A 72,089-nucleotide genomic window follows, 5' to 3' on the forward strand; every position below is an offset into this window, starting at 1 on the left:
ATTATGCAATGAAGTTCTAGAACCCTAGAATAGAAGGGCTATATCCTGAAAATGAAAAAGGCTTAATGGTGACTTCGAGACCGTTTTATTGCCAGGCACAGCAAAGACCACATCAACTTCAATTGTTCTTATTTGATTCTCAAATATTATTTCAATATTTTTTTTCTTATACACAGCATTGTATGTTGCAGCCTGTTGATGGTTAATTTTTTTTTTCCCGTACTAGCCTTGTTACCATATTAAATTTGTCATTATTTTCAATGTTTTGTTTATAAAATCTTTATTAGTCAGGAAGAATGATGTTGAATGAAACAACAGTACAAACTCCATGTTTCGACTTTTTCTTTTTACGTTATCCCTTAGGCTTTTGTTTTTGCCAGATTTTATTATTATTGATATACCTCTTCTCTCTCTATTTATTACAACAAGAATGAAGAATCTATTTTCTCAAAAAAAAAAAAAAAAAAAAAAAAGAATAATGAAGAATTTATAATTTATAATTTATAATTTTTCTCCCTCTCTCTCTCTATGAATTGGGAGTTTTGTGGCCTAATTTTGCTTGATGACTTCCTTTTTCAGCTGAACTAGTATGCAAGACAAAAATGTGTGGTGTAGGGTTAAGGGCCCAGAATCATGTATTGAGCTTTGGGTTTTGTCCGAAAACATTAGATGGTCCAAGAAGAAACAAATAGTTATTAGAAGTTCCAATTTAAAGTCTCATGAGTAAGGAACGATTAAGGGGTGGTTCAAGGAGGAACTCCTCCTCGGATATGATGAATGCAGCTCAAAGACGAATGCAGCTCAAGGACGTACTCCAGCAATTAGAGTGACCTTTCAAGAAACTCCAATGATAGGGACATACCTCATGAACATACGAAAAGGAAGGAAACCCAAAAATATCTAAGGAAAAGTTGTCACGACCGTATTAAATGTATTGCAACTACTTTTCTAGTCACATTTATGTGGAGAAGACCTCTGAACAGTGCTGCCTTGACTACTACAACTCACAAATAACCAAAGAGGATATCTAATGGGACAGGTACTTAAGTAAGGGTTCAAATAATCAACAAATGTAGGATGAAGATGGTCCAAAAGGAGATATATAATGTGAAAGACCCTCCATAAGAAGAGGATCGGAAAAAATAGAGAGAGAACATTGTAGCAATCTAAATTGTTCTTGTATTCAATTGTAACTAATAAGTTGGACCTCCTCGGACGGTGAAGTCGTTTAGTTTTACCTACTTTGTTCTTACTTGATCATCTTCCAAACCCATATTAGCCGTTGTCAAATTCATTAGGGCCTAGTTCTTCGATCTACTCTTTATAAATTTATTATATTGGGCCAAAATCCCACACATTTTGAGCATGGGTTGTAATCCATGTCCCTATATGTTGTTTTTTTCCTTCTTAGAAATTTGAGAGAAAGAATAAAAATAAATGAAAATAAAACATTTGAGCTATATGCTAAATTAAGCTTCTTCTTTTTCTTCTTCTTCTTTTTTATTTTTTATTTTTATTTTTATTTTTTTTATGCTGCTAAATTAAGCTCAATACTATTAAGCTTGTTTTTTTCCTCTATAGAATCTTTAGAATTCATTATTAGTTAGTGAGGATGACGTTGAATCAAACAGCTGGTTGTGATTTTTTAATGGAATTAATATTAATGAAATTAAAAGTTTGAGATAAAGGTGACTTGAATGCCCATCTCCATCCCACTTTATGGTAAAGTGGTTTTTAGGGCACGTTTGGTACACTGTAATAATTATTACATGGGAATAGGAATAAGTATTATAAGGAATACACTAAGTTAGAATGTAATAAGTATTATTATTCATTAGTTTGATGACCATTTAGAAATAGAATCCTGAATATGCATCCACAATTTAATAGAGTATAAAAAGAATGTGTAATTAAATTATTTTTAAGTCAAATTTCCTAAAATACACTTATTTTAAGGTATTCAAAATAGAACTAATAATTAACAACAAGAAAATTTTATTTTCTTTCCTTTTGAAGATGTGGCAACTAATTGCTTTTTAGGAAATTTTTTAAAAAAGTTATTACATAAGGTGAAGGAATAGATATTCAATACTTTTGATAAGGAATAGTTATTCCTCATTTTGAAGAATAGCTATTCATAAGAAATAATTATTCATTATAATAAAAACATAACCAAACAACCGAATAATTATACCATAGGAATATCTATTATATTACAGTGTCTATTACAGTCTATCAAACGTGTCCTTAGTTTTTCTCACCATGAAAAGCGTGGAGTTATAACAGTGCCCCCGGCACCCCCCTCCCCCAAAATCATTAAATAGAAATTCACGTATGTTTACATCATGAGTACTGAATTGGTGTCCATTTCAGTTTGATTATTAAAAATAAATATTCTAGTGGCAGCTTCATTTGGCATATAATTTTGGGATTACTGTTATATATATATGGATATTATTAATATGTGCCCTAAGAGCACATAATAATAAACCAATTTTGGAAAAGTTTAATTGGAAATCGAAAAAGTTTTGACAACTTTTTTCAATTCTCAATAAAATTTTTTCAAAAATGAATTTGTTAAGGTATGTCCTAAGGGCACATATTAGTCGGATCCTATATATATGTGTGTATATGTATATATGTATATATATATATATATATATAACTTATGGCTATTAAGCCATATGATATAAATTGTTGAATTTAAGATAGTGTTTTACAAAATAAAATGATAATAGAGTGATTAGATTGGTTAATTAGAAAAAAGATATTCAAATTTAGGGGTTTTTTTAACAAATAAACAAATATGTTGGCAATTTATAAATAAAAGGAAGCTTCAGGAAGCTCCATTCTCAAGTCCCACCACTTACCCACATCCACGTGTTGGCATTGCCTTTTCTAATATCACATTCCAATGCAGTGCTTTTTTTTTTTTTTAAATAATTTCCAAGTCTCAGTCATCGAACTTTAGCTGTTTGAAAGTTCCAGAAGTTTGAAGAACCAAGATAATAGTTCCAGATGGCAGCACCTGAGCTTCGTCCACTACCACTCCACTTCTCCTTCTTCTTCAGAAATTTTTTTTTATGGTAATGTGTTCACACTTTATCTCAAATAGGAGATTTCCTTTATTTTTCACGCTACAACAAATTCTTTTGTACAGTATGACATCGCCACTCCAACTTTTCCCTCCCATCACACTGCAGCACTAAGCTATAATTTTACTAATAACAATCAAATTGAATAACTCCACAATGAAACCTCACTGTCAGTTTCCATGTCATCTCCACCATACCAATGAGGCGGTGGAGGCAACAACATCCCCACTGCCATATTTCTCAACAACCCGGGCATGTCGAAAACCGCCTCCTCATCCATAAAAAACACACTTTCCGGCTCTATCTCTGCCTCTGCCTCCGCAGCCACTGTCACTGCTGTTTCTGTTTCTGCCACTGTCACTGCTGCAGCTGCATTTTCTAACCTCTGCGTCAAGTCATCCCCAGAAACATCGTCCAACTCTGCTGGCCGAAATGCCTCAGCCGCCTCCAATGCTGCACGCTGAATATCCTTTGCTGTTGCCGACGCCGGAACCGGAAGCCTCCATACCGAGTCGGCAAAATTGAGACACGCGTTACGGCCACGGAGCGCAATTGCCGCCACATCATGTGCACGCGCCGCCATTTCTACGGTGGGAAAAGTCCCAAGCCAAATCCTCGACTTCTTATTTGGCTCGCGCACTTCACATACCCATTTTCTTGAGTTCTTCCTCCTTACTCCACGGTATACGGGGTGTCTTGTTTCCTTGAACTTCTTTCTCCCATCTCGTTTCTTAGGATTCTTTGAAGCCAACATCACCTCCTCATATGACAAGTTCACCATGCAAGCATCGCCCATATATGTCTTAAAACTCTTTGTTTCTCAGTACTTTGAGTGTAATTAGCTTGTATATTGAAGTAGTAGCAGTAGATATAAGTAAGCAACGGATTTTGTTTGTGGTTGTGTTTGTGTTTGTTGAAGGGAGTGAGAACAATAAAGAGGAGAGTTGGACATATATATAGTATAGACGTTGGGACTTACCCACAACGCTAAGGAAAGAACTAGGAGTGTGATAAGTAGACGCGCTGATAGTGATAAGTAGACGCGCTGATAGTGATAAGTAGACGCGCTGATTCGGATAAGTAGCCACGCTGTGAAGTGTTGTTCACCACTGTTACAAGTTACGAATAATAGTGACAAAAGTAATGACTAATGAGCATACGTGGCTTCACATTACTTCTACTACTCATTACTTGACATGTGTGATGAATTGTAGCAACTGTCAAGCTGTGTAAATTTATGTGATATTATCATTTCTTTTTAATAAGATATTTGTAACAGTTGATTTTCATTTTTTGAGCCAAGTGAATTGGGGGTATTGTATGGTGACACGTGGAGAATTTGTCTTGTTCAGGATTTTGAGCGGAAGTGATTAGGCATAGTTTTGCCGTGGCAAAAACGTAGTATGTGTGAAAGTGTGTTTCTACTCTCTCTAGTGAATGAATATTCGGTTGTATATAGGTATCAAATTCAGCCTGACATAGTCAAGAGTCATTGTCGCAACTTTTTGTACCAATACCTGCCTGTTTTACTTTATCATGCAACCTACTATTATTTTTTAAGGGTTTGTAACTCATGTATATGTATAAATACACTTAAAAATATATAATAAGATGTATAATATAATTTAAATACAATTGATAGTTATTTTTATATTTTGTTAACTCTTAAAAAAAATTAAGGATATTATTAAGTATAAAATGTATATTGTCTATGTTTTTTTTTTTTTAAATTATAGTGAAACACTTTTTTTTTTTTTTTACGATTCATTTATTCTAGATTGTTTGGTTTTTGTATTTAATAACTCATTTGGATGAATATTTATGATGTGGTCTCACATTTGATTCTAAAATTAAGAAATAAAACTTAAGAATAAATAATTTAGGACACATGTCGCAAAATTGAAACTCTAATTTGGAATTTTAATTTGAGTTTATCTCAGCTTCTCCTATTATTATTATTATTATTATTATTATTATTATAGATGTCTAATCTACAACATTATTTGATTCCATATTTCTTTTCTCTTCTTTCTTTGGATTAGGTTGTAATTTGTACTTATGTGCGGAAACATTTAATAATAACAAATTGTCATCTCATTTTTCACATTGAGTATAATAAATGGGTCATTTGACAAAAAATTTAAGAAAATTAAAATGGACTCTTGGAGCAAATAAGACTGCAATTAGAAGCTAATTTGAATTTTGATTGTGTTTTGACTTTAATATATTATTGATTTAGACAAAGTTTAGCTACAAACATTGTTGTAGCATTACAACTCTCACTAAACAAATTATCATGGTTACATGATTTGAAAATTTAACTGTTGAATTGCATGTTCTTTATGTTTTTAAAATACATGTCAAATTTCATGCCAGTCAGATCTTATTTACTATTCGATTCATAGCTTATTTTTTATGTATAATTTTAGACTACAAAAACTCAAAATTGAAATTAACATTTGATTGATAATGTTGTTTAATTTTATTGAAATTTTGCAAGTATGTAGGATATAATAAGAAAATGTAATCCAATGATGGATTTGTCAAAATTCACATCTAATAAAAATATATTAAGTAGAGTTGTAACCTTAGTCTACAACCAAGTTTGTTGCCAAACTTTGTTCTATCGCTTTTATCATATAGTGTGCTTTGTTCTCAATTTTCTAGGGATTATCACAAACTTGAGTGATGCACAGGAAACTTTGTATAATAATATAATACATCATCACACACATAAAAATGATCACCACTCAAAAAAATTTAAACCTTGAAAACTCACTCAACCACTAAGTTCCCGTAGAATAGAAGACTATAAGAGCATTCCCATCAAGAATTCTAAAAAATTTAGCATTTAATACCCATTTGGTACATCCACTTAAATACATGTTTTCAGTTTTTAAATAATATTGCACGTATTTACATACACTTTTTTACTTACACATATTTCCACATATGTTTTCAAACACATGTTTTCAGTTTTTAAGTGCATGTACCAAACACTCCTAACATTTTAAAAACCTACTTTATCTATTATACCACCACACTTTAAGATACATCAAACATCAAAACTTCTATATTTTTTACCATTTCATTTAAATAATATAAACTATGCATTAAAATAATAATAAAACAACTACACAAAAAAAACTATAGCAACCACCTCCTCCACCACCCTACCACCGCTCCACTTGCCATAACCACCATTGTAGCAACCACAACCCACCACAGCCACCACCACCACAAGTCACAGCACCACTGTGGCAACCACACCCCCCCTGCAGGAAGAAAAGAACTAGCCACTGCAAAAACACCCAACCACCACAAAAACAAAATCTTAGCCAAGCACTCACCGGTGGCCGATCTAAACCATTGCAAGAAGAAGAAAAAAAATAACAAAACAAGACCAAAACCGTCTATCAAAAACAACCAGCCATCAAAACAAAATTGTAACCCAAAAATCCAACCCACGCAATCACCGATCTCACCACCGTGCCTCCAAATCAAACCCACAAATCATTGCCATCGTGACCCACCATCGAAACACATTGAAAAAAATTGGAAGCCACAAGGAAATCGATTTCAGAGAGTAAGAGAAGAAAGAAGAAGAAAAAAAAAAAAAAAAAAAAAGAAGGAATGGTAGGTCTGAATAGAGATGAAGAGAGAGAAAGCTTTAAAATATATATATATATATATTTTTAATAAGATATAGTTATAGTAAGCTGTCAAAGATAACAACTTACTGTAGCTAAGGTGTTATTTCATTTAGCTATAGCACCTTAATAAGATATAGCTACAATAAGATATAGGCCTTAGAGCATTCTTAGCAAGGATGTCAAATGCTAAAATGCTATAATTTATACTATATTTTAGTGTTTTAGCATTTAAATTCTAGCATTTTAGCATTTGACATCTTTGCTAAGAATGCTCTAAGGCCTATATCCTGAAAATGAAAAGGCTTAATGTTGACTTTGAGACTGTTTTATTGTCAGGCACAACAAGATCATATCAGCTACAATTGTTCTTATTCAATTCTCAAATATTATTTCAATAAATTTTTTTTTTTTGGTAGAAAGGGAAATATATTAAACACTAAACAGCAAATAAAGGTTCAGGACAGAGCCTGTTAACATACAAACCATTGGCATCAACCTCCAAAATACTAGATAAGTCCACAGGCAAACTGGAAAAAACAATAAAATCACTCTCAATCAAAGTGCCTAGTTTAGCCAAGAAGTCTGCGCACTTGTTCGCCTCCTTGTAGATATGTCTTGAACTCGTCTAGGGAATCCGGGTATCCATGTGCCTACTATCATCCATAATAGAAGATACAATAGTATTAGACTAAGTTTGTGAGTTAAAGGCATCCTCAATGGCTTTAGCGTCCAATTCAATAATAACAAATTGAGCATGAATTTGTAAGCACAGTTGCAGTCCATCTTGGAGAGCGCATAATTCCGCCATGAAACTAGTCGTATTCCCAATCCTCCTTGCAAAACCTGTCACCACCTAATCACCCTTTTCATCTCTAATTAGTCCACCTCCACCCACTAATCCGTAACTGCTTGCTGTCGAGCCATCAATATTCAACGTAAGTCAGCCAATCCTCAGTTTCTCCCATCTAATGCTCTTTAAAATCATCCTTTTGGTGGCCAGAGAGTTGTTCGCACAGAAAAAAAATACTCCGAGGCACGTTCAACAATTTCTTTGGCCAAGTTAGGATTTGGATTTTTATTTTTGAAAATGCATAAGTTCCTATCTTTCCAAAGCAACCAAATACCAAATAGAAAAACATGATTCCAAGGCAAAGGACCTGATCTATGGTGGATATTAGATGTGGCATTGGTATTTAACCATTCCTGAAGACTCAAGGTGAAAAAATTAGAGTTGTCTGCCTGCCGTCCTAGTTGGTGCCACACATCTTTACTCGAGGGACAATCACGCAGCATGTGCAGGATGGATTCTATTTCAAGATGGCATCGAGGGTAGCAGACCTCAACTTGCAGTCCTCTAACTAATAAGCACTGGTTGAGGTTTGCATTCCTTGAATTTAGCCTCTGAGGGTTACAATACTTCATTCTAAGAACCTTAGCCCATGGGGGCTTATCCTCAGTATGGAATCTCCAATTTAGCTTTGCTAGAAGTGCTGTATTTCTTCCTTTTGCTATTTGAAGCCCCAATCCCCCTTCATCTTTAGGTCTTGTTACCTTTTTCCAACCCACCCAGTGCATTTTTCCCTTATTTTTAGTTGATCCCGACAAGAAATTCCTGTTGACCCTATCAATCCCTTCCAACACCTTACCAAGCAGCAAGTTGTTTTGCATAATATATGCAGGTATTTTTGAAGATGAAGCTTGAATTAGTACTGCTCTCCCAGCCATGGATAGAAGGTTGGCCTTCCAACCCACAAGCTTACTTTTCTTTTTTTTCTTTTTTTCTTTCTTTTTTTGGGGTTCGAGCAACATGATACTTGATAGGTTCCTGAACACATCCAGTAGGAGAATGTTGCGAAGCTAGCTAGCCTCCCTCATGCTGGAGATTCTCTTAAAGAAGCTAGCTAGCCAGCATATTGAAGCTCAAGCCAACAAACACAATTAACTGGTATCATTTTTTTGGTATTCTTGAATTTTTTATGCTAGCCTTGTTACCATATTAAATGTGTCATTATTTTTAATGTTTTGTTTATAAAATCTTTATTAGTCAGGAAGAATGATGTTGAATGAAACAACAGTACAAACTCCATGCTTCGACTTTTCTTTTTACTTTATCCTTTAGGCTTTTCTTTTGCCAGATTTCTGACACACCTCTTCTCTCTCTATTTATTACAATAGAATCTATAATTTTTCTCCCTCTCTCTCTATGAATTGGGAGCTTTCTGGCCTAATTTTGTTTGATGACTCTTCCCTTTTCAGCTGAACTAGTATGCAAGACAAAAATGTATGGTTTTTTTTTTTTTTTTTTTTTTTTCTTTCTTAGAAATTTGAAAGAAAGAATAAAAAAAATTGAAAATAAAACATTTGAGTAACTTTCTTTCTTAGATTTATGTAAATGCCCCAAAAGGGTAGACTAAATATTAAAGTACAAACTTATTTTGCAAATATATCCAGAATTTGGACAATATGGAAAACATAATATAATTCTTTTGTACAATATGGCTTTTGCCATATCCATACACTAAAACTACAGCATTTTTCTTGGGCTCCTTCAATTCAACACTAGTCATACTTGCTCATGCCTTCATGACATTAGCTCCAAAATATGATTTTCCCTAGCAGTACCTCCCCCCCCCCCCTCTTTAAACATTTTCCCTATAACACCACACTTAATCAAAAACAATAAGCATGGAAAATAAAAACTTGTTTCTTTAAATAAGCAACTATTCTCTATGCTAAATTAAGCTGTTTTTTTTTTTTTTTTTTTTTTTTTTTTGGGGAGAAGTTGCTAAATTAAAATCAATACTACTAAGCTTGGTTTTACTCTAAAGATTCTTTAGAATTTATTATTAGTTAGAAAGGATGATGTTGAATCAAACAGCTGGTTATGATTGTTTAATGGAATTAATATTATAATGAAATTAAAAGTTTGAGATGAAGGTGACTAATAATGGCATTCTGTGGTTCTACCCCCCTCACTAAATAAAGAAATCCGCGTATGTTTAATTGATGTTATGAACACTGGTTTGGTGTTCATTTCAGTTATTCTATTAAAATAAAATATTTTGGTATTGGCTTATTTTGTTATATAGTTTTGTGATTTATCCTTTTATATATATATATATGAGATTAAATTCCATAAGAATGTAGTATAAAACTCATGTTTTACCTCTCAAATCCTAACATGCCACATCATCTTATCACATATTTAAGATTAAGCAAAATCACACCCAATCAATTCTAATATCCATATATAAATCCAACCAAATTGGGAGTTTATTGAGATATTATTAGGTGTGGAATGATGTATTGAATTTTAAGTAAAATATTGATGTGGCAATCACTTATTGGATATTGTACAATATGGGTTTTACACTCAATCCTTACCAAATTCGGACTCTCTCTCTCTCTCTATATATATAATAATAATAATAATAATAATAATAAGGGATATTTTGACCATAGAAATTTTTTAACTCTTTTAACCGTTAGGCCCAATAAGATCTGTTGGGCTTGAGCCTTCCATCAATGTAGAGATGTATGTCAGGCTTGAAGCCCATTTTGACATAAGGACCACAAGGACACCTTCCATACCATCACTCCTATAGCTTGTCGGGCCTAAAAATAAATTGGAAAGATGATGAACATATTGATGGATTGGCAAGGACACCGACAGGGTGACAAGCATATCGATGGGTAAGAATACTTGCCCCCCGTGCTATTAGCATGTTCCTCACTCATGCATCCCTATATGGAAATAACTTGCACACCACGTCCAAAGGCCCTACTAAACATTCATATCTTCCCAATATGGGAAGTAAAAACTCTAAGATCTTGGGGCCTTAACTCCATATCTTCTCTACAAGGAAAGAGCTTGCATTGAAGGGATCTTGGTTAGCTTTACACCACTATTTAATCACCAAGTATCCATTTCTTCAAGGTACGTGAAATTTCTTAACTCTCACACTTTTGAGTTTTTGGAAATTCTTCCATTACTGACTTAACATTTGGAGGGTTTTTGGCTGGCACTACGTAGGTGCTCTCTATAAGTTCTTTGTTCTATTCTTCTTCAGATATCCTAATTGGTGCACGTGTGGACAATCAACTTACTGACGATTTTGTGTATCATCCAATATATATATATATATAGATTACTTGTGGGATTCTCAAAAAAAAAAAAAAAAAATGGCTATATATTAAGCCAAATGATATAAATTGTTGATTATTTTAGATACTATAAATTGTTGAATTTAATAGTGTTTTACAAAATAAAATCATAATAAAGTGATTATATCAGTTACTTAGAAAAAAAAAATTCCAATTTGAGGATTTTATTATAAATTAGGAAATATGTTGGCTCTTTATAAGTAAGCCTCCAAGAAGCTCCATTCCCAAGTCCCACCACTTATCCACATGCTGACATTGCTTTTTCCACTATCACATTCTAATCCAATTAATGCTTTTTTATTTCCAGAGCACTCCAGTCATCAAACTTTAGCTGTATGAAAGTTCCAGAGCAGAGACGCTTGATTTGAAGAACCAAGATGAGAGTTTCAGTCTTACGGATGGCAGCACTTGAGCTTCGTCCACTACCTCTCCACTTCTTCTTCTTCTTCAGAACATTTTATTTTATGGTAATGTGTTCACACTTCATCTCAAATAGGAGTTCTCCTTTAATTTTTTTATAATCACCTCCTTATTTTCACTCATCAAACACAAAATCTAATTACTTTATTAGAGTATTAGCAATGGACTAGTCACCCAGTTCAACTAAAGTTTGATATAGCTAAAACCCAAAACGGATTATTATTTCTGTTGGTGTAAACAAATGCTACAAAAAATTCTTTTGTACAGTATGACATCGCCATCTCCAACTTTTCCCTCACATCACACTGCAGCATTAAGCTATAATATTACTAATAACAATCAAATTGAATAACTCCACAATGAAACCTCACTATCAGTTTCCATGTTATTTCCACCGTACCAATGAGGTGGTGGAGGCAACAACATCCCCACTGCCATATTTCTCAACAACCAGGGCATGTCGAAAACCGCCTCCTCATCCATAAAAAACACACTTTCCGGCTCTATCTCTGCCTCTGCCTCCGCAGCCACTGTCACTGCTGCAGCTGCATTTTCTAACCTCTGCGTCAAGTCATCCCCAGAAACATCGTCCAACTCTGCTGGACGAAATGCCTCAGCCGCCTCCAATGCTGCACGCTGAATGTCCTTTGCTGCTGCCGACGCCGGAACCGGAAGCTTCCATACCGAGTCGGCAAAATTGAGACACGCGTTACGGCCGCGGAGCGCAATTGCCGCCACATCCTGTGCACGCGCCGCCATTTCTGCGGTGGGAAAAGTCCCAAGCCAAATCCTCGACTTCTTATTTGGCTCGCGCACTTCACACACCCATTTTCTTGAGTTCTTCCTCCTCACTCCACGGTACACTGGGTGTCTTGTTTCCTTAAACTTCTTTCTCCCATCTCGTTTCTTAGGATTCTTCGAAGCTAGCTTGACCTCCCCGTATGACAAGTTCACCATCTGAGCATCGTCCATATATGTCTTAAAACTCTTTGTTTCTCAGTACTTTGAGTGTAATTAGCTTGTATATTGAAGTAGTAGCAGTAGATATAAGTAAGCAACGGGTTTTGTTTGTGGTTGTGTTTGTGTTTGTTGAAGGGAGTGAGAACAAAAAAGAGGAGAGTTGGACATATATATAGTATAGACGTTGGGACTTACCCACAACGCTAAGGAAAGAACTGGGAGTGTGAGAAGTAGACGCGCTGATTGTGATAAGTAGACACGCTGACGCTGTGAAGTGTTGTTCACCACTGTTACAAGTTACGAATTATAGTGAAAAAAGTAATGAGCATACGTGGCTTCACATTACTTCTACTACTCATTATTAGTTATTACTTGAAGTGTGATGCATTGTAGCAATGTCAAGCAGTGTAAATTTATGTGATATTATCACTTCTTTTTTTAGTAAGATATTTGTAACAGTTGATTTTCATTTTGAGCCAAGTGAATTGGGGGTATTATATGGTGACACATGGAGAATTTGTCTTGTTCAGGATTTTGAGCGAAAGTGATTAGGCATAGTTTTGCCGTGGGAAAAACGTAGTATGTGTCATGTGTCATGTGTGTGAGAGTGTGTTTCTACTCTCTAGTGAATGAATATTCGGTTGTATATGGATATCAAATTCAGCCTGACATAGTCAAGAGTCATTGTCGCAACTTTTTGTACCAATACTTGCCTGTTTTACTTTATTGTGCAACCTATTATTATTTTTAAGTAGTTTGTATATATATAGATATATATATATATATAGATATACTTAAGATATATAATAAGATGTATAATATAATTTATATATATAATTTAAATACTATTGATAGTCATTTTTATATTTTGTTAACTCTTAAAAAAAATTTGTAATGATATTATTAAGTATAAAATGTAAATTGTTTATGTTTATGTTTTTTTTTTAAAAAAAAATTATAGTGAAACACTTTTTTTTTTTTTTTTCGATTCATTTATTCTAAACAATTTATTCAGGCAAATCAGAAAGATAAACAGATGCTACGTTTGGAGGAACATCCTCCATCCAAACTTGAAAATGAGAAAAATTACAAGCCATTCTAGCCAATCTATGAGCTACTCTATTCCCTTGCCTACGAGTGTGGCTATAGGACACTTTGTGAAAGGCCGAAGATAGGAGTTTAATGTCCCTGATGATGTGTACAAAGCTTGAAGACGAAAAACTGCCACTGTTAATGGCTTTGATAATTACATCTGCGTCACCTTCGATGATCACCTGGTCAAAATTCAACTCCTTTGCCAAACTAACTGCACTACGCGCTGCCAACACTTCCATCATCTCTACTGAGGTAGACAGTGGAATAGATTGTGAATAGTTAGCCATAACAAGACCCTTGTCGTTGCGAACAATAGCTCCCAAACCTACCAAGTTTTTGGAAGAGAAGATTGCGCCATCAAAATTGACCTTAAGCCAACCCAGAGGGGGAGGAGACCATTTTGGATGGGCTGACTGTGGGCGATACTCGCTGGGGAGGAGACGAAGCTTACTGAAATTCCTGTAGATTTTCTACTGCCATTGGGCTGATTCTTCCCACTGGAACTGTTGCTTCTCCTACTCTGATCTGATTCCGAAGAGACCAAATCATTGATGTTGTCATAGCAAACAGATACGAGTAGTTACTCTTTTCCTGGCAGAGTTGGATGATATCCAGCAAGGATGTGCAATTCATAGCTTCCTTAAATAAACCACCCAAAATGAACCTTCCAAATTGGATTCAAACTTGGACAAGACCATAGTGCATGGAGGGAGGTTTCTTTGTCAAGGTTGTAGTGATGGCAGGAGTCATCAATCAATAGTCTTCTCTTCCTTAGGTTCGCTCTAGTGGGCAGGGTATTTGATCCAGCTCTCCATATTAGAGTTTTCACTCTATTTGGAATCCGTAGACTCCAAATACCCTTCCACACTTTTTTGGTCGAGGACAAATCAGAGGTAGTTGGATTGTCCTTCATCTCACTCTCTATGATAAACTTGTAGCCCGATTTGACAGAATAAACCCCATTTGAGCTCCTGGACCAAAATAGCTTATCCTCACAATCTTCCAGCTAAGTGGTATAACTTTGATTGGAGCAGCTTCATGAGGCAAGAAGGTATTGTCTACCACTTCTTCAATCCAGCATCTCTTATTATGATCAATCAGAATTGAGACTTGAGCATCATTACCAAAAAAGTCCGGAGGAGATATTACCTTTCGCGAGTGGGGATTTAGGAGCCAGTCATCATGGTAAATTTGGATTGATGCACCATTGCCCACTCTCCACTGCATTCCTTTCTCTATCACAGTCCTTCCTTTCAAGATACTTTTCCATGCAAATGACCCGTTCCCTTCCTTAGCATCAAGAATGGACCCATTTGGGAAGAACTTTGATTTGAAGAACCTGTGGAACAGCGTGTCCTTGTTTTCCATCAGCCACCACACTTGTTTTGCAAGCATGACATCATTAAATTTTTGAAGTTCTTTTGAAACCCATACCTCCCATGTCTTTTGGTTAACAAAGCGAGCTCCATTTAGTCCAGTGGATTTTCCTTTGGTTCCCCCTCTACCCCCACCAAAATTTCCTGATCAAAGACTCAATTTCTTCACATAGAGTGACTGGTATTTTGAAGCAACTCATTTTAGTTTTTCTCACCCCGAAAGTGTGGAGTTATAATAGTGGCATTCCCCCCCCCCCCCTCTAAATAAAGAAATTCACGTATGTTTACATCATGAGTGCTGAATAGGTGGCTGTTTCAGTTTGATTATTAAAAATAAATATTTTGGTAATAGCTTATTTTAGCATATAGTTTTGGGACTACTGTTTTATATATATATATATATACACATATATGTGTGTGTGTATATATATAACTTATGGCTATTAAGCCGTATGATATAAATTGCTATAAATTGTTGAATTTAAGATAGTGTTTTACAAAATAAAATGATAATAAAGTGATTAGATTGGTTAATTAGAAAAAAGATATTCAAATTTAGAGGTTTTTTTTTAATAAATAAACAAATATGTTAGCTATTTATAAATAAAAGGAAGCTTCATTCTCAAGTCCCACCACTTACCCACATCCACATGTTGGCATTGCCTTTTCTAATATCACATTCCAATGCAGTGCTTTTTTTTTCTTTTTTCTTTTTTCTTTTTATTTATTTATTTCCAAGTCTCAGTCATCAAACTTTAGCTGTTTGAAAGTTCCAGAGGTTTGAAGAACCAAGATGAGAGTTCCAGATGGCAGCACCTGAGCTTCGTCCACTACCACTCCACTTCTTCTTCTTCTTCAGAAAATTTGTTTTATGGTAATGTGTTCACACTTTATCTCAAATAGGAGATTTCCTTTATTTTTCACGCTACAACAAATTCTTTTGTACAGTATGACATCGCCACTCCAACTTTTCCCTCCCATCACACTGCAGCACTAAGCTATAATTTTACTAATAACAATCAAATTGAATAACTCCACAATGAAACCTCACTGTCAGTTTCCATGTCATCTCCACCATACCAATGAGGCGGTGGAGACAACAACATCCCCTCTGCCATATCTCTCAACAATCCTGGCATGTCGAAAACCGCCTCCTCATACATAAAAACTACACTTTCCGGCTCTATCTCTGCCTCCGCAGCCACTGTCACTGCTGTTTCTGTTTCTGTTTCTGCCACTGTCACTGCTGCAGCTGTATTTTCTAACCTCTGCGTCAAGTCATCCCCAGAAACATCGTCCAACTCTGCTGGCCGAAATGCCTCAGCCGCCTCCAATGCTGCACGCTGAATATCCTTTGCTGCTGCCGACGCCGGAACTGGAAGCCTCCATACCGAGTCGGCAAAATTGAGACACGCGTTACGGCCGCGGAGCGCAATTGCCGCCACATCATGTGCACGCGCCGCCATTTCTACGGTAGGAAAAGTCCCAAGCCAAATCCTCGACTTCTTATTTGGTTCGCGCACTTCACATACCCATTTTCTTGAGTTCTTCCTCCTCACTCCACGGTACACTGGGTGTCTTGTTTCCTTGAACTTCTTTCTCCCATCTCGTTTCTTAGGATTCTTCGAAGCCAACATCACCTCCTCATATGACAAGTTCACCATGCAAGCATCGCCCATATATGTCTTAAAACTCTTTGTTTCTCAGTACTTTGAGTGTAATTAGCTTGTATATTGAAGTAGTAGCAGTAGATATAAGTAAGCAACGGGTTTTGTTTGTAGTTGTGTTTGTGTTTGTTGAAGGGAGTGAGAACAAAAAAGAGGAGAGTTGGACATATATATAGTATAGACGTTGGGACTTACCGACAACGCTAAGGAAAGAACTAGGAGTGTGATAAGTAGACGCGCTGATTGTGATAAGTAGACACGCTGTGAAGTGTTGTTCACCACTGCTACAAGTTACGAATGACAGTGAAAAAAGTGATGACTAATGAGCATACGTGGCTTCACATTACTTCTACTACTCATTACTTGACGTGTGATGAATGGTAGCAACTGTCAAGCTGTGTAAATTTATGTGATATTGTGCCCGTTTGGATAGCACGTCTCACTGCGTTTGCGTTTTCCCTTTTTTTTTTTTTTTTTTTTTTTTTTCTCCAGCCGCATATTGTTGACTTTTCAGCCATGAACAGTGACTTATATACTGTTCATGGGTCCCACAAACTCCACTTTTTATCAACTTTTTCATTAAAAATGGGTCCCACGGTACTATTCACACATTTAAAAATTATTTTGCTACAGTGTTTTCAGTTTCAGTTTTCAGTTTCAGCAAAAATAAGCTCAATCCAAACGGACCAATTATCACTTCTTTTTAATAAGATATTTGTAACAGTTGATTTTCATTTTTTGAGCCAAGTGAATTGGGGGTATTGTATGGTGACACGTGGAGAATTTGTCTTGTTCAGAATTTTGAGCTAAAGTGATTAGGCATAGTTTTGCCGTGGCAAAAACGTAGTATGTGTGATGTGTCATGTGTGTGAGAGTGTGTTTCTACTCTCTCTCTAGTGAATGAATATTCGGTTGTATATGGGTATCAAATTCAGCCTGACATAGTCAAGAGTCAATGTCGCAACTTTTTGTACCAATACTTGCCTGTTTTACTTTATCGTGCAACCTACTATTATTTTAAGTAGTTTGTAACTCATGTATATGGATAGATACACATAAGATATACAATAAGATGTATAATATAATTTATATATATATAATTTAAATATTATTGATAGTCATTTTTATATTTTGTTAACTCTTAAAAAAATTTTGTAAGGATATTATTAAGTATAAAATGTAAATTGTTTATGTTTTTTTTCTTTTAAATTATAGTGAAACACTTTTTTTTTTTTTCGATTCATTTATTCTAAATTTTTTGGTTTTTGTATTTAATAACTTACTTGGATGAATATTTATGATGTGGTTTCACATTTTATTCTAAAATTAAGAAAGAAAACTCTTTAAGAATAAATAATTTAGGACACATTACACAAATTGAAACTCTAATTTGAAATTTTAATTTAAGTTTCTCTTAACTTCTCCTATTATTATATATATAGATGTCTAATCTACAACATTATTTGATTCTATATTTCTTTTCTCTTCTTTCTTTCGATTAGGTTGTAATTTGTACTTACGTGCGGAAACATTTAATAATAATAAAAAATTGTCATCTCATTTTTCACATTGAGTATAATAAATGGGTCATTTGACAAAAAATTTAAGAAAATTAAAATGGACTCTTGGAGCAAATAAGACTGCAATTAGAAGCTAATTTGAATTTTGATTGTGTTTTGACTTTAATATATTATTGATTTGGACAAAGTTTAGCTACAAACATTGTTGTAACATTACAACTCTCACTAAACAAATTAACATAGTTATATATTTTGAAAATTTAACTGTTGAATTGCATGTTCTTTATGTTTTTAAAATACATGTCAAATTTCATGTCAGTCAAATCTTATTTAATTCGATTCATAGCTTATTTTTTATGTATAATTTTAGATTACAAAAACTCAAAATTGAAACATTTGATTGATAATGTTGTTTAATTTTATTGAAATTTTGCAAGTATGTAGGATATAATAAGAAAACGTAATCTAATGATGGATTTGTCAAAATTCACATCTAATAAAAATATATTAAGTAGAGTTGTAACCTTAGTCTACAACCAAGTTTGTTGTCAAACTTTGTTCTATCGCTTTTATCATATAGTGTGCTTTGTTCTCAATTTTCTAGGGATTGTCACAAACTTGAGTGATGCACAGGAAACTTTGTATAATAATATAATACATCATCACACACATAAAAATGATCACCACTCAAAAAAATTTAAACCTTGAAAACTCACTCAACCACTAAGTTCTTGTAGAATATAAGACTATAAGAGCATACCCATCAAGGATTCTAAAAATTTTAGTATTTAAGACCCGTTTGGTACACCCACTCAAATACATGTTTTCAATTTTTAAACAATATTGCACGTATTTATATACACTTTTTTACTCACACATATTTCCATACATGTTTTCAGTTTTTAAGTGCATGTACCAAACACCCCCTAACACTTTAAAAACTTACTTTATCTATTATACCACCCCACTTTAAGATACATCAAACATCAAAACTTTTATATTTTTTACAATTTTATTTAAATAATATAAACTACGCATTAAAATAATAATAAAACAACTACACAAAAAACTATGGCAACCACCTCCTCCACCACCCCTACTTGCCATAACCACCATTGTTGCAACCACAACCCACCACAGCCACCACCACCATAAGTCACAGCACCACTGTGGCAACCACACCCCCCTGCAGGAAGAAAAGAACTAGCCACTGCATAAACACCCAACCACCACAAAAACAAAATCTCAGCCAAGCACTCACTAGTGGCTGATCTAAACCATTGCAAGAAGAAGAAGAAAAAATAACAAAGCAAAACCACAACCATCTATCAAAAACAACCAGCCATCAAAACAAAATTGTAACCCAAAAATCCAACCCACGCAATCACCGATCTCACCACCATGCCTCCAAATCAAACCCACAAATCATTGCCACCGTGACCCACCATCGAAACACATTGAAAAAAATTGGAAGCCACAGGGAGATCGATTTCAAAGAGCGAGAAAAAAAAAAGAAAAAAAAAAAAGAGGAATGGTAGGTCTGAACAGAGAAGAAGAGAGAGAAAGCTTTAAAATAATTTTTTTTTTTTTTTAAAATAAGATATAGCTATAGTAAGCTGTCAAAGATAACAGCTTACTGTAGCTAAGGTGTTATTTCATTTAGCTATAGCACCTTAATAAGATATAGGCCTTAGAGCATTCTTAACAAGGATGTCAAATGCTAAAATGCTATAATTTATACTATATTTTAGTGTTTTAGCATTTAAATTATAGCATTTTAGCATTTGACATCCTTGCTAAGAATGCTCTAAGGCCTATATCCTGAAAATAAAAAGGCTTAATGTTGACTTTGAGACTGTTTTATTGCTAGGCACAACAAGATCATATCAGTTTCAATTGTTCTTATTCGATTCTCAAATATTATTTCAATAATTTTTTTTTTTTGGTAGAAAGGGAAATATATTAAACACTAAACAGCAAATAAAGGTTCTGGACAGAGCCTGTTAACATACAAACCATTGGCATCAGCCTCCAAAATACTAGATAAGTCCACAGGCAGACTGGAAAAAACAATAAAATCACTCTCAATCAAAGTGCCTAGTTTAGCCAAGAAGTCTGCACACTTGTTCGCCTCCTTGTAGATATGTCTAAAACTCGTCTGGGGAATCCAGGTATCCATGTGCCTACAATCATCCATAATAGAAGATACAATAGTATTAGACTAAGTTTATGAGTTAAAGGCATCCACAATGGCTTTAGCATCCAATTCAGTAATAAAAAATTGAGCATGTATTTGTAAGCACAGTTGCAGTCCATCTTGGAGAGCCCATAATTCCGCCATGAAACTAGTCATATTGCCAATCCTCCTTGCAAAACCTATCACCCAATCACCCTTTTCATCTTTGATTAGTCCACCTCCACCCACTAATCTGGAGCTGCTTGCTGCCGAGCCATCAGTATTCAACGTAAGTCAGCCAATCCTTAGTTTCTCCCATCTAATGCTCTTTAAAATCATCCTTTTGGTGGCCAGAGAGTTGTTCGCACAGGAAAAATACTTCGAGGCATGTTCAACAATTTCTTTGGCCAAGTTAGGATTTGGATTTTTATTTTTGAAAATGCATAAGTTCCTATCTTTCCAAAGCAACCAAATACCAAATAGAAAAACATGATTCCAAGGAAAAGGACCTGATCTATGGTGGATATTAGATGTGGCATTGGTATTTAACCATTCTTGAAGACTCAAGGTGAAAAAATTAGAGTTGTCTGCCCACCTTCCTAGTTGGTGCCACACAACTTTACTCAAGGGACAATCACACAGCATGTGCAAGATGGATTCTATTTCACGATGGCATCAAGGGTAGCAGACCTCGACTTGCAGCCCTCTAGCTAATAAGCACTGGTTGAGGTCTGCATTCCTTGAATTCAGCCTCTGAGGGTTACAATACTTCATTTTAAGAACCTTAGCCCATGGGGCCTTATCCTCAGTATGGAATCTCCAATTCAGTTTTGCTAGAAGTGCTGTATTTCTTCTTTTTGCTATTTGAATCCCCAATCCCCCTTCATCTTTAGGTCTTGTTACCTTTTTCCAACCCACCCAGTGCATTTTCCCCTTATTTTCAGTTGATCCCCACAAGAAATTCTTGTTGACCCTATCAATCCCTTCCAACACCTTACCAAGCAGCAAGTTGCTTTGCATAATATATGCTGGTATTGCTGAAGATGAAGCTTGAATCAATACTGCTCTCCCAACCATGGATAGAAGGTTGGCCTTCCAACCCACAAGCTTACTTTTTTTTCTTTTCTTTTTTTCGGTTCGGGCAACATGATACTTGATAGGTTCTTGAACACATCTAGTAGGAGAATATTGCGAAGCTAGCTAGCCTCCCTCATGCTAGAGATTCTCTTAAAGAAGCTAGCTAGCCAGCATATTGAAGCTCAAGCCAACAAACACAATTAACCGGTATCATTTTTTTGGTATTCTTGAATTTTTTATACTAGACTTGTTACCATATTAAATGTGTCATTATTTTTAATGTTTTGTTTATAAAATCTTTATTAGTAAGGAAGAATGATGTTGAATGAAACAACAGTACAGACTCCATGCTTCGACTTTTCTTTTTACTTTATCCTTTAGGCTTTTCTTTTGCCAGATTTCTGACACACCTCTTCTCTCTCTATTTATTACAACAAGAATCTATAATTTTTCTCCCTCTCCCTCTAAGAATTGGGAGCTTTGTGGCCTAATTTTGTTTGATGACTCTTCCCTTTTCAGCTGAACTAGTATGCAAGACAAAAATGTATGGTTTTTTTTTTTTTTTTCTTAGAAATTTGAAAGAAAGAATAAAAAAAAATTAAAAAAAAAAACATTTGAGTAACTTTCTTTCTTAGATTTATGTAAATGCCCCAAAAGGGTAGACTAAATATTAAAGTACAAACTTATTTTGCAAATATATCCAGAATTTGGACAATATGGAAAACAGAATATAATTCTTTTGTACAATATGGCTTTTGCCATATCCAAACACTAAAACTACAGCATTTTTCTTGGGCTCCTTCAATTCAACACTAGTCATACTTGCTCGCCTTCATGGCATTAGCTCCAAAATATGATTTTCCCTAGCAGTACTCCTCCTCCCCCCCCCCCCCCCCCCCCTTTTAACATTTTCCCTATAACACCACACTTAATCAAAAACAATAAGCATGGAAAATAAAAACTCGTTTCCTAATAAGCAACTATTCTATATGCTAAATTAAGCTGCTTTTTTTTTTTTTTTTGGGAGAAGTTACTAAATTAAAATCAATACTACTAAGCTTGTTTTTACTCTAAAGATTCTTTAGAATTTATTATTAGTTAGAAAGGATGATGTTGAATCAAACAGCTGGTTATGATTGTTTAATGGAATTAATATTAATGAAATTAAAAGTTTGAGATGAAGGTGACTAATAATGGCATTCTGTGGTTTTGCCCCCCCTCACTAAATAAAGAAATCCGCGTATGTTTAGTTGATGTTATGAACACTGGTTTGGTGTTCATTTCAGTTATTCTATTAAAATAAAATATTTTAGTACTGGCTTATTTTGTTATATAGTTTTGTGATTTACCCTTTTATATATATATATATATATGAGATTAAATTTCATAAGGATGTAGGGTAAAACTCATGTTTTACCTCTCAAATCTTAACATGCCACATCATCTTATTACATATTTAAGAATAAGCAAAATCACACCCAATCAATTCTAATATCCATATATAAATCCAACCAAATTGGGAGTTTATTGAGATATTATTAGGTGTGGTAGGATGTATTGAATTTTAAGTAAAATGTTGATGTGGCAATCACTTATTGGATATTGTACAATATGGGTTTTACACCCAATCCTTACCAAATTCGGACTCTCTCTCTCTCTCTCTCTCTCTCTCTCTCTCTCTCTCTCTCTCTCTCTCTCTCTCTCTCTCTCTCTCTCTCTCTAATAATAATAATAAGGGATATTTTGACCATAGAAATTTTTTTAACTCTTTTAACCGTTAGGCCCAATAAGATTTGTTGGGCTTGAGCCCTCCATCGATGTAGAGATGTTTGTCGGGCCTGAAGCCCATTTTGACCTAAGGACCACAAGGACACCTTTCATACCATCACTCCTATAGCTTGTCGGGCCTAAAAATAAATTGGAAAGATGATGAACATATTGACGGATTGGCAAGGACACCGACAGGGTGACAAGCATATCGATGGGTAAGAATACTTGCCCCCCACGCTATTAGCATGTTCCCCACTCATGCATCCCTATATGGAAAGAACCTGCACACCACGTCTAAAAACCCTACTAAACATTCATATCTTCCCAGTATGGGAAGTAAAAACCCTAAGATCTTGGGGCCTTAACTCCATATCTTCTCTACAAGGAAAGAGCTTGCATTCAAGGGATTTTGGTTAGCTCTACACCACTATTTAATCTCCAAGTATCCATCTCTTCAAGGTACATGAAATTTCTTAACTTTCACACTTTTGAGTTTTTGGAGATTCTTCTATTGCTAACTTAACATTTGGAGGGTTTTTGGTCGGCACCACATAGGTGCTCTCCGTAGGTTCTTTGTTCTATTTTTCTTTAGGTATCCTAATTGGTGCACGTGTGAACAATCAACTTACTAATGATTTTGTGTATCATCCAAAATATATATATATATATATATATATATATATATATAGATTACATGTGGGATTCTCAACCAAAAAAAAAAAAAAAAATATGGCTATATATTAAGCCAAATGATATAAATTGTTGATTATTTTAGATACTATAAATTGTTGAATTTAATAGTGTTTTAGAAAATAAAATCATAATAGAGTGATTATATCAGTTACTTAGAAAAAAAAAATTCCAATTTGAGGATTTTATTATAAATTAGGAAATATGTTGGCTCTTTATAAGGAAGCCTCCAAGAAGCTCCATTCCCAAGTCCCACCACTTATCCACATGCTGACATTGCTTTTTCCACTATCACATTCTAATCCAATTAATGCTTTTTTATTTCCAGAGCACTCCAGTCATCAAACTTTAGCTGTATGAAAGTTCCAGAGCAGAGACGCTTGATTTGAAGAACCAAGATGAGAGTTTCAGTCTTACAGATGGCAGCACTTGAGCTTCGTCCACTGCCTCTCCACTTCTTCTTCTTCTTCTTCTTCAGAACATTTTATTTTATGGTAATGTGTTCACACTTCATCTCAAATAGGAGTTCTCCTTTAATTTTTTTATAATCACCTCCTTATTTTCACTCATCAAACACAAAATCTAATTACTTTATTAGAGTATTAGCAATGGACTAGTCACCCAGTTCAACTAAAGTTTGATATAGCTAAAACCCAAAACGGATTATTATTTCTGTTGGTGTAAACAAATGCTACAAAAAATTCTTTTGTACAGTATGACATCGCCATCTCCAACTTTTCCCTCACATCACACTGCAGCATTAAGCTATAATATTACTAATAACAATCAAATTGAATAACTCCACAATGAAACCTCACTATCAGTTTCCATGTTATTTCCACCGTACCAATGAGGTGGTGGAGGCAACAACATCCCCACTGCCATATTTCTCAACAACCCGGGCATGTCGAAAACCGCCTCCTCATCCATAAAAAACACACTTTCCGGCTCTATCTCTGCCTCTGCCTCCGCAGCCACTGTCACTGCTGCAGCTGCATTTTCTAACCTCTGCGTCAAGTCATCCCCAGAAACATCGTCCAACTCTGCTGGCCGAAATGCCTCAGCCGCCTCCAATGCTGCACGCTGAATGTCCTTTGCTGCTGCCGACGCCGGAACCGGAAGCTTCCATACCGAGTCGGCAAAATTGAGACACGCGTTACGGCCGCGGAGTGCAATTGCCGCCACATCATGTGCACGCGCCGCCATTTCTGCGGTGGGAAAAGTCCCAAGCCAAATCCTCGACTTCTTATTTGGCTCGCGCACTTCACACACCCATTTTCTTGAGTTCTTCCTCCTCACTCCACGGTACACTGGGTGTCTTGTTTCCTTAAACTTCTTTCTCCCATCTCGTTTCTTAGGATTCTTCGAAGCTAGCTTGACCTCCCCGTATGACAAGTTCACCATCTGAGAATTGTCACTCTCTGACCCTGAGGACGAAATATCAGACCCCGTTAGGTACTGTGGGTCTGAGAAATGTCTCAAAGCATCCATGTATGTCTTAAAACTTTTTGTTTCTCAGTACTTTGAATTTAGTTAACTTGTATTGAAGTAGTAGCAGTAGATATAAGTAGGCAAAGGGTGGTGTTTGTGTTTGTGTTTGTTGAAGGAGTAAGAACTAAGAAGAGTGAGAGTTGCACATATATATATATACGTTTGGACTTATCCAAAGCCCTAAGGAAAGAAGTAGGAGTGTGATAAGTAGACACGCTAAGTGTGATACGTAGACACGCTCAGTGAGATAAGTAGACACGCTAAGTGTGATACGTATACACGCTCAGTGAGATAAGTAGACACGCTCAGTGACGTGATGTTCTCCACTGTTTCAAGAATTTGAAATGGAAGATATTTGTAAAGCAATGCTTGCTGGAATACAAAATTTTAGTAGCTTTTGTGGTATTGTATGGTGACACGTGGAAAATTTTGTCCTGTTCAGGATTTTGAGTTAAAGTGATTGGGCATAGTTTTGCCGTGGCAAAAACGTAGTAACTGTGGTGTGAGTGACAGGTGTGTTTCTTTTTTTCTTTTTTGTGGGAAAGTGTGTTTCTTTTTCAACATAACATATGATCAACACTTGCCTGTTTTACTTTATTTTGCAACCTAGTATTATTTAATTTATTTTTAATGTCTAATTTGCAGCTTTATTCGATTTTATATTTCTTGTCCCTTCTTTCTCTCAGTTATGCTGTAACTTGTGTTTACGAGCAGAAACATTTAATAATAGTAATTGTGAATTGTCATCTCGTACTGAGTATTATAAATGGATTATATAACATTAAAATTAAGAAAATTAAAATAGACTCTTGGAGCAAATAAGATTACGATTAGAAGTTAATTTGAATTTGATTGTGTTTTGACTTTAATATATTATTGATTTGGACAAAGTTTTTGCTACAAATTTAGTTGTAACTTAAGGTTCTCTCATTAAACAAATTAAACAAATTAACATGATTACATATTTTGGCATTTTAATCGTTAAATTGCATGTTCTTTATATTTTTAAAACAAATGTCAAAATTCATGTCAATCAGATACTATTTATTATTCGATCCATAAACTTATTTTTTATATATAATTTTAGACTACAAAACTCAAAATTGAAACATTTGATTGATGGTGTAGCTATTAATATCTTGGATTTTATTGAAATTTTACAAGTATGAAGAATATAATAAGAAAATGTAATTTAATGATGGATTAGTCAAAATTCACATATAATAAAATAAATATTAAATAGAGTTGTAACCTTAGTTTACAAAAAAAAAAAAAAAAAAAAAAATTGTCACTTTGTTGCCATTATTCTATTGATTTTATTATATAATGTGCTTTGTTTTCAATTTTCTAGGGATTGTTGCAAACATGAGTGATGCACATGAAATTTTGTATAGTGGTATAATACATCATCAAACACATAAAAATGATCACCACTCAAAAATATTTAAACCTTGAAAACTCAATCAACAACTAAGTTCCCGTAGAAATTTTGGGGGTCATATTAAGAATCAGAAAAACTCACCCCATTTCATGCAGTATGGTAGTCAACCGCACTACTATTACAATAAGTTCTAATAATATTTGGCACTCTTTTTGTTTTGTTGGGAATGAATTACCTTACAGAATCAGCTTATTGTGACATTATATGTTACAAGACTCAGCTTTGTGCATTGAAAGACAATGGTACAGTTGAAGTATGGGACTTTGACTTGCCTACTCTTTTTACCACAAAGATCATGAGCTTTAGACTAGTTATTATAGATTTAGATGGCAAAGAATTCCCAAGAGACAAATTTTCAACTCAATGTTACTTGGTGGAATCAATGGGAGATCTTTTGCTTGTCAATTGGTTTATTGGGAACTTTGTTAATTCAAAGGGGTAGCAGTTGATAAGAGTGACCTTGATACGTACCGAAGATACACAACCTTTGATTTGTCCTTTCAGAAACAAAGGGATTTCATGTTTTTTTTTTGGTAAATAAAAAATGGGGGATTTATGGTTATATTACACCCCCGGACAGGGCGCCAGGCGAATCGAATTTATGGTTATTGCCTGTGCGGGATTTTAACCCCACTAAGGATGCCCACCAACGGACTCCTGTGGGTAGCGGGACTCGAACCGAGGTGTGTTGCATGAAGCGCCCGAGCCTTACCCACTCAGCCAAGCCCCCGTTGGCAAGGGATTTCATGTTTATAAGCTAGGTTCTTCGGAACACATGGGAGAAGGTGGAAAGTTTAGGTGGTAGGGTCATATTTTTGGGTGGAAATCACTCTGTCATTGTCCATTAAGGATCTTCAAGGGTGTGAATCCAATACTGTTTACTACACTGATGATAATTGGGACCAGATGAATGAAGATCACTTGTATGGCGATCATGATTGCGGCATGTTCAACTTGACAGATGGAAGTTCGAAGACATAATATCAATGTGATTTTGGGAGGATAGATCCACACCCTTTTGGTTAATTGCTACTAGGTGCTGAGATGTGATTCATATGAAATCTTTGGTGCATGCTTAGTATAGTTTTTTCCTACTATGTTCTAGAGTTAGAAAACTTATTTTTATTTTCTATGATTACTTGTCTATTTGATTGAATTTTGTGGTTTATGAAATTTTTTGTTGTTGATAATTGTGGTTTATGAAAAGCTATATTCACGTGGTTTACTACATTTGATTCTGTTTTTTTTTCTAAAATAAGGAAAATCCATGCAATGAATGAAGAAAGTATAAAGAAAGGAAAAATGTTAAGACCACATAAAATTCCACAATTTTTGCTACAACTCGCCACTTAGTGAGTTGTGAGTGATAGAGGTGTAAAGGTGACAGCTTGTCACATGGCAAATTGTGACAAAAGTTGTGGAACTTTATGTGATCCTAGCATTACTCATAAAGAAAGTATTTTCAGCATTGAATTTTATTTTTTTATTTAATAATAGGGATAGGAGACTGGTGAGATTTGTATCCCATTGTCCAAGCACTAGGTATCTCTTAAACCTCAATAGAAATCCAAGAATCTAGAGAATGGGGGAACCATATTAGTCTCCCTATTTATGCCTATTTATGTGAGAAACATTCCAAAAGAACAAAGCAAACTCCCATTGTATTGACCCCTGACCCAATTTGGAACATTGAAATTGGCCATGGAAAATTTATCCATCCTATTTCTGCAAAAAGACATAAGAAATACTCCATGTTTGAAGAATTGCAGAAAGGGAAGGTTACATTTTCAAGATAAAATCAAGTGTCAAGTATCATTTTCAAGAAGCTAACCTCTACAGGAACCTTTTTTTAAACCTCCCACCTATTGTTTTTCAAAAGGATTTCCTACTTCGCACTAGACAAAGCACCATTACCCTGCCTACAATATCAATATGTACATATAAGAGGCACATTCTCAAGTTTGGTTTAACAATGAGACATTAAAACCTGAGCACAGAATTTTGGGCTATTCTTTGGATTCAATCAACAACTTTATGAGTCCTTTGTTCAAACTGCCAATCATATCGTAAGAGCGACAATTGTCTGCAACTGCTAAAATATAATGCAATGCACTGAAGTTAAATCTTAACAACTGTACTTTTATCGTGAATTCTTGCTCCTAAGTCCCAAAATAGGAGATGTATAAAACTAAAAGCCCTACTAGAAATGAAGACAAGATTGTAGAATAATCCTTGTTACTTGAAAGGAGAAGTGGTATAATTATAAAAGTTATTGAATCAAACTTAGGCTTCATTTACATTACCATACTACAAGAAGACTGGCAGACCATGCAAAAATTTATTTTGACCTGCATAAATTAACATGGATTCCACAGAAAAATATAGAGTGATCAAGACCAAGGGAAAAGAAGCCAGTACGAGAAAACAGACATTGAAAGATAAAAACTAAAAAATCAAATATAACTAAGGAAGACAATGAGGATCAAAAGTTCAATGATCTAATGTCTAAATATAATTACAAGATTAACTAAACCAGAAACAAACAAATTGACTAGCTAGTTTTCAGAAGGGGATCAAAAATAGATGAAACAAAAGCTTTTTTTTCTTTTTCTTTTTTACATTTATTTCATTTTAGAGAATGAAATTCAATCTCCCTATCCACCATTTTCATGGTTTTCTCCTCCATTCACAACTGGTTCTGTTGATGGTGGTGGTGCTTTGGAATTATTGTGGGGTTCTGATGCATTAGTATCGCAGGGCTTTGACTTTAGTTTGCCAGCAAACCTTTTTAAGACTGTGTTCCAACTCCCCTTTGTATTCGCCAGCCTGTCAATCTCCTGTTTCATGCTAAAGCATTCTTTCTCAAGCTCGGACACCCGGTCCCTCATGTCATCAACTGTCACAAGGTGGTTCAATGAGTTGCCTGCTTGTATAGGGGCATCACTTCTAGCCAGAGCAAGATTCCCACTGTGATTTTGTGAGTTCTCAAGGTTGTCAGAGACAAAGAACCAACCAGCAACAGAGGTGCGGAGCCGAAGTTGTTCAAAAAATAAAACTTGGACAATGACACGAAGAGGCAACCTCTCGTTCTGGGCTGCATGGGTGCTGGCTTCCAAGGAGAGCTTCTGGCAATTCATGAGCCTACAGATTTGTTCCTTTTCAGAGTCTGTTAGCCAGGGATGAGCCTGAAGTTGAGATACACATCAGTTTTCTTAGGCAAAGCAGGAAGAAATCTAGTGTGCATTGGGAAGTAACTTCGAAGAAAAAGAAACCAGCTCTTCTAGTATATTATAATGTAACTGACTCCAATGAACTTGACAATGAAATGAGTTCTCAACACAATTCATAGTGATATTGTAATTCCACCATGAAAGCATCATGTCCAGTGTAAATAAATAAAATTTCTTGCTAAAGAAAGAACAATATGCCCAAGCACCATATCTGCAATGCTACTTATCCAAAACATGAACTAAATAATATATAGACATGGTAAGACTAAAGCAGCCATTTTTATGGCGATTAAAAAGTTGGCTCTCCTTTTGAACTATTTCCAAAAATATACCAAAATTGAGTATAGTGGTGTGAGTGAACGTGAAGACAAGCATTCCAAAATGAGTAATTTTCAAACTTGCAAGCAGATCTAAGGAGAGATAAGTGACAGTAAAATCATTCCAACACAAGAAAGGCATAAATGCTCCATTATAAACTAAGTTATCAGAAAACGTTGAAACTATTTCGGAAACTTCTAGCCTTTAACCAAGATGACCAGAACCAAAAAAGTTTTTGCAAGGAAAATCATCAATGAGATGAAGCGAATGTGAACATTCATTTACCTTGAGGAATATATCAATTGCACGGTAGATTCCATCATCTATAGGCCTGGCATAATCAGGGATAGCAGCAGCAAGTGACTGAAATTTCAGTACCTTCAAGTTAACATCAGGTGCCACCTCAGCTAGATAACCATCCACGAGATTAGCCACCATTGTCATTGGGGTCAGTGAATGGGAACCTCCCATTAACTGCCCCTCATCTACAATAGAATTAGAATTAGGATCAACAGGCTCATGATCCGCCAGCATGAAGTGATCAAGAATTCGCTGAACACAGTCAATATCATAAAGGGTCTCCACTGAGTACCCCATATTTGGTATAAGAAGATCTTCAAGAGCTGCTTGATCCAACTGAGCACCAACCCTTTTCTCTAAATTCTCACGACATGATGGGCTAGCATGTAATATCATTGACGTTCGCAAAAGCCTAAGGAGGAAGTTGGTTGGTATGATACCTTTTTCATTAGGTAGTATCTCCACAATATCTTCAAAGATTTTTCTTTGATTTACATCATATGGGGCAGATATGGTTGATCCTGCACGGTTCCCATTTTGGAAGCTTGATTGTCTACCCAACAAGGGAAGATGCCTCTTTGCATAGTAGACAAGGGACCCAGAAATTCTCTCCGGCTTCATGCCTCTCGATCCAACAGCAAGAATCAATCTTTTATAAAGAGGTAGTCTAAGAAAGGACACATCCTCATACCACCAATCTTCACTCACAGGATGAGGCTTAGTTGCTGTGCGTATTCCATTCCAAAATACAGTCTCATCTGGGCTTTGCACAGCACTCCGTCCTGACATTGGCCAACTAAACAAACTTGGATCTGCACAAGCTTTTATTGCCAAGGAATTAATGCATCTTGTAACAATATGAAGCTCTTCTGCAAGTGGTAGAACCTCTTCACAAGTTTCAAGAGCTTTAATTGAGTCTGTCCAGTAACCAAAAATCTCATTAAAAAAATTTTCAGTTTGCAAGATGAGATTTCCCTCTCCATATTCTTCAGTCATCCGAAAATACTCGGCTGCACACCTGAGACTGACTACATTTAATGCAGTGAGCTCTATTTTTACACCATAACAGAACTTGGCTACAAGCAGAAAGGTTTTGGCTCCTCCAGGTATGTCATGGAGCTGCAAAGTACACTTCTTCTCATCCTCTCCAGAAAGCTCCCCGATAAGGTTTTCTAGAACTCCGCTTCTGGACAGCAAGGGAAACTGCCATGTATTCCAAGAAAGGGAGGAAATGTTGTTTGATGAGTAAACAAGAAATAAAAACTAATGTGTAGAAATGTCCCAGAATACATAAGATATGCACACTGTCTATGTCTTATACAAGATTTAGGAAGCAAGGTTGCTTTTCACTTCCCGAAAGGCAAGACTGAATTACAAGGCAATAGTATCACAATTGAAAAAAATTATATACATAATAGGAAAATAACATGATAGAGAGCTCCATGTTCATATTTTTCATACATCCCAAATTACCAGAAGTCCAATATTAAGCTTCTATTTGGTGGGCATGACTTTAATAAATTCATCTAAATAAATCTAATGGATAAATCAATTTTTTGTGATCATTTTCAAATTTCAGTTTTTATCATCAATTTTTTTACAAATAAAGACTCCCAAATAGTTGCAAATAGTAGATCTACAAAAATTCCCTCTTTATATCCATCAAAGAAATTCATGAATTAGATATGAGCTAAGAGCTCTCTCTCTCTCTCAACGAATTTTGAATCACAAAATAAAACAATTAAATGCAGACAAGATAAAATCTCAGTAATGAGAACCAGCTGCTTTTGATTGTTTCCAGTTGAACCTTACACTTAAGGGAATTTCAAGGCACAAAACAAGCAGCCAAAAAGGAACAGAGACTTAAGGTTCTATAAACCATGGTGTCTAGACATGTAGATGGCATAAATAATGACAAATTAAGTCATGGGGCAGAAGGCTTGGCCAAGTAAAATACACCTTGTGGAGATGGAAGGTTGTATCTCCAACTTCAATGATGATATCACTAGGAAGCCCAGTCGAGCAAAGCCTGCAAAAGAGAATTTGGCTTAAAAGAAATCTGAAACAGAACTGACCAAATATTACTCAAAGAGGTGACATCAACACAAAAATGATTAGAAAATCAGCATGCTGTAACAATTCAGAGGTAGGAACCACACTTGTAATGTAGCAGCAAGGTAACTATAGATCATATGTCATAATGATACAACCAATAATCAATTGGTAAAATATTATTTAATCCTTTTTCATTCTTGTAATAGCAGGAACCATTGTAATCACACATATCTTGTTACTATTTATTAATCAGGAATGAAAAGTTTTCTGTTAATCTTCTATGAAGAATTAAAGATACTATTATCCAGTTCGGTTAGTTATGATTGTAGGGACCATTTCAAGCAAGCGTAGATTCAGTTGACAAACATAAATGAACATATTCCTTTATCAACTCTCATTCTAGTTATCGAAGAATGACTATCAAATAATCACTTAAGAGTTAATCTTGTATGAAGAGCAGGTGCATAACTGGATGCAAATAGCTTTACAATTTTAACCATCAAATACTCTATTCATGATAAGTGATTGTAATGCTTGAGAAAGCAATATGTGTTTCCAGAAACCTTAAAAGTTCAAGCCAACAATGAACAATCAAAGACTTCTTAAACTATAGCAGAATTAATTGCATACTCAAGTAGGTTACAAGATAATTCAGGATACATAGTACCGTTTTGGCATTACTGTAGGAAGTAGAGCTTTAACAGTATAGCTTTTGCAATATAGAGTTTTGAAAAGCATTTTACCATTTTTGAGTTTTTGACTAAGAGTAGTGTTTATTACACACTACTTGTTGCACACACTAAATTCACGTTTTCTGTGCAATTCTTGCATGTGTAACAAGTATTAGTGCTTTAAAGTTTTGAATATATAAAGCATGAAGAATGTATTGTAAAACTTTTTCCTAAAAGCTCTAAATTTCAGCTTTAGTCTTAAAGTTGTTTTCAGCTTAAGGCTCTTAAAGCACGTTTTTGGTAGTGGGTTACTACCAGACACACCCATAATTTAGATCTGTTGCCAAATTTTCCTAGTCTGACTACACAAAATTAAAACCCCATTAGAGGGGCAGTGCCACATTCCAATTATTAGAGGTCAAAAAGTGCCATTATATAGTTTCAAAACCCACTCATACTTTTACCATTGTCCATTAAAAGCAAAGAAATATAAATCTCTCCCCATGAGCCCAAGGTCCGTCCTTTACAGCCTCACTCATCCTTTGAAACCCTTAGACTAATAGAAACACACCTCTTCTCACCCATTCCATTCATCACTAGTGCTCTTCTAAATGTCTAAAGACTCTAAACCAACTTGATTTGCATATTTTATCACCTACTGGGTTACTATTAGAACAACAGATAAGGCTTCCTAATTAATCTGTCTATAAAAAGACACAAAATCCAGTCCTAGAAGTGCAGTTTACACGCAATGTACATTACTGACAATTCAATGAGTTCACACAGAGTTAACAATGGTGGTGACAAAACTGAGAGACTACAATCACTGAACTTAAATTACAGGTAAAATCAAAATTACCAACCATCCTATCCTCAATATTAGTAATGTAATTTATTGATTAATACATAGAACCTTTAAAGGGTTTCCAAGAATGAAACCCAATTGGGTACATAAGCTATTAAGTTCATAAAGTTAAAGCATTCACAGTAACCATTCCCAGAAGTTTTGGATTTCATAATGCCAAACAAAACAAACCCATCACGTAATATCAAGTATTATCACAGAAACACAATTTTGAATTACAATTATAACAAAGAACATAAATGACTGACCAGGATTGGCCTTCAAGGTGAAAGACTTCGGTTTTGGATCCCAGTCTAATGCACGCCATGTTATATTACTCAACTACAGTTTAGTTACCATGGAAAAGAGCGAGCTTGCTGCAGTGAATAAGAGAACAATGACACACACCACTGAGGATAATGATGAAATGGGCACAATGGCTTTTGTGTTTTGTCTTTTTCGTTTTTTGTTCTCTCCTCTCTCTCTCTCTCTTTCTCTTTCTCTCTTTGGAGAACTAAGATGGTCCCGAGTCTAAAGGCAAATCTAGGAGAAAAATCAGTTGCTGCTGTTACATGAAAAAGGCAGTGTTTGGGGGGTTTTGAGTTTTTAGCAATTAATATTTATCTTACGTTGGAAGTGTAACACAACTGTATCTGTTTGTATTTAATAATTGTATCCTAGGAAATTTAGATTTTAGTCCAAGCCAATTTGTATATATTACAGTTATAACTAAGGTTATCCATTTAAAGCATTTTGACCTGGTGAATGTGCTCGTGATAATAGGAACGGTCCAAGCTCACCTGATTTTTTTTTTCTCACAAATTGTTGGTTAAGAAAACATTGTAGTCCATAGACTTAGAAAATTTTGCTTCTCGAAACAAAAAATAAAAAATTCTTCAACCAAAAGTATTCACAAGGTTTCCAAGAAATACAAAGTACAAAAATGGCACAAAGTCAAAAATTGGGTTTAAAGTCAAATAAAGTTTATGTTGTCAGAAGACCATTATAGACCTCCACGTTCGAAGGTTACCATTTCTTTAAATCACTCGTTAATACTGTAACTTCTATTCTTGTTCATAAAAAAATTTAAAAAATAAAATAAAATAAATTCTATTCTTGGGTAATAAAAAATGACAATTTTTTTTTTTATACAAAATAGAAATTTTATTCTAATTTTATCTATATATATATATATGTGTGTGAAACTCTCTCTTAAAAACTTGAATCCGAATCTTACACTTATATTCTACAAGCAATTATATCTATAAAGTGGTTATTACAATAAGAATGATGATCACTGAGAGCTTAAGGTGAGAATAGACACCAATAGCTCCAGCACGCATGCAAAATAACAAAAGCTTTTTAGACTGGGAGCCACTGACTCTTGTCTGCATGCCCACAGATTTGTCAGTTTCTTAGTACGAGTGACAAAAAAAAAAAAAAGCTCATGGCAATGAGAGCCTGCAGTCATTTATAACTGGATGCAGAGCCTTTAGCATTAGAGCCACTACTTCTGTGTCCAATTTAATCTCCAACAACTCTGCACCCATGTTAGATGACCATGTTAATATTGTAATTTTCTCTTCTTTTTTCAATGTGAAGTTGTTCTTATAGTTGAGGATGGGAGAGACCTAGTAGTAATTCAATTGGCTGAGTAACCAATACAGATGACAAAAATGTCTTGTCATATCCCATTTTGTTTTGTGTGAATTTTTCCCCTCTCAAATAGGTGACTGACGGGGGATAGGTTTTATACTTTTACTCACTCTAGTGTAGGTCTTAAGCCCCTGCTTGTCCCAAATTCCTAAAATTGTAGTATGATATATATATATATATATATATATAAAATTTTACATTCTTTCTCCATTTCAAAAAAGCCCCAAAAATATTGAGCTAATAGAAATCCAACACAATTAAAACCTTAAATTGTTTATTAAAAAAAATTTATGAGTGTGCTATAAATGTACCAAATAATTATTAACAACCAATTTTTCTAACAACTTGTAAAAGATATATTAAAAAAAAATCTAAATACAAAAACTATGATAGCAATTTTGCATATCAAAAAGTAAGAATGATTTTGAAATTAAAAAAAAAAAAAAAACATAAAAAGTTGGATAATTAATATTTAAATATTTAAAAAATCACTAAAAATTTATCGCCATAGGCCCTAAGTGTATTGAGTCAACTTTGCTTTCCTTGTCTCACGTCACCTTTACTAGCCTTGTCCCATATCCTCACCCTGAATGCGTGTGTGTATATAATTTATAGGTAAATAGTGGGGGTTTGAATTACAAATATCAAATACCAAAGCAAGGTGTCAATACCACCGTAAGATATCACTTAAACCCCACATTTAATTATTTAATATACAAATTCAATTATTTATACATATTTTATTATCCCTTAAAAGCACTTATCTTTCTCTCTCTCTCTCTTAGCGCTCTCACATTTTTGTCTCTCTCTCTTAGTCCATGTGACAAGGCAAAAGAACATTGGGCCAACATTAGGCTTTATTTGAAGGGGACAAGACACCTTTGATCTGACCTTGTCTCACCTCGTTGCTCTCTTGAATTCTTAAAGCTAGTAAAGTTGCTTACCCAATTTGCTAGTTGGGCCTTTAGGCAAGGTGTAAATGGGCTGGTTGGGCCATCATGGCCTCTTCTTTATAATTGGTCAATTCTGAGCCCAGCCCAAAAGAGGCATATAGGTCCTCATAGAGAGTCATCAGTCTTCACAGCTCGTCAACTGTGTCTGTGAAGGAGAAGAATAGCCAAGCCATGGAAGCTCAGCTCAGTGTCCGAGCGATCCTTCTTCTCTCTCTCTTATCGCTTCTCTCACTTCTCGCCAGATCCTCCTCCTCCTCCGTCTCTCATGACATTCAGATCGTCAACGCCGAGCGCAGAGTATGCTTCCAATTTCTCCCTAAACTTTTTCATTCCAAATTTCAAAATTTTCTTCGTTTTTTGAATTATTAGGGTTTCGAATTTCGACTCATTTCATTCAATTCCGAATTTATTCTTGTTAGCCATTTCGATAATTTTATGAGATCTTGATTTTCTAATTTAGGTTCGTCTTCATTGTTTGTCTGGTTAAAAACATTTCACAATCAGAATTTGAAATACAGATTTTAAGTGAATTCAAGCTCTGTTTGGTTTCCAATAAAATTAGGACAGAAAAATAGAAAGGAAATAATTATGGTGACGATACTTTATTAGGCATTATTCAAAACATAATAATTCAAATTATGAGAATGCAAAAAACTCCTCTCAGCTAAAGCCTAATTCAAATTATTTGGCTCATTTGAGCTTAAATTTAATACCTTTGAGATATTGATTACTTCCTTGGATATTCTTGATATTTAGAAAGAAATATCTTTGTTCATCACATCTGTATTCATAGTATTGTTCTTATTTCTCAATTTGCATTGTATTTCTGGGATATTTACCTAGGATGCATGGACACTTCATTTAGGTGCTGTACCTGTGTCATATATATGTGTCGTACCTGTGTTGTGTAATGGCGTCCTATTTGCCATATCAGGTTATAATTATCACTCATGTCGCCATATTGTACCCATACTGTGTGCATCCTAGATATTTACTCATAACCCACTGGGTGCGTTTATAACTTTTTCAATCAAAACCAAATGAGCAGTGTTCATTCTTATGTTGATAATGACGAGATATGGATATATGGGCGTGATTTTCTGATTGATTTGTACTAGAATTTCCTTCTTTTTCTTCACTTTTTGCTATGAATGGCAATGCTCCTTTTTATATTACTGTCACCACTAATTTTGCTGGTCATGCTTGCAGATTGACTTGACTTCTCACATTGTTAAGGTTTTCCTAACCTTGAAGGTATTTCTTTCTAATGCTTATTAATACATGACTACTTTTAATTTGAAATACCAAGGTGCCAAGAAGGTGTTTGTTGAATTGTTGAAATTGTACTCAATGGGTGGAGAAGTTTAAAGCTTTGGTTTTGTGTATGTCTTTTTCATGATCTGAAAGAATGTATATTTTAGATTTACTTTTTATGCCCATATAAAACTTTCTCCTGATAGCTAGAATTAAAATTAAGTTTTGATGTCACAAAAACTTTTAAATTGTAAAGCTAAAATTGACAAAATCTCAATCAAATTTTTATAATTATTCATTTGAATTTCTGCATTTTCTGTTTGGTTTCTTAAATTCTACACTTCATCCCCATAGACTTGTACTTTAAAGGTGGGGAGAGGTTAAGGCTCTAACCAGAATCAAATTATAGTTCCCAATCCAATTTATGTAGGTTAAGGGTTATGTAATTACCTTTTTATATTTCTGAATTCATTTAAAAGGTCTGTTTTCTCTCTGTATTGAGAGAGAGAGACAGAGACAGAGATTTCTGCTGTAATCTTCTACTATCTTGAATTTCTCTGTCAGCCAACCTCAAATGAATAAAAATTATAAAATAATATCGCCAAGTTTATGGCTAGATGTTGGCCCAATTTGATTTAGGGGACCTGTTTAAACCAGAATCTTGTAAATTGGTCTGAACTTTGAAGTCATAGTCTTAGTAAGCATTTGTTAAGTTATTGAAAATATTTATGTATTTCTACCTTTTGTGCTAGAAATTGCAAATGTGTTTGGTGCATCTATTTGACTGATGGATTTTTATTTTTACTTTTTTCAGGTTGAAAACATTGGGTCATCTCCTGTTTCAGATATATATCTTGCATTTCCTCCAACGCAAGTTGATCATCTAGCGCTTGTCAAAGCTGCTGCAACTGTTGGAAAACGGAAGAAGAAAAGTTATTTGCCCCTTGAGGTAAACCCAACTGAGCTACCTGATGCGCCAAATGGAACCAAGTATTTCTCTATATCTTTGGTCAATCCATTAAGTGCGGGTGAAACTTTAACAATAGAAGTGCTTTACATATTGACACATTCTCTAGAACCATTTCCAGTTGAAATAAGTCAGTCAGAATCTCAGCTGGTCTATTATCATGATAGTGCAATAATTTTATCACCATATGATATTAAGAAACAGACAACATTTTTGAAGACTCCAAGTACTAAACTAGAATCATTCACAAAAGTGGAACCGACAAACCGTGCTGGTACAGAGTTAAAGTATGGGCCTTATGAAAATCAATCTCCACATTCATTTTCACCCATAATTGTTCATTTTGAGAATAACAATCCATTTGCCGTTGTTGAGGAGCTTGTCCGTGAAGTGGAGATATCTCACTGGGGAAATCTTCAGATCACTGAGCATTACAAGTTGATGCATGCCGGTGCCCGACACAAAGGGGTGTTTTCAAGGTAGGGTTTATTGCTGTGTCATATGTCATAGCTTTGTCACAATGCTTTTTGAATGAAATTGTTGTCTCCTTTATCATTTGCTTTAACTTTGATGTCTTTGTAACTTATGTTTTGAACTTTGGTTTAGAATATTTTATTATCTGAGAGAGTTTTTTAGTAATATTATATATCACATTAGCTTAAGTTTTTCTAGAATTTTTTCCCTTGGGATTCAATTGATAGCCCAACGGTAACAACATTCTTTGTGATGCCCATGTTTGTGGTTTGAACCTCACCTTCCCTCTCCCCCACTATCTACCCATCAAAAAAAGATGAATAAGAATATTTTCCCTTTCTCTTTGATTTATTGTTTGATAGCAACAAATAAATGTAAAACACAGAAATTTCAATCCCTTTTTTAAAAATATTATTTTCCTTCTCTTGATCTTTACTTCACTTGAATGTCCATATTTCTGAAGTTCCCTTTTGGCAGGGTTGAATATCAATCTAAGCCATCTTTTAGTGGGGTGTCTTCATTCAAAAATCTTCTAGCAAGACTACCACCTGGGGTTCACTCTGCCTACTACCGAGATGAAATAGGGAATATTTCATCATCACATTTGCGTACGGATCCCTGGAAGGTAACATGTGGCCTTTAATTTTACAGTCCTATTGTAGAAGATTCTTATAAATATTTGTCTACAGAATATCTGTTTTCCTTGTATGAGTAAATTCAATATAAATGCAACCAGTTGGTCAAATCATATTATGAAGTTGGTAGCCTTATGCCAAGCGCTTTGTAGCTCAACTGGCATCTCATGGTGTTTCCAATGAGACATTCATGGTTCAATCCCCCCACCCATTGTAACTATCAAATTATCAAAAAGTTGGAAGCCTTATTATTTAATTCCTAAATTAAATTAAAGGTTTTGTATTTTTGTAATCAAAAGCCGTATCTCATGAATTTTACTCATATTATCTCAAATTCAAAACTAGCTCCTTCAAGATGTATAATTTGACGAACCTGTATTTGTCTAACTTTACTAGGGAAAGTTCGACATGAAAAGATTTGCAACTTAAGGCTTGCCAGAGTTTTCTGATTGTGTATTTCCATCTTAATAGAATGGTGGTCATATTTGAGCTGGAAAAGTGATATTATGGTAATTGAAAACTAAAGATCACTTTAGGATAGTGGTGAACCCAAGAAAGTGAAAAGAAGATGAAATAATAACAAAGTTAAATGTGTTTTCACAAATTGTAGGGGGGTGTTGGGGGGGGGGGGGGGGGGAGAAGAAGAAGTTAAATGTTTTTTCACATGTTGTGACTTGTGACTAATACTTGTTCTTTACAGTCAGAACTTGAAATTGAACCACGTTATCCTTTATTTGGAGGATGGAAATCTACATTTATCATTGGATATGGACTACCATTGCAAGACTTCCTCTTCGAGTCACCTGATGGTAGACGATACCTCAACTTCAGTTTTGGATGTCCTCTTGTGGAGACAGTGGCAGACAAGTTGACCATCAAAGTGGGTTCTGTAACATAAGTTTGTGTTTCTATTGTTGTTCTATTTTTTTGCACATATCGTATAAAATCCAGATTATACATGTACTAAGTGTTATATTTCAGGTAGTGTTGCCAGAGGGATCAAAAGACCCTTCTGCTGTGGTTCCTTTCCCAGTGGAGCAGCATCTGGAGGTAACTTAACTTGTCAATTCACACACACACACACACACACTGCGGTTACTAAGTGTTATATTTCAACTCTTGTTTATTACATTGTCCATGTTGTAATATGAGCAATGACAAGAATTGTAGTTTTCAAAGTCTTTTTTTACAAGTATTTTCAAAGTACCCCAGAGCTAGGCTTCGTTATAAGCTATTCTTAATGTCGCTTGGGCTCCCCTCAATCCGGTGATAGAGGGGGGTCTCATCTTTTTAAATGAACTTTTCGCAGTGTGCTATTGCAAACATGTGCCGTTGCTCTATGAGCATTAACTAGCCAAATTTACAGCATCATTAATTTCTGGACCACATCAACTAAGATGTATTTACATTTGGATCTCTGCAGACCAAATATTCGTACCTTGACATTGTTGGGAGGACTGTGGTGGTTCTGGAAAAGAGAAATGTAGTTCCTGAGCACAACTCTCCTTTCCAGGTAATTTTTTTAAACAAATTATACAGTTTCTACTGGCTTGAAAAATGTTCTATCAGGACATGAGAGGTTTTATTTTTTGATAAGTAAAGGCATGAGAGTCAATTGGATGAAGCATTATTAAAATTGATAACACAGGCATTTCATGAATAGCAGAGTTGTGTCAAGATCCATAATAAACTAATTGCATAAATGACCTAAAAGAAAATATTCCATGAGATTTCAGCTGATAATATGCCAGTATGTATGTATATATAGATATAGCAAGTTACACCTAGTGCAATTTTAAACAATGTCGACTAGTCAGTATTTTTTAATTGGATGTGAATTTTGACAAAGCCACCATTAGATTGCATTTTTCGTATATTCCCAATGTTTACAAAATTTCAAAATGATAAAAAATCAATAGCTATCAAAAATCAATAGCTATGTCATCAATCAATTGTTTAAATTCAAGTTTTGTAGTTTAAAATATTGCATAAAAGATGAGTTTATAGATCAAATGGTAAATAACATTCGATTGACATACATATTAAGAATATATAGAACATTCTAACAATTAGATTTTTAAAATATGAATTCAATAACACATTATTGGGTGGTGTAACTCTAAGCAATGTTACACCATCCAATAACTTGTTATGGAATTCATATTTTGAAAATTCCACAATTGAATTACATGTTCTATATGTTCTTAATAATCATGCCACTTTTCATGTCAATTGGATGTTATTTATCATTTGATCCATAAACTCATCTTTTATGCATTATTTTAAATTACAAAAACTTGAATTTAAAAAATTGATTGATGACATGACTATTAATTTTTTATTACCTTGAAATTTTGCAAGCATGGAGAATATATAAAGATAATGTAATCTAACGGTAGATTTATTAAAATTTGCATCCAATTAAAAAATATTGAGTAGTGTAACATTACTGAGAGTTACACCAGGTGTAACTTGAACTCAATCCATATATATATATATATATATATATAAGTTACTTATGTCTGCAAGGATAGTTCACTGTTCCCTTTTATGTTTCGCTTTCAGGAGATATCCTTTTTGTATCCTCTTGATATTAGTATGTCTTGTAGTATATAGTATTTATTAGAAAACAAAATTTGTTTATGTGGATATTAACCATTCTTCTTTTGAAGGTTTACTACACCTTCAACCAAGTTTTCATGCTTGCAGAGCCATTGATGTTGGCATCGGTGTTTTTCTTCTTATTCGTCACCTATGTAGCTTACCTACACATTGATCTTTCTATTCGCAAGTGATTAATGGAGTTGCCAGAGGTAATCTTATGCAACTTAGTAGTGTTATATATACATACAATATCTATTATTGAAACTGTTTTCTTTGCTCTGTAGGTGAGTCACTTCAACTTGGTTAACACACAATAACTGAGCCAAATCAGAAGATGCTAGGAGTGTTGTAAGTGAATGTTGGAGAGCATAGCATTTAGAAAATTTTGTTGGTTGTCTTCTTTTGGTGACTATAGGTTGCATTTAGAAATTTTGTTATTTGTGTATTGTTGTAACAAGTTGAACTTAGGCCCCATCTCCACTAGGGGAGTGTTGGATTGTCTTAATTTAAGAAATATAAGGATTCAAAAATGCTTGAAGAGAGAACGTGTTCTCAGTTTATGTTTATCTTTCTCAAAATCTGGAATGGCTGGACTTGTTTCCCCTGGTGGGCAAGAAGATGAAAATAAGAAAAGAGAAATCGGCAACCCACATGGCTTTTTTGGTGATAATTTTCTGAGTGTACCCTTTCATCCCTCCAACTTCTTGACCAGATAGATTACTGTGCACCATTATTTAAAGAACAGATCAAACCATTATCAGAAATACTGTGTGCATGATATATATCATAAAAATTCAATCAGGGTTTGAGAAAGTGACGGGATTAGTTCTGTAGTTCTCTGAAAGAAGAATAAGATTAGAGAGGAACTAATCCAGGGCTTTTGATGGGGGTGTAGATGACAAATTTGCTGGGTTGTGTGCACCATGAGGTTGAAATGTTTAAATTGAAATATATAGTGCTGAATCTGCCTGCAGTCATATAAAAGCTAAGAGATTAAAAACCCACAGTAAATAAAATAGAAAGATTGCTGAGAGCCCAAAAGTAGAAAGAACTATAAAGGATCTCAATCTACAAATGACAAACCTCAGTCACCTCAACAATTTTGCAATTTTGTGTTTAATTTCTCTCGAGTCTCGAAATATGTGATTAACTTTCTACAATGTTCTGATCCTGCCCTCCATCAAAATGAGCATGGAAATTTTTAATTACGTAACTACCGACAAAAAAAAAAAAAAAAAAAGGATGAGGACCGTGTTACCAAAGTTCGAACCCAAGTTATCTTCCAGCTGAAAACCAGATAATACTTTTGAGATACAAGAGTCTTGATAGCTTTATTTTCCTATGTTTAGCTCTGGGTTGTTAAAGTGCCATGTTGCGGCCATAGAAATATTTTATGTGGATTATATCTCTTTTAGATTATGCGGTCTGAGCCCTGACAAGCACAAGAAGAAGGGTATCCTACAAGTATACCTATCAAAAAGCCAAAAGCTACCTCCCCAAATGCATTGTATTTGGTTTCATCTTCTAAACAGAAAAAGGTAAAGGTGCTCACTTCACAATCACAAGTCGCAACTAAATTTGACTTACCTGTAGACCAATGATATGAGTAGGTCTCGCAAGACTTGGGTTTAAAGAAATCTTGAGTGCAGACAAAGTCCACAGAGAGCTCTTATGTTAAAAATCACTCCTGTTTCAAGATATCATTTGGCCAACACTTGTAATTTGGAGTTCTTTCATCATTTGGTGTGACTAAAAAAAAAATACAAATACAAAACTTCAAGCGCAAAGCTGGCAAAATGAATTTGGGACTCTTTCATCATTTGAGTTAAGAAAAGAAAGGTTTCAGGTGAAATTGTTAAAAGACATTAAAATAAAGCCTACAGTTCACATAGCTATAGGCAATCTTAAGATTGGCTCATGCGAGAGACAATTAGGCAATTAGCTCCATGCCTAAAGTAAATTTGCAAGTTTGACTGCCATCGACAACATTATTCCCGGAAACGTCAATTGGATTAATTAGCTTTTGTTATAATTTATGATCAAGTAGAATAGGCCGACCTAAAACAAGTATAAAATGCTAAAGGTACTATAAGTTTTACAATATAAAGCTTACAAACTGATATGACAATAAATGTGATTTGTGGATTTCAACCACCTCACAATTGAATTTTAATTTATCTCTATTTAATTGGTGATACATCAGTTTGTAAGACTAATTTAGTAAAACTTTTAGTACCTCTAATACCACTTAAAAGTTAAAACAAATTAATCTTCCTTATTCCTTAATTCTGCCTTTCTAGACCAATTTCTTGACCCATTACGTGTGCACCACGGTGTCTTGACTCTTTTGTCAATTGAAGAGTGAAGTAGATGAGTATAGAGTTTTGCACTTTGACCTCTCATCTTTGCCAGTTGGCTTCAAACAAATCTTACATTCACAAACACCACATCATAGATTCAGTCTCTTCTCATTATGCTAATTTTTCTTTCTTGATAGTCACTAGTATGTTTGGACCATGTCTGTGTGTGTGAAGACAGAGTTTATGCAATGTATGGATAAGAATATTACAGTTATTTTATAAATTTTAAATGGATTTCAATCTGGGTTCAATCTTCTCAAACGATCATTTGGCGGCAGCTACGAAGATTACAAAATTTATATCATAGAGCTTCACATGGGTTGCTAACCTAAAGCTTATCAACAAACTTATAGGATTTGGATTTGACAATCATAGAAGTAGATACTTTATACATCTTATCAATATAATGCCCCTACATATTCCTCATTTTCTTATTTCTTGGTACATCTTTCAAACTTCCTTTGACTCACATGAATTTCCATTTTAATTTTAGTCTCACTGATCATATGCAATCATGAGAAGAATGGGTTTACAGCTACCAAAATTTCTCTCTTTTATTAGGTAAGTAATAAGGAATGGAATTACAGCTACCAATACAGTAGTAAGCAACAAATAATTGCAAATTGTGGAAGTATAGGAACCAATTAATTGTTGGGATATGCAACTTTTTAACTCTTTGATGAAGCTATTCATCTTCTCATGCCACTTATCACCTTTACTTCAAAGTGATAATGGCACAGAAATAACCCAAAAAATCTAAGAGCTTTTAAGTAATGAACTGATGGTGTAGTCTGTGCATAATATATAGTAGGTATAGGGTTCAACTTCAATATGAACATTCATTTCTTAAGCATATTCATTTTAAAGGTGATAATAGACAAACTTCAATGGTTACAATGGCTATTTGTTGCCTTAATTTTTGGAAAAGTGGGAACTTATTTGGTTCAATATTTGTCTTGGGGGCACAAAAAGAATGAGAGGCTAATCAAAGTATGCTACTGCAAATAAAAATTGTCCGGTGGCATACTTTTTATTCAATGTCTCTTAACTTTTTTAGCCTAACCCTCTACCAATCAAAGACCCCAAGCCCCTAACCAAGCTATGCTTGAACTCCTCCAACTATTATCAATCTAAACTTATCACGATCAATAAGTTTAAATGTACAAAATTTTCTCAATTTTTTACACAACAGTAAGATAATAGTTTATTATGATTGATGCTTATAAAAGTTGAATTAATAACAAGTTCATATAAAAGTGGTATTATTTCAATCACAACTTATTACGTCAACAATTATAATTTTTTTTATTAAAATAAATTCAAGCATTACTCTACCTGGATATAGATATTTAAAAGAAAAAGAATTCCCTCCCAATTCATTCAAGTATTAGGAAATTAATTATCACACGCATTGATGCAGCCAAGGATAAAGTTGAACTTTGATTTGATTTGATTTGATTTTTTTAATTTTTTAAAAAGCTCGAAAATAGTAAAAAGAAACCAATTCAACCCATGACAGCCCTCGTAATGCTAACCATGTAGAAAAGAGAGAGAAAAATAGGGTTGTCACTTGTCACTTTGGTTTGACCAAGTAAAAGAATTGGACGATTCATGGAATTTGGCAAAAAATTTAGAAGGACGAATGAATCAAATAGATAGGGCACCATACACTTAGACACCTTTGTAGCTCAATATCTTATTTTAAGAAAATAAGACAGCATTTCATTTCTACTGGGCCCTAACGCAGTTATGTTTCTTTCCTAACCAATTACTAAAATTGTGTTCCAAAAGTTCTAAAAAACAACAAAAAAAAATTTAGACACAGAATTTTTTATGATTAATCATTACTACAAACAAAGATGATGACTCTACTAGACTACTAGTCATCTTTCTTCATATTAATCATTATAAGCTACTCTATGGTGTTTTTAATTAGGTGTCATACTTATATGATCATTTGATGAATAAGGACTATGTTGCTTTCATTTTCAAAACATAGAGAAAGTTAATAAATATCCTAAAGTATTAGTTTAAAAACTATTTTTAGAAACATTTTATGAAAAAAATGAAGAAGTAATTAATTTTTTTAATGTATTTTTATATTTTCTATAAAAATTGTGTCTTTTAAAATGATTTATTAACAATTATCCCAAGGGTACTTGTTAACATGACTATATATCTTCCACCTCACAATGTGCAAAAACTATTCCATTTACAAATATATGCATGCTAAGATCTTTATATCATTGATACTTACTTTTCTCTTTTCTTAAATCATTGATTTCCACATTGTTATGCGCATGAGTTAATAGGGTTTGATTGAATTTCTTTATAATTTGGAGAAAAATAACAAATAAATATATATTTTTTTCATTGCTCTTGTGAGAGAAATTGATCAAGAACATAAAATAATTATGATATTAACAATTATGATTATCACTGCCAATTGCATTCCATAATGACAGTCAGCTAATAAAGACATTATAACTTTCTTTTTTTAAATATTATATCTTGAATGCAGCTATTCTTAACTAACATGATACAATCATAATCAATTGCAAAACAGGTAAAAATCATAATATGCTAACACAGTTTAGTTAATAAAACGAATATAACTTTTATAAAAAATAAAAATATAACAAAATCTCACATTAATAATTTCACATTAGTAATAATTTTTATAGTAAAGTTTCAAATGGAATAAAATTAATAATTAGTATTTCAAATCTTTTAGAACTTCTGGTTTTGGAGTCTCAAATTGAGCATGTTGTTCTTTCAACTTGAAATTGTTAGAACTCAGAACAATTAATATATATATATATATATATATATATAATGAATTATGTGGTAAAGGGTGATGTGTGATATGTGCTAACATAAGCAAACATGTAAAACCTAACTTTTATTATATTACATATTATGGGTCCGTTTGGATTGAGCTTATTTTTGCTGAAACTGAAAACTGAAACTGAAAACACTGTAGCAAAATAATTTTTAGATGTGTAAATAATATCGTGGGACCCATTTTTAATGAAAAAGTTGATAAAAAGTGAAATTTGTGGGTCCGTGAACAGTGCACGAATGCACTGTTCACAGTGGACTTGGTCAAATAGTGCGGCTGAGAGAAAAAAAAAAAAAAAAAAAAAAAAAAAAAAAAAAAAGAAAGCTGGAAAACGCAGCCACAAATTCAGCAACTTTCAGTGCAATCCAAACGCACTCTATATGAGATGATATTACATACTATAAGACTTACATCTTATTCCTCAATGAACATAACACAAACACATCAGTTCATGTGTCTACAACATCCTATTATTTGATATCTAACTTGATCTACTTATATCGTGTTTGCAAGGAAAGAAAACACAAAGCAATCCCATTACATACAATATTTTTTCCCCAAAATACTACATAAATATTATGCACTTTACCCATTTGACTAAACAAAGATATAATGATGATGATGATATCTTTGATTTTCAATAAAAGTTCTAAAAGTATGAACGTCCTTGTTCACTTTTGACTTTAAAATCATACTTTCACATTTTGTCTTGAAAAATGGTGTTTTATCATTTATGTCAAATTGTAAAACTTACTCTATTATTAAATTTTCAAACATAAACAAAATTCACCCACCCTCTATATTACATGCAGAGCTGAATTGTTTTGCCTATCAAAATGAAAAACCTCAAATATTGCCACATTGCTTGAGAAAATTAAAATTTAAAAAAAAAAAAAAAAACTAAACTAAACTAAACTAAATTATAAATTACAATTTTTAACTTTAATATGTTTTCAACTCCTTTAATTTAATTTTTTTTTTTTTTTTTTTTTTTTTCATTTTGGTTGTTTTACTTTTAATTCTTTTCAATAGTCTTTCCATATAATTTTGTCCAATCTCACCGTTAATTTGAGTAATTTTCACTTTTCAAAGCAATGTCATTTTAGTAAACTTAACGGCATGATATGGATCGAAGGTAAATAAGAGGATTACATCGGAAATGAATGGAAATTAAAAAACTGAAATGGAAAGAAAAAAAAAAAACAATTAAAAGGTTTTTTGTTTTGTTTTTTGGAATCAATTAAAAGGTCTCAAAGCTCTCAAATTTGCAATGAAGCTCGGCCACAACTCTATCATCCTTGAGGGAGATTACAAAATTGCAATTGAGGCAATGCAGAGTGGATTCCCTACCTTGGCTGACTATGGACATCTGATTGAGGAGGTCAAGATATTGGCAGAAAGTTTTGCAGCAATTGAGTTCAGTTTTGTTCCCAGACAGTGTAATATTTTAGCCCATTAAATTACTAGACATTCGAGACATGTTAACGAGTATATGGTATGAATGGAAGATGTTCCTCCACACTTGTCCACTGTAATTCTTGCCACGTTAGCTTTATAAATAAAATCATAAATAAAATCACAGTGTTGTTTCTCAAAAAAAAATAAAAAAAAATAAAAGGTACTATTAATTAAAGTTAAAAGGGTGTAATTTTTAATTAAGCCAAAAAAAAAAAAAAAAAAAATAGTAGCTATAGCCTATAGTAAATAAACAAAGGAGAACATTGTACTTTCAGTTATCCAATGTCTCTTTTACACGCCAAAATCAGTTATATTTCAAACGGGAAGAGAAAGCCTGAGAAATAGAAAAGAGAAAACGAGGCAAAGGCATTTTCAGTGCCTGCACTGGAATTCCCCACCATTGTTTCTCTGATTCCCTTAACTGGAATCAGAGAAACATTCTTCTTAATTTCCCATTCATATTTCTATATAATATTTTCTTAATATATATATTATGAACATACATATATACAATATATAGCCACCTTGGCTTCTGGTTCTTCTGGTACCATAACTTGCAAAAAAACTCAAAACACTGTAATGGGTTCACGGTTTTAAACCATAAAAAACTTGACTTTTGCGGGATCTCTCAAATGGGTATGTTGCAAAATGATGGTATAACGGAAGGTTGGCTGTATCTCATTCGGTCCAACCGGATTGGGATAAAATACGCACGCAGAAGGTATTTTGTTTTCAAAGACAATTGCCTCAGGTGCTACAAAGGGATACCCATTTCTGAGAGACAGGTATTCCTTCTTTTTGTTTTTGCTATTTGTGTGTTTCCTTTTGTTTTCTTTTTTTAAATGATGTTACCGGAATTCCAACCCTGTTTTCTCAGAGAGTTTGAACCCATGTTTTAGAATTAGATATACATTGTGATTTTGTTATTGTTATTGTTGTTTTGGTTTATGTCTTTTTCTCCTTTTCTTTTTCTGTCTTTCCAGAATATATGAATTGGGTTTTCAACTTATCATATTATTCATGTATGAGCATTCTTAAGCAAAGACAAGTAGGTGGTTTTGTTTGAGTTTTGGTTAATCCTTAATTATTGGAGCTTCAGCTTCTTCTCTTTATTGAAATTGTTTTGTGGTTCTTTTGCATGATTGGTTGGTTCATAATATTAATAATTTGTATTGCATTTACAAGGTGTTGCCTTTGTTTAATTTTAAGTCCATGTAGGTGAATTATATTGACTACTGGATGTTTTACATTATTTAATGTTTTTATTTTCCCTAGCCTTCTTCTGTTTTATTTCAAGATGACATTTTTACCTCATATAAAACTGTAAGAGGTGGAAGTAATCAAATTTGAAACAAATGAAGTTCCTATGGGGATTTCCCTTGGTCTTGTTCCATTCTGCCTGATTGGTACTAATCTCTCTTTAAAAGGTGTTCACATGTTCAGAAAGCTATGATCAAACAGCTATCAAATGTTGAAGCTGATATTCTCCAATACTTTATCGAATAACAATAGCTATGTAAATGAAATGCAATAAAAATTGACTAATTATCCAGTTATTTTACTTTCATGAACAGCATATTGAAGGGTGTCATTTGTTAATTTACAGCTTCTAACTATAGCTGTTCTTTTTCTTTTTTCAGGAGCCAGTTAGAAGTGCAATAATTGACTCCTGCATTCGGGTTACAGACAATGGAAGAGAGAGCATTCATTCAAGAGTATGAACTTTAGCTTCTCTATCTTTTTCAGAAAATATGGATTGTATTTATGGCCCCGCAAAAGATATATTTTTTCCTATCATATTTGTTTTAAAATTTACTTGCAACTGCAGGTAATCTTCATTTTCACACTTTATAATACTTCCAATCAAAGTGATCGGTTAAAGGTGTGGTAAATCCCAATGCAAATATATTTATCTTTATTTTACAATATATGGTGCATAATCTTTACAATTTCAACACTATAGTTGGGAGCAAGTAGTCCAGAAGAAGCAGCAAGATGGATACGTTCGTTGCAAGATTCTGCTTTAAAGGTTACAATCTTTTAAGTTGTAACCTATGAGTCTATTGGTTTTTCTGTGATGAAAACCTTATGTTTTACTGCATTTTTCAGGAGTGGCCAAATCAAACAAAGAATTGTGCGGATTGTTCCAAGAGGAAGGGCTCATCTTTAAGGTATATTGATCTTCAGCATATAACTTAACGGATATGAACTGCTTATTTAATAAAACATTTACATCAGAAGAAGAAAATATATCATAAATAAGAACCCTTTCAGGAATTTCAGGTTTGTGATATTGTTTGGGTAAAAGTATGTTGATATCATCATGTCATAATGATTTGGAATGGACATCCCCATATATTGGCACAAATAAACACACACACACACACACACACATATTCTCTAAAGTTATATTATTTGTGCCCCTTCTATCAGTTAATTTCTCTTTCAACAGATTGGATGGTTCAAAGGGAGAACATGAAAGGCCAATAGATTGGACTATTTGGTCATCCATGCTGTTGGAGGCAATGGCATCTGATGTTATTGCATCCTCACCGTGGAAAATTTTTGGTTTTCAGAATGGTAAGACTTCTTTTCATATCTGCTCTTTCAAGGCTTACATGTGTATATTCTGAATTTTCATTACTTATTGCAGGATTACGGCTTTTCAAAGAAGCAAAAGATTGGGATTCCTATGGGAGGGTGAGTTGCTCTTTTGATTCACTAGTTCATGATTATTTTAATTGATTATTTGGCTGAAAATGTTGCTCTTCTCAGTATTGGGATGATCATCCGGCAATAATGGCAGTTAGTGTGATTGATGGAACTTCAGAGGCTATTTTTCGAACGCTTATGTCTCTTGGTCACTCAAGATCAGAGTATGACTGCTGAAATGTTATCTCCACTTCCTGCATTTAAGTTCTATTGTCATGAAAAGCTTCGCAATAGTCAATTCTCATTATTTGATGCTAATACTGAAAATAATTATGTAATAAGAATATTCCTTCTTTTTAAATCATATATATGTTGCCAATGCTCACCAAAATTTGTAACCCAATTAGGTAGACTCATTAAATTACCAATTCTCCCAAAAGTTTAAGCTTTAGGAAATGGTGAATATAATCACTTAAACATAATTTTAACACTCCCCCTCATGTGTAGGCCTAAACTTCCCCTTAATAAGTGGGAGCCCAATATGTGGGATTTTTAACATTTTAAATGAGAGCTAAAGTAAAGACAGAGATTGAACTCAAGATTTCCTACTCTAATATCATGTTAAATTACCAATTTTCCCAAAATCTTAAGTTTTAGGAAATGGTGGACTTAATTACTTAAACAAAATTCTAACAAGACTCCCATTGGCTTCTCATTTTCATTTCTATTCCTTTCCAGCATGATCACCATGGCAGTTGTGACTTGCAGACACTAATCCCCTACTGCCATTTGTTTAGTAGAGACTTTTTTTCCCCCTGATAATGGACTGTTTTCATTCCAGAGGTTGAATTACCGAGTGTCTTGCAGATGGGACTTTAGTTTTTATCGGGGCAGCGTGATTGAGCACATTGATGGACACACAGATATTATTCACAAATTGCTATACAGCAATTGGCTACCTCGGTCAGATTCGGAACCTCTTTAAGAGTATTCACTTTAATATTTGATGTTGTTAACATAGCATTGTTTGCAGGAGGATGAGGAGAAGAGATTTACTGTTGCGGCGCTATTGGAGAAGGGAGGATGATGGCACATATGGTAGTAACTTTCTGAATGATTTGAATATATCAGAGAGTTTTGGAGCCGTTACTAAATTTTCCAAAGCACTAACCTTGTTTATCCAATTCTGTCACAGTAATCCTGTATCATTCTGTGTCTCATAAGAAGTGTCGTCCAAAGAAAGGCTATGTTCGTGCTTGTCTTAAAAGTAATGTGTGCTTTGAATTTCAAATTTAAATTGTTCTTATACCTGGTGACACTGCCCGTTTATATGCCAGACACATAAAAGTTATCTCTTTTAACTTCTTTCAAAAAGACTGCAAATGCACCTAATATGCTCCCAAATGGAGATCTTTAGTTGTCCTCTCCTCATCTTTCCTCCTGGACATCTCTTGTAAATTGAATGTGAAACCAAAGCATGTCCTTTTTCCTTTTATTGAATGATGCTAACCATTATGATAGGCTATTTTCTTGTCTGAGTCACATTATTACATTTTATTATAAGCAATGCTTAATTTAGAACGCATGAGAGGAAATTGGAGGAATAATCCTTTTTTTTTTCTCTGTAAAACATATATTTTATGTGCATGGCTCTAGGATTCGACATATGTCCAAGAACATTTTTAGCTTAACACTAAACTGGTGGATAAACTAAAGAGTTAATTTTGCAAAGCTTCCCATACTTCTTTTCTGTGTTTTAATCAAATTTTATTTTGTGTCAAACATGTATATAACATTACTAAAGAATGAGACTATTTTCAGGTGGAGGATTTGTAATAACTCCTGTCAACCAGGGGAAACATTCACTAGTAAAACACATGCTTGCTATTGATTGGAAGCTCTGGAAAATGTCTCTGCGTCCATCATCTGCAATTTCAAGATCCATAACAATCAGAATGCTTGAGAGAGTTGCTGGTACTCTTTTTAGTACTTGATAAGAGTTTCCCTTTTTCTTCCTTGTAACTTTTCCATATTTAAGTTGTTGTAAATAGGTCTGGCCATTTCTGTTTGTGCATTTTACAGCATTAGGGGAGATGTTTAAAGCCAAAGCAGGAAATCATTCCTCTGAATTCTCATCTGGAGATTCGACAAGAGATATTGGGTTTCCCCAAAGTGAGGAGGACAAACACACAATAGGGGATGAGTTTGAAAAACCACCTTCTAGCCATGCAAGTTTAATGGGACGGAATGATGCTTCTGATGAGTTCTTTGATGTTCCTGAACCAGACTGTGCCCATATTGAAACTGAGTGGCCTTCTGGCCTGAGCGTAGAAGTGCACTCTCCGGTACTTAATAGTCACTATAACTAGATTTTACTTTCCTATACTACTTTAAATAAGCTTCACAAACTTGGGCTTTGCTTTTATTAGTCTCCTTATCCCAAGTTTTGTCTTCTGTTCATGTGCATTATTTGCTGCTAACAGAGGAATAATATATGTCTTCTGTTCATTTGCATAATTGAGGTGAATATATGTCTTTTGTTATGTAATGCTAGAATTATTGTAACATGTCCTTCATAATATGGACTTTTGTTTTGAGAACATTAACTTAGGTCTCTGGTTTGGGCCTCTTACATGAATGCATATAGTGTTTTTTTTTTTTTTTTTTTTTATTCAATTGGTACAACGAGTGAAGGAATGGGGATTTGAACCTTAGTTCTCCTCATAAAAGAGGCCAAGCATTGTCATTGAGCTACAAGGCTCTTGGCTTTTTTTTGGGGGGGGGGGGGGGGGGGGGGGATAGATATGATAGGATTTGAAATCTATGGCATTCGTTCTATGATTGTTGCTCTCTACCATTTTGCCAAGACACCAATGGATTTTTTTTTTTTTGGTAGTAATGCCCATAGTGTTTTAGAATAATATATGTTTGTCACTATGTATTATGTAGGGGAAAATTAGTATGATACATTTAAATGGTGGTATTATTCCTCAATAAACTTAGGAGTACTTCAAAATGCAAGGATGGGAAGATGGTCTCCCTTTTTTATTCACAATTGTTATGACTAACATGGATGATTATAAAATATCTGGTTGTCATGTCCCTTTAGATTTAAAGTATGGTGAATATTCTAGAGAAGAGATTTTAGAAAGCTGTATTTATCTTTGTGGTCATCTTTATGTTTGCTTCCAGTGAGACTTTTGGTTCACTTTATGTTATCAATTGGTCTTGGGATAAGCTTTCTCGTTAAGATCTTCTTGCCTTATAAATTTTCGCTACTGGAGATGAGTTACTTCAAAGTTTCTATATGTTGTTAGGAAGTATATCGATTTTCATGAAACTTCAGGCAGTCCAATTCATTACCCTAGAGCATTTGGGACCAACTTGTGCAATCAAATGCTATGCAAGAGTTACAGCAAGATGGAATCACTTAATTTCCCTGGGACTTTCTAACCTTTCCCTTAATGATCAATTATATATCATTCTGTCTATTAGTGTAAATTATTGTTTAATGACAATGTTCTTGAAAACATGTGCAGAATAGATACCAGCCTAGACTATCATCAGCTGCTAGTTTTGTGAAAAGATTGCATGAAATTGCAGGTAAGTCTTGTTATGGTAGCCAGAGCTCTTAACATGATAAAGGGATAGCATATGTGTAAATTGTACGTTTAGACTTTAGATTATTTTCTGACTGTGAATGGGATCGAAACTTGGTGCAGTTCAGAAGAAGGGTTATGTGGGGTTACCTGACTTGGGCAGGGAAGCCAGTATAACATGCTCCTATGGAACCACTCTTCACAGAGACCCAAGTTGTAGTACTCCTTGCAGTTGGGCAGCAGCTGATCCTTCTTCATTTTTAATACGCGGAGAAAATTATTTACATGACCATCAAAAGGTATTCTTTCAGTTCTAGCTATTGTTTGAGAAGAAACTGAGAATGTGACACACATTAGATTATTTGAAAAGCTTATAACATAAATTAATATTGACCTGCACTGAAGTCGTTGTCACTCAATACATGAAGAAAGAGATATATTGTAGCTGTTATAAAAAAAATAACACTAATAATAATAATAAAAAGACATATTGTAGCTGCACACCTGTTTTACTCTCTGACTTTGAGTTGAATGGTGCCATTTTACAAGGCTTCCAAAGACTTTAGACATTCGGTCAGTTCAAATTGAATCTGTTACATTGCATCATGCATGTAATTATATTACTGTATATTTCATGATCATCATCATCTTGCTAAGTGTTTAAATATTAGCATTAATATATCATGTTAAATATGCTAGTATAGATGCCGAAGCGGAAGCATAAAACATGAACACAATAACACACAAGGGTCATGTGGTTCAACCTAACGATCTACATTTACGAAGAAAACCCTAAAGGGTTACATCAATAACATATTAAAATGTAGTACAAATCCTGTGTTACAATAAATCATAACATATGTATATATAATAGACTAAACCCTAAACTAATAGACTTGTAGTACAAGTAGGAGGCTTGGCTTGCACACAAAGTAGAATTAGGTTTGGGCCTATGCTAATAGGCTAATATATCTCTAACACTAAGGAATAAGAAAGATGATTACAAGTTTAACAAGTGGAACAAGGGTTGTGACTATTGATTTAGGTTCCTTCTCACTTACCTTTTGAACATAAATGTAAATAAAGAGATGATTCAGACCAACACTACAGATTCATTTTCTTAATCTGAACATAGATTAAACTCTTTGTTACAATATTGGTTTAATACTCAGAGTCAAACATTCAAAGGCCTCATTATATCATAGTTATCAATGTTCTGTTTTGAAACAAAGCTTCAGTTTTTGTTATTTCCTACTCTGGACTAAATAAGATTCTCTTCTCCAGATTAAAGCAAAAGGCACGTTGATGCAAATGGTTGGTGCAGATTGGATAAAATCTGACCGGCGAGAAGATGATCTTGCTAGCCGCTGTGGTAGTATCGTTCAGGTTTGACCTCTCATTCTATATATTTTTCTCTCTCTTTCTTTTTTTCTCTTTCTATTTTTTTTATGGGCATTCCATATACTTTTCCAATGATTAAGAGTTAAGGATAATAAGCATCTCTACAAACTGCATGAACAAAATCACAAAAGCATGCCATATAATTGGAAAGTAGTTCTTCTCATACAAGTTACTGATTCATCCAGAAATCTTTAGAACGTGGTGAACCAGAATTCTTCTTCATCGTTAACATACAGGTGAGTTTGATTCAAATTATTCATCATCATCATCGTCAAGAATTTTACTATAAACTTCCACGCATCAGGTCCCTGGTAAGACCATGTATACCTTGGCACTATATTACATGATGAAAACTCCTTTGGAAGACAATCCGTTGCTACATGCTTTCGTCAATGGAGATGATGCCTTTAGGAACTCAAGATTTAAACTCATACCATATATTTCTAAGGTTAGTAAGAACTCAGTTTGCAAAAGTATATACTGTAGAATCACATGGCCATGTTTTTCACATTTTGCATTGCATGCAATTTTGTTTTTTTTCTCAGGGATCATGGATAGTCAAGCAGAGTGTTGGGAAGAAAGCGTGCTTGGTGGGTCAAGCACTCAATATAAATTATTTTCGTGGGGAAAACTATTTGGAGGTAAGTTGTACCAATAATCATGTTTTTTCCTCCAATCCTCTCTCTCTCTCTCTCTCTCTCTCTCTAAATGCGCTAACTAGTATGGTATGCAACCTACTAGAATCCTTTTGTAATGGTGTTCTTTGGTTGGTTGTTATGTGATGAAATGCTAACCTTACATTGTGTCTAAAACCAGCTTGAAATCGATGTTGGGTCTTCAACAGTGGCAAGGGGGGTGGTCAGTCTTGTTCTTGGATACCTGAACAATTTGGTCATAGAAATGGCATTCTTAATACAGGTAAAACAAACAGCCATAGTTATTTATTAGATATATGTAGAGATAGATAACCATTTTGGATCCAGTTAAATCTACTAAAAAATCGTTTTACCTGACTAGCAAGCAACATTCAAACTAAATATGCAATGGAACAAACTATATCAATGACACAAAATTTGAATAAAGAAATCAAAATAAGCTAAAAGCTTAGAAGTTTTACATTGAGTTTGGATTAATGGACCATGAGCAATTGAAAAGCAACATAGGGAGAGCATTAAGTAGCTTTTTGTTTACTATATCTATATGAGCTGAAATCACTTGATGGAACAAAGTATTTACATGTATGACCCAAAAACCAAATTTTGCAGGGCAATACAGATGAGGAGCTTCCAGAAGAACTACTTGGAGCATGTCGACTTAATCATCTTGATGCTTCCAAATCAGTCCGGCTAAAATCGTGATTTTGACCTGGAAAATCTCATACATCCTTGCAGCACAGGTTATGTAGTTTGACTCAAGCACAGAACAAAGATGAAGTCAAGAGAGACTTGCAATGTTCTTGAAATCAACTTGTGCACTGCCCTTTTTTCCATCCAATACTCTGGGTGCAATATAATGTGAAACTATGATTTTAAGGTGGAACAATTCAACTTTTAATAGTAAAATACAACAGCATTCCTATGTGATTGGTATATTTGTATAACGTTAATTTTAAATAATGTAAAAAGTTCTTCATACTACTAATCAACAGAGTGTGCAAACATCATATTAACTGGTCATGGGGCATTAGAACTTGCACTTGGATATGTGAATCCAATCTGAAAGTGAACCCAGCCGAAGCCAACATTAAGTCTTGGATTAAATATTTTCCTTCAGGCAGTCCAATCTAAACCAGGCCCAATGCGTTTGGAAAGCCCTACAAAAGCCAATTTTGGGGCTTTTTGAGCTTATATTGGTGGGCCTTACACCCAAAAAAATAAAAAATAAAAAAATTCTCTCTCATTTTCTGCAGAATTTTCATCAAATAAAATCAGCAAAGTATATCCAAACGCACTTCATTCTATCAAAAAGGGAAAAATCAAGCAGCCACCTCTTTTTAGTATTAGATGGTAGAACATGCAATTGATTCATTGGGATAATATATATAAATACCAATCTTTTTTTATTTTATTATTATTATACTTATTAGACCTCATCAAATTCTTTCTTTAAATTACATGAACAAAATGTGGTGGTATAACTTTCCCAAACTATGTTTGTGTAAAAATATTATCTATTTATCCTGATGAATCAATTGGAAGTATCTTTTAGCATATGGGTTCAGTATCATGGCGTGGGGAGCACTATTGTCTCTATTGTTGTTACTAATTGAAGCCTATGTATCAATTGCAAGCATTTGTATCATTCTTCTTTTTCTTTCTTTCTTTGTTTCTATTTTTCCTTTCCTTTTTTTCCCCTTATTTGTTTCTTCCATCACATTACCGATCTCATAAACGAGCCCCATAGAAAAATATGAGTTCTAATGATCATATCACTTAAATTTCAAACAAAGGAAAGAGACATAATCATGACTTTGCATGTTGAGAAACAATATATAGGAGGCAATGGCATAGGTCTAAATTCCAGATAAATTCATTGCTCTAATTTTTGGGAAAGGATTCCCCCTCATTTCAAATAGATCAATTTCATTGCTTTAATTAATTATTATAAATCTAAAGATAAATTTAGTGTCAAGTTATAGAAAATTTAAATAAATGAAACTATATTTATTTTTAAATATAAAAATAAAATATTAACCGTGAAATGAACCATCTCCAATTTACTTGAAATGGAGATATCCTATTCTCAAATGTTCCTTGCCTCTTATTCCACAAGTACATGACTACGTTAAATTCAAATGGATTTAGAATTTTTTTTTTTTAATACAAGATAGAAATTCTACTCTAACCTAATCTAAATGTATATGCGTGTGAAGCTCTCTCCTGAAAACTTGAACTCTGGCCCTTATCCCCCCACACTCCACAAGTATTTATACTTGTGAAGTGACCATTGTACTAAGGGTGTGCGGTGGTAGGTTTAGAGTAACTCCACCCTGGAGCTATTAAATATATATCCATTTATTTTAGAATTAGTGGATTAGATTTGCAACATCATTAATAATTTGAATAGATACTAAAAAAATGAAATGATAAAATCCAATTCACTCATTTCGAAATAAATGGATACGATTTTAGGAACTTTACATTATACTTTAATAAACATTTCAATTGAAACCATAAACTTATTTACAATGACATCATATGATTATTTCAACACTTATCTACTACTATTATATATAGACACTACTTCACCTCCAAGTCAAATATGGTTGTTTTGTTTAAGCATTTTCTATTAATAGTAATAGATTCATAATATGAATTGAAACATCTTTAAGAATATAGGATTTAATTTGAATCTTTGTATTGCTTTTAATTTTTTTTTTTTTTTAAAACCGTTATATCAAAATGTAAATTTTTTATTTTTTAAAAGTATAACATTTTAAAATTTATATTTTGGATTCTGTATCGAATCTGGCAATTCAATCACCATCCTTACTGGGTACTGACCCTACTGCCATTCTCTTCTAAAATGCCACTGCCACCACCATCACATATCACATTTGCCCATAACCTATTGCAAATCACCATGCACAATACAACTTGCCAAAATCGTTATCTCTGTCACACCGCCATCGATCTCTCACTCTCTCTCTCTCTAACATGCATCAAACATGCCTGTGTTTCTGCATACAAAACTGATGTGATCTAGATAAGGCTATAATAATTTTATGATTGTAAAGTTTAGGTACATTTCGAAGCTTCATGGAACTTGTCATTTTTCATGTCACTAGCAGTAGTTGTTTGGAATTTAGGTCCACATACATCAATGTTTCAGATGCAATTGAAATGAGTTTAATGGCCTTTGTTAACAAAAGCTCTCATGTCATTGTTTAAGAAGCACTAATTGCACCTTTTTTTTTTCAGTATTTAATACACATTTTTCTTCAGAGAAAATCAATTTCTTAGACTTTGGGAAATCATATTTATATGCTAATGTTATGTATATCCCATCCGAATGAATTCACCATAGGTCTCAACATCACTCACATGATAATGTGAAAGAATTAGAAAAAAAATATATGAATACTAAATTAAATGGTGTCCTAAAGATATTATGAAGTGATACTTATGTATTATTTGGTCATGTGTACGGCATGATTATGGGAAAAAAAAAATAACGTGATTCTAGTTGAAGGAATAAAGTTAAATAAAGACCTAAAATAAAACCATTAGAAGTTGTAAGAAAATGGCATGTTAATTAAGAAATAACAATTTTTTTTTATTTTTTATATATAATGGAATGATGAAGAATAATATACATGACCAATCCCAAGGATGGAGTTATTCCTGGGCTTGAGGGGGCAATGACCCCCATTTTTTTTTTTTTTTTTTGTTGTTGTTGTTTTTAAATACTAGTGTGTGTGTGTATATATACTAATTTTAGCAATTTGGTTCAATAAAACTACACTTTACTCTCCTTAAAACCTTAATAATATCATTGATCTTTTTTAAGTTTATTATAAAATTTATAGATCTAAAATCAAGAACAAAATTAACAAGCCCAAAAGTTTTTTGATTCTCAAAAAAAAAAAAAAAAAAAAAAAAAATTAACAAGCCCAAAAAAATTAACCCAACATGGAATGCTAGCACTGGCATTAATTTCTTTGTGAGTTTTAATTACTTTGCAACACAATAACTTCAATGTTCCATCTTTTTATTATTTTTAATAATTTCTTTATCAATATATTTTTTACTTAATTTTACAATTTTCATTTTTATGCATGTTTGTCTTTATCTATTTCTTACTATCTTGGTCTTTTTGGCTTAGATCATGTCTTTACCTATTCACTTGCAAATCACATTTTTTTTTTTTTTTTTAATTATCAAATTGGACTGAATGGACTGAAATGGACAAAAAGGGACCAAATTTGACTGGATGGACCAATGTGGACCAAAACCGACCAACATAGGCTGAAATGGACCAAATTTTTTTAAAGGGAAGAAATTTGCCACAAACAAGATTCGCTCCACTTCATATATTTGATACGGAAAATAAGGTCAAGAACATGATAAATTATGTTTCATGTGATTAAGAAAACAATGGCAATGATCCCGAAATTGTTAACACTCTAATACAAATGATTAAAAAAAACAATGTTTTGATTTACGTTTTTAAAATGTCCAAAGATCACTTCATAGAATCTAGTACAAAAAATGTGAGATTGGATCTCATTATTGGTTGTACATGTCATTCTTCACAAACAATGTAGCCACATTTAATATAAAAATATTAACATTTTTTTTCACTGTTGTTCAATTTTTCCATGCGTTAGGAAAAAAAAAGGGTCAGTAAAGTGGTCCACTCTGGGCTGGTTTGCGTTGGTAAAGTTTTGTATTTTGAGCACTTAAAAGTTAAAACGAACTTATTGGTTAGGCTTGAGAAGAAGGCCCAAGTTCAAACACCAGAGTATGGGTCCTTTGGGTACTGGATCACCAAAACATAAGCAGAACAAGAGGGCCACAAAGCCAATGTTGCAAGCCTACTCCAAGGTGTGTGGATTGTAGTGCTTGTAGATGTGCATGTAGCAAATGTATTTCAAAAATAGAAAGTGAGTAATAGCCGATATGAATGTACATGATCCCATTTTAACTTAGACATACTCTGAATTCAACATTTGTTTTAAGTGTTAACTAGTGTAGTTGATAAAACTATTTAGAACCATAAGAAGGATTGTGATCAAGTCCTCTTTCACTGCGCTCAATTTTCATTTGAAAATCATATGCGAAAATAATTTTTTATGTTTTTTAGTATTTGATAGTATCATAAAAAATAAATCAAAGAAAAAACTATCTTTAGTTAATAAAAAACTCTATATAAAAATATAACTTACTTTTAAGTGGTGATTTTGCGCTAAAAATTTGAAAAATAACTCTACCTAGCAAAAAAAAAAAAAAAACATTTTTCAGCTCATTTTTAAGGTTGTTATCAAGCGCATGAAAATAAGATAGTTTTTCAAAATATGCATTTTAAAGAATGACTAATTTTTCCAAAAACATTAACATTGAAACAAATGGAATGGGGTAATACTTTAACACGATAAGTGATTTCTTATGCCTAATCCATACAAATAACTTTATTTACATTCTTCATTCTACATTCGTTTCATTAAAAATTATATATATTCACATTCAATAATGCATACCGACATACTCGGATAGCAACATTCAAATTTCAAAATTCTGATTAGAAGTTTATAGAGATTGTGCAATAGTAGCAATACTACCGACAAATTTTTGAAGATTTGCAGCCTGCCAAAATTGGCTCTACAGGAAAATTGACATTGCTTTAGAAATGGCCCCAAAAAATAAAAGGTAGCGTTGTCAAAAGATGCCCTTTAAGAAATAGTTTTATATTAAATCATTTTGCTTTATGTCATATTTTTGACTAACTTTATAGGCTGTAGAGCTAATAAAATTATCTTTTTAAGTTTCATTTATCACTTTAATAATATTTTCAGTCATCTTATCAATTTATACCAATTTTTTATTAAGTAGACGTCACGATAAATCATCCTTAACAGACACGTTTTTGTTAAAATTACCCAAAAAAAATAAAAAAGTATGGCTACAAATTTGTGAGGAACTCATAGTTCAATCTTCACTAGCTAAAAGCAACACTCACTGTTCTTGGAATTGTCTCCCAAAATTTGATTTTATGAAGTATGGCCACAAATTTGTGGGGAACTCATGGTTCAATCTTCACTAGCTAAATACAACACTCACTGTTCTTGGAATTGTCTCCCAAAATTTGATTTTAAGAGGTGTGGGATGCCACACTTCGTTAGATAATTTTCAATATTGGCTTGATGTGTACATTTGAATAGGAAATCCAATAACTCCTATATTCTTAATACCCAAAATACCCTCACAAAACACACCCATACATTTGCATTCCACGGTCAAATGGGTCACTCACCCACATCCCAAAAAAATTTAAATTACGATTGTTGTCTCCACGTTGTGCTGGTGTACACTGATTGAGGCAACCACGTGGTACATGGCTACATTTCAATGTTTCATTATTTTTCCTTTCTCTTAATTGGCTTTCATAGATTTTTTTAAAATATTTTAATAAATGTCATGTTGTTTTCTAAATATAATCTCACATGTTAGCTTCGCTATCTAATCCTTGTTACCGGCGCATATAATGGTGTATATAATGCGCACATTATTTTCCAGATCACAATCAATTATGATATTGTTTTGTGAAAATTGTATGATTGCGTTGTTCTCTCACATGCTTCTAAATTTATTAATTCCTTTTTGGGATCCAACACACTTCTTACATTTACAGGAGAGCATGTTCAAAGATCAGAAAAATATTCGGTCAAAAAAAAAAAAGATCAGAAAAAAAATATATATATATATATATATTATTCAAATAGTTACTCTTCTTTTTTTGGAGGGGGGTAAGTAATATTCTCATTATCAAGCATTAATTAAAGTGAATAATGACAAAATGAGATGATGATAATTTTGTATATATAATGACAAAATTGGTTTAAGAAGAATGGAATAAATGAAAATGTCACATTCATTCTGTTTTTAAGGTTTCATTCATTAGTCAAGATTATGAGTAAGTGTCAGCCTGTTCAAAACTCTTAAAATATGATTTCGAAAAAGAAAATTCAAGAGAGTTTGGGTAATAACCTTTTTTTTTTTTTTGGGTGGGGGGGGGGGGGGGGGAGGGGGATAAAAGTTTAGGTAATAACTGGCCTAATGGTTTAATTTGTTATGAATAATAGTAAGTTATAAATCTTGGAGGCCAGTATACACAATAATGGGTTGGGTTGCATACTTGTATTGGATTGGGAAAATAAAAAAAAATATATATTCAAAAGCTTGTTTTATGAATATTTTTCTTTTCGGTTTTGTCTCAGAAACACAAAATAAACAAAAAAGAAATGATCACTTTTAAAATTATTAAAAAAAATTAATATAACTTTTAAAATTTCTTTTTCTTTTTCCTCACATATTATTATATATTTATCCAATTTATATAAATTGGATAGTGTTTTCCTCCAAATCAATTCGAAGGAATCTTCTCTGACTTACTACTTATTAACTACTACCCGTGGGTGGAAGGAAATATAAGCATGTGAAAGTAAACTCGTTTTTTAATATTTTTTTGATCAAGTGTCATTGATAATGAGCTAAATTATAGACTGCATCCTTAAAGTTTTGTAAGTATTTGCATTTTACACCCTGAAATTTTAGAATTTTAATTTTACCATTTGAAGCTTTATTCTGTTAGCATCAGCCATTCTCTCATTCATATTTTCAGTTAAATATCACATAAACTTACCACGCGTGTTTAGTTCATCCAATGAAAAAATGTTACATCATTTTTATTATGTCATGTCATTTTTAATTTTTTTTAAAAAAAAATTAAGCTATAAAAATGATGTGAGATCATTTTGTTAGACAAACTAAACACTTAATGAAAAATATAGATAGCAAAGGAATAAAATCAAAATTCTGAATTTTTAAAATGTCAAATTTTAAGGTTGTAGTTTGCATTTTAGCCTTGATTAATGCTATAAGTTTAAATCTTATTGTATTTATAAATAAACAAATAAATAAGTGAATATCCCATTAAAAAAAAAAAAAAATTATCCGGAGAACAAAGGAAAACCTTTGGGGTTACGGAGTCACGACAGTCAAAAATAAACGCACCGACACGTTAGCCCTCGTCATGCATGGGACTATGGGTTGGGTCCAGTCCAGTTAGGCTTTTCCTTAGCCGGTAAGAATCCACCGTGCCACCTGATACAACCGTTAACCCTGTCGGTGCCCACGAGTGTCGGCACCGACACGCAAAATTTATTCCCGGTAGTTCTTATTTTCATTTATTTTCCATGTTTTTCTTTTTTTCCTTTACAACTACAAGCCACGAAAAACAAAAAAATCCCAAGTGCATGTATGTATGTGTGTGTGTACTTTTCTAGCTTCTACATGCTTTCTTTTTCGTTGTTTGTTTGTACGAGATGAGTGGCAACTGGTAGCACAATTGGGTGCGTAGCTGAATGGGAAAACTATAGTGTCGTATCAAAAATATATAAATGCATTGATTGGTGGGAGACCATGTTTTGCTTTCAGTTCCGTAAGTGAGAGGTACTTGCTCGTTCTTGGTCACGCTTCTCTACGTGACTTTACTAGCTAGATTCTTCTTTATAATCTTTAGCCAAAAAAAGAAAAAGAAAATTCATGTTATATATACTTATATAAATAAATCACAACCCACATATGTATACGAATGGGAAAGTACGTTAAAGTATTTAGATTTGAGTTTGGAGATCTTTTTGTGAATAAGTTTTCTTTAAAAAAAGTGCATGTTGTCTTTAGATTTTTTAAATTTCTTTAAGCTTAACACGAATTCAAGTTGCTAGATGCTAGTACTGTTACTCTAAGCTTAAAATGCTGCACTTTTTTTTTTTTTCTTACTTTGACTAAACATGCTCTCTGGTCACTGAAAGCTCAAACTTGCTGCCATGACTATGGCACTATTCAAAAAATATATATATAACGGTTTTCAAACCCTAGTAAATAGTAAATACATAAGAGCTAAGACTAGAGGAGGTGGTGGGATTTTATAGGCCTATTGAATGGCGTGAAGACAACGAAAGCTTTGTTGTTAATGAGGTGTTATATATTGTCTGATTTCTATCCATCTCTCTGTTTGGGCTGATGGGACTGATCGATGAGCTAAGATGATTGACTTCAATATAATAAAGGAATTACATGCAGGAACGAAGAGGAGGAGAGGACAAGTGGGGGTTTTCTAAAAGTAACAAGTGTTGTGCAGTGAACCGTTTACTGCAATAAATTTTCGAGAGAGTTTAAAATGCACATTATCCATTTTGTTTTGTCCACCAATTTGGCTTGAAATGGGAAAAGGGAATACCCCCGGATTTTTCCATTATTCGATGTGCCTTGAGCAACCACTTTTTCTATGAATAAAGTGCTAGTGAAAAATAAGTATATCATGTTATATTTATAGATATTGTTAGGTCATATGCTTTAGTGTCGGTAAACTATCTCAAAGTGGTGAGATTTTTTTTTTTTTTTTTTGGGAGCAAAATTGGTGAGAATTATATATTGTGTCTTAGAGTTGTAATTTAAGATTAAAACAAAGTCCCAAAATTAGGTCATATCAAGAAAGTATAGTTTTTGTGATCTCAACTAATCAGTCGAGCATTGATAGCAACCCGACTTATTGAGACTATGTCAATCAATAATGTAAAAGACCCAATAACTTGTTTGTTTAAACCCCAATTCAAGTTCTACTCGTTGGAATATAAAATGGATTTTATAAATTGACCTAAGAGAGGGTTTTAAGAGATGAGAACATTACATTTGTGCAGCAATAGTTGTGTAATCAAGTTTCTCTTAATTTCACCATATGAAAGTAGATTTGAGAATCAATTGATGAAAAAACTGAAGTTATAGTGCCCACCACAAACTTAAATGGATTATTTGACTTCATGTTTAAGGGAATATAGTTCAGTATTGCCTTAATTAAGAGGAGTTTTAATGCTTGAAGGAGAAAATGCAAATAACAAAAAAAATATGGAAAAGCATACAAGTAAACTAAATTACAAGTTAACAAGTACTCGAACTAATTTTTAAGTAAGATCAAAAGTCATGGAGTTCCAAGAAGCTAATTTATCCATGACCACAAAAACTTTGTTTGCAAGCAAGACAAAAAATAGATCATAACCTAAGTAAACATTTTAAACATCAAATCAGATTGAAGTCAATACATTATACATCAAATGGGATTAACATATAAGAACTTGAATCAAAATAAAATAAAACTGTATAAACAAGATTAAATTGAGTAACAAGATTACAAGGAAGCACTTACAAGCATGATTCTAAAACCCTATGAACTACGAGAAAATCTCCAAGGAATCACTATTACAATATAATGATCTCTATAAGAACAAGTTAATGGAAAGTGGTATCATTTTTTTGAGAATGAGTCATTTATTTATATTTAAGTGTTCGACAATTATTTCTTCCATATTTCCCTCTCTTGTTGGGCTTGAACGAACAATTTGTCATAGTGTTAAATAGTGATTATAAACTTCTTCAATTAATGTCACATGATCTTTACTTCACTTACCAATCACTACCATAGGAAATGTTAGTTCTCACGTTCTGGTCTCTTCACAAATGTAGTATCTCTAGTGTGCCAATTGTCGTGTCTTTAACAACTCATAAAATTTTCTCTACGCACTAAAATTAAATTCTCTTGGGAAAAAAACAAAACAAACCTACAACACAACGTTTGTCATTTCATTTGAAGCGCATAGGTTGCCACCATCTAGTTCATTCCGACATTATTTGAAGAGAGAATGACTGTTCAGATCAGATGAGAATAAAAAAAAAAAAATTAAAAAAAGAAGAAGCAAAATTTCATTCCAATAGCTTAATAATATCATTTTGCACTTGCCACACAGTACACGTTGAGATTTATCTCTTCAACTCACACTCGGGCCTCGTCTAAAACTTGAGCATAACGAGCTAGTTAGTGAGCTGCTACATTACAATATTACACTGTCTTCTCAGTACTTGCTGAAACTCACACCACGCATACTTGTTGTGTCCTTTAATACTCTCATTATAGTCAATGGGTCATCTTCATAAACAGCATTCGTGATGCCTATTTCACAGTTTCAGTACAACAGCCATCGCTTTTACCTATTGATCAGCAGTATAAATAGGACGTACTTTCCCACAAAGTACAGCAATAACCTAGCCATCAGTGTCACTAATAATCACCATCCCTGAGACCCGCATTTACATGTTGCATGAAGAAGGCCCCATCCATTTTAACCTCAAGGTCTGGCGGACGTGAGCTGTGCTAACTTGGCCTTTAGCGCTGATGTGGTGCGGCATTGTGTTGAGTGTCGACACACGGTGACAGTACGGACCTTGGTGTAATTTTTTGAAGCTGCTTTTTTTTAGAATTTGGTAATTCAAAATTTAGACTATTGGTTCCTACTAAAATATTTGAACTTGTCTAATGACCCTCTAGAAACTAGAAAGATGATAAATTCTTTTGTATACTCATTGATCTAAAGAACTTTTGTATATAATCATTGAAATTTTGAAAGATAATGATTTGGCCCCAAACGGAAATTTCTGGCTAATTGAGTTTGAGATTGGAACTTGGCTTCAAAAATTTCTCAAAAACTATGACTATTAGTTTAAAAAAAAAAATTATATTAGTATATTTTCATATATATATATATATATATAAATCATGTCTCATACTCATGAGCTCAAAAACATATTAATAACACAATCTTTGAGTTTTTCATATTAAATATTTTGAATCAAAACTGGGTTTAAAATTGACTTATTTATTAAATAAAAGTCATAAATATGCTTTTTATAAGGTTGTGTTTGGCATTGACTTAAAAAACTGTTTTTTTTAACTATTTAACTTATTTTTACTACTATTCAGCCTATTTTTGCTACTATTCATGGGTCTCATTACATTTTTTGTTACTGTTCATGAGCCCCATTGTACTATTTCAGCAACATTTAAAAATTATTTACGGTATTTTTTGTAAAAAATTTTTAGTTTCAGCTAAATAAGTTGTTCCCAAATAGACTCTAAATCAACCCCAAAGCATTTATAAATAATTCGATCCATTTTTTTATCATAGATTTATTCGAAATATGTTAACCAATGCTTGATTGAACTTGTTAAGGAATAAACATTTAAAAATTATTTACGGTATTTTTAGTAAAAAGTTTTTAGTTTCAGCTAAATAAGTTGTTCCCAAATAGACTCTAAATCAACCCCAAAGCATTTATAAATAATTCGATTCATTTTTTTTATCATAGATTTATTCGAAATATGTTAACCAATGCTTGATTGAACTTGTTAAGGAATAATTGAACAAGTTTTACTACATTGGAGATTAACATAAACTAATAAACAAATACCTCTTTAATTAATTGTTGTTAATTTTCTCAAAAATGTTGATCAATTATAATAAAATAAAAAAACTCAACATTAACCAATGCACTTCGACAGTCGTTGCAGACACATTTACTTATTGTTTTTTGATCTCTTAAGCTTCTTTGCATGTCTATCAAATAAGTTATTTTAAGATCACAATCAATTTTAATTGTTGTGTCACTTTTACAATTACCTATTACTTTTTCTTTTTTTTAACCATTCAAGATCAATCACCACAAATGAATGTGAAATTGACGGTGGGCCTAAGAAATTTTTTGCTACCGAAGAAAGCCTTACACTTTCCAAGTTCTAAGCTTCTAACTACTATGCTTTGGACTAATATATGAACAGCTGACAACTGCTGTTTTTTTCCTAGCTAGATTGGGGGACTGATTTTTGGACTACAGTCCATACTCGGAATGGCCCACAAAAGTCCCTCAGATCACAATTCGTCCCGAACCTACCTTTTATTTTGAAGTTTGTACGGCTGTGCAATAAAGGGTCCCACAAAAGCTTGGTCCTGTTGGTCCCACAACCACATGATGCGTCTCCAAATATCTCAATCACGACCAAAAGGCATATATATATATATTTTTTTTTGTTTTTTTTTTAATTGGGATGGGACAGTTTCGTCCAATAAAAGTCAGCAGAACCTAACGTGGCAAGGAATCATAAGTCCAAGTTGACAAAAGTAAAAAAAAAAATACTAAATACATTGTGTAAGCACAGGTTCGAATTCCAAGGCAAAGTCACGTGACCGGTGCCCCCACGTCGCGTGCTGCTTCATCTTCTTCTTCTTCTAAGTTCTGAAAGAATGCATACATACATACACAGCTGGAATTGAGGGGGTGATTCGCTGTGTGGGCTCCACTGTTCAACACGGTGAATCTATGCCTGCCACGTTGCCTAACGTGTACACTGTAGCTTTGAACGTGCGAATTGTGTCCCACTAATTAACATGATCCTAACTTACCTCCTAGCACGCACGATGCACATGATAGCCCCCCCTCTTCCCCCGCTTTTCGCGCAGAATACTGCCACATCAGCCCTAACTTACAACGTTATCATGAAACTGAAACCTACTGTAAATTTGGTGAGAACTACATAGTACAAAATTGAATTGCATAACAATTAAGGGAACTAGCTAACAGGAAGGGTACCCTACTACCTTTTGTCGCCAAGTTGAAATTTATAACCAATATTTACTACGAGTGTAGTTGAAATTTATTGTTACACAGTAATGTTTGATAAGAGATGAGTAGTTCAAGTAGTGCTACTTTAACAAATATATATGTATTGTACTTACAACTATAGTCATATCAAGACCTCGTAGTATACACGGTGTTACTTTTATTGTCAAGTGATGTAGGGTTAATGAATCCATCTGGAGACCCCTTTTCATTTAGCAAAAAAAAAAAAAATCCATAATTTTAACAACATTTTTCATTTCTCAAAGTAGATAAGATTCTTAGTAATTTCTTTAATGAGTGTATGAGGACATCCATTAACAAAAATCTTATAATAAGAATGAACCTGAAACTAATAGGTACATATAGAAGAAGTAATATTGTTTTAATCATAACTTACTATTAACTCAAAAGAAAGAAAATTGTGAACTCTATCATTATTCATGCCAAAATAATTTTTAGTATGATAAATGTTTGAGGTTGATCTTCTTGTCACGATGTATTAGGAAGGTTACGGAGTCATTTCGCAAATCAAACCCATGTGTACGTGACAACCAACATGTTATACAAATATAAAAATGTACCAACTATATATGTATTATAGGCGCGTGGTATATACATTAACAATTTCAGGAGAAGCACAATTGGAGCGTGTGAATCACTTGAGAGGCAATGAGGCACAAAGCTCCCTTGTTAGAGGACAGTGAATGACCAACAATAAACTTCCTATTATTGAATTTTAGTGTACGTTCATTAAGTAAGATTATAAGATAATTAATTTTGAATAGTTCAGAAATATTAATCGACCAAAACGAGCTTATGAAGCTAAGACAATGAATTACAAGTCCTTGTCTAATGGGATTTGCTGTTAATCAAAGCTACAATGACTTCAATATTGTCTCTATTATTTAGAGAATACGAGTGATTGAAATGTGATTTGATCTATACTGCTATATTCATTTTCTGATAAAAATGCATGTACACCCCATTATTTAGGGC

General features: G+C 33.7%; 5 protein-coding genes across 10 annotated transcripts; 2 read left to right on the forward strand and 3 right to left on the reverse strand.

The window, feature by feature from the left end:
• Positions 1-2,761: 2,761 nt before the first annotated feature.
• On the reverse strand, positions 2,762-16,553 carry LOC126697245 (dehydration-responsive element-binding protein 1D-like). 2 transcript variants are annotated; one of them, XM_050394151.1, is made up of 3 exons: positions 16,030-16,553; positions 11,846-11,891; positions 2,762-3,399 (listed from the first exon to the last, which is right to left on the reverse strand). In XM_050394151.1, exons 1-3 carry the CDS (start codon positions 16,440-16,442, stop codon positions 3,232-3,234), a joined length of 627 nt encoding a protein of 208 aa, XP_050250108.1. In that variant the 5' UTR covers positions 16,443-16,553; the 3' UTR covers positions 2,762-3,231. The 2 variants fall into 2 exon arrangements, with proteins under 2 accessions (XP_050250108.1, XP_050250107.1); XM_050394150.1 differs by lacking the exons at positions 2,762-3,399; positions 11,846-11,891 and adding an exon at positions 11,533-11,698 and having other exon boundaries at positions 15,810-16,553.
• LOC126697244 (dehydration-responsive element-binding protein 1A-like) lies at positions 11,125-25,290 on the reverse strand. Of its 5 annotated transcripts, XM_050394149.1 has the most exons (3): positions 24,624-25,290; positions 11,733-11,839; positions 11,125-11,531 (listed from the first exon to the last, which is right to left on the reverse strand). In XM_050394149.1, the coding sequence occupies exons 1-3, from the start codon at positions 25,152-25,154 to the stop codon at positions 11,516-11,518; spliced, it is 654 nt and encodes a 217-aa protein (XP_050250106.1). In that variant the 5' UTR covers positions 25,155-25,290; the 3' UTR covers positions 11,125-11,515. The 5 variants fall into 5 exon arrangements, with proteins under 5 accessions (XP_050250106.1, XP_050250105.1, XP_050250103.1 ...); XM_050394148.1 differs by lacking the exon at positions 11,733-11,839 and having other exon boundaries at positions 24,511-25,290; XM_050394146.1 differs by lacking the exon at positions 11,125-11,531 and having other exon boundaries at positions 11,533-11,839.
• A 3,781-nt stretch (positions 25,291-29,071) lies between these two features.
• Positions 29,072-34,564, reverse strand: LOC126697246 (BTB/POZ domain-containing protein At5g03250-like). Its single transcript, XM_050394152.1, has 4 exons — positions 34,283-34,564; positions 32,403-32,472; positions 30,429-31,646; positions 29,072-29,780 (listed from the first exon to the last, which is right to left on the reverse strand). The coding sequence occupies exons 1-4, from the start codon at positions 34,339-34,341 to the stop codon at positions 29,250-29,252; spliced, it is 1,878 nt and encodes a 625-aa protein (XP_050250109.1). The 5' UTR covers positions 34,342-34,564; the 3' UTR covers positions 29,072-29,249.
• Positions 34,565-36,734: 2,170 nt separating this feature from the next.
• LOC126697247 (dolichyl-diphosphooligosaccharide--protein glycosyltransferase subunit 1B) lies at positions 36,735-43,226 on the forward strand. The gene is made up of 9 exons (XM_050394153.1): positions 36,735-36,919; positions 37,832-37,876; positions 38,691-39,322; positions 39,795-39,942; positions 40,653-40,832; positions 40,934-41,002; positions 41,376-41,465; positions 42,625-42,765; positions 42,841-43,226. The coding sequence occupies exons 1-8, from the start codon at positions 36,794-36,796 to the stop codon at positions 42,745-42,747; spliced, it is 1,413 nt and encodes a 470-aa protein (XP_050250110.1). The 5' UTR covers positions 36,735-36,793; the 3' UTR covers positions 42,748-42,765; positions 42,841-43,226.
• A 6,278-nt stretch (positions 43,227-49,504) lies between these two features.
• On the forward strand, positions 49,505-58,509 carry LOC126697248 (protein ENHANCED DISEASE RESISTANCE 2-like). The gene is made up of 21 exons (XM_050394154.1): positions 49,505-50,001; positions 50,857-50,931; positions 51,045-51,098; positions 51,180-51,245; positions 51,326-51,387; positions 51,669-51,796; positions 51,870-51,916; positions 51,992-52,092; positions 52,736-52,831; positions 52,902-52,966; positions 53,064-53,135; positions 53,690-53,842; positions 53,951-54,213; positions 55,408-55,471; positions 55,591-55,766; positions 56,752-56,853; positions 57,054-57,104; positions 57,173-57,316; positions 57,414-57,509; positions 57,685-57,786; positions 58,134-58,509. The coding sequence occupies exons 1-21, from the start codon at positions 49,849-49,851 to the stop codon at positions 58,224-58,226; spliced, it is 2,163 nt and encodes a 720-aa protein (XP_050250111.1). The 5' UTR covers positions 49,505-49,848; the 3' UTR covers positions 58,227-58,509.
• The last annotated feature ends 13,580 nt before the right edge of the window (positions 58,510-72,089 follow it).

This window comes from Quercus robur, chromosome 8 (genome assembly GCF_932294415.1).
Source record: "Quercus robur chromosome 8, dhQueRobu3.1, whole genome shotgun sequence".
NCBI classification, from domain to species: domain Eukaryota; kingdom Viridiplantae; phylum Streptophyta; class Magnoliopsida; order Fagales; family Fagaceae; genus Quercus; species Quercus robur.

What these genes read in the sequence shown, in the direction of transcription:
- LOC126697245 (XM_050394150.1), bottom strand. Translation starts at nt 16,442, where the DNA reads ATGGGCGATGCTTGCATGGTGAACTTGTCATATGAGGAGGTGATGTTG. An exon ending in ACATGGAAACTGACAGTGAG is followed by an intron (nt 11,699 to 15,809) that starts GTTTCATTGTGG and finishes ACTGATAGTGAG; the next exon opens with GTTTCATTGTGGAGTTATTC.
- LOC126697244 (XM_050394145.1), bottom strand. Translation starts at nt 25,154, where the DNA reads ATGGATGCTTTGAGACATTTCTCAGACCCACAGTACCTAACGGGGTCT.
- LOC126697246 (XM_050394152.1), bottom strand. Translation starts at nt 34,341, where the DNA reads ATGGCGTGCATTAGACTGGGATCCAAAACCGAAGTCTTTCACCTTGAA. An exon ending in CACCTTGAAGGCCAATCCTG is followed by an intron (nt 32,473 to 34,282) that starts GTCAGTCATTTA and finishes TCTCTTTTGCAG; the next exon opens with GCTTTGCTCGACTGGGCTTC. An exon ending in CAACCTTCCATCTCCACAAG is followed by an intron (nt 31,647 to 32,402) that starts GTGTATTTTACT and finishes AATACATGGCAG; the next exon opens with TTTCCCTTGCTGTCCAGAAG.
- LOC126697247 (XM_050394153.1), top strand. Translation starts at nt 36,794, where the DNA reads ATGGAAGCTCAGCTCAGTGTCCGAGCGATCCTTCTTCTCTCTCTCTTA. An exon ending in CACAAAGGGGTGTTTTCAAG is followed by an intron (nt 39,323 to 39,794) that starts GTAGGGTTTATT and finishes CCCTTTTGGCAG; the next exon opens with GGTTGAATATCAATCTAAGC. An exon ending in TGCGTACGGATCCCTGGAAG is followed by an intron (nt 39,943 to 40,652) that starts GTAACATGTGGC and finishes TGTTCTTTACAG; the next exon opens with TCAGAACTTGAAATTGAACC.
- LOC126697248 (XM_050394154.1), top strand. Translation starts at nt 49,849, where the DNA reads ATGGGTATGTTGCAAAATGATGGTATAACGGAAGGTTGGCTGTATCTC. An exon ending in AAGATTGCATGAAATTGCAG is followed by an intron (nt 55,472 to 55,590) that starts GTAAGTCTTGTT and finishes AACTTGGTGCAG; the next exon opens with TTCAGAAGAAGGGTTATGTG. An exon ending in GTGGGGAAAACTATTTGGAG is followed by an intron (nt 57,510 to 57,684) that starts GTAAGTTGTACC and finishes GTCTAAAACCAG; the next exon opens with CTTGAAATCGATGTTGGGTC.